This window comes from Salmo salar, chromosome ssa18 (genome assembly GCF_905237065.1).
Source record: "Salmo salar chromosome ssa18, Ssal_v3.1, whole genome shotgun sequence".
Classification (NCBI taxonomy): Eukaryota; Metazoa; Chordata; class Actinopteri; order Salmoniformes; family Salmonidae; genus Salmo; species Salmo salar.
In genome coordinates this window covers 21,581,991-21,654,079 of record NC_059459.1, presented here as the reverse complement: position 1 = coordinate 21,654,079, position 72,089 = coordinate 21,581,991, and the positions used below count along the sequence as shown (strand labels likewise).

Genomic DNA, 72,089 nt, shown 5'->3' with positions numbered 1-72,089 from the left:
ATATGGTAGCGTTTACTTTTTTACAGTATAGTACAACTAATTTTATGGTATAGTAATGTGTGTCATTACACAGTACTTGCTTTGATACCGTATTTACACTTAACAAAATATAAACACAACATGCAACAATTTCAAAGATATTACAATTCATATGAGTTACAATTCATATAAGGAAATCAGTAAATTTAAATAAATACATTAGGCCCCAATCTATGGATTAAACATGACTGGGAATACAGATATGCATCTGTTAGTCACAGGTACATAAAAAAGTAGTGACTTGGATCAGAAAAACTGTCCGTTTCTGGTGTGACCACAATTTGCCTCATGCAGCGCGACACATCTCCTTCACATAGAGTTAATCAGGCTATTGATTTTAGCCTGGGGAATGTTGTCCCACTCCTCTTCAATGGCTGTGCAAAGTTGCTGGATATTGGCGGGAACTGGAACAAGCTGATCCAGAATTTTACTTGCAAACCGAGCTGCCTGTAAATTACTGTCAGATTCATGGTAACCCCTTTACAGTGCACACAAACACAGCCACACAAACACACACACACACACACAATCTCACTGACCTGTGTGCTTGTTAAACATTGCCAGTGTGTATTGGCACTTGAGGAGGGAGTTAACAGAAGGTCAACATAACTGTCAGGTCCTTCTCCAGGTGACAGACATTCTCTAACACTTTAGCACAATGACCAGCTGCTGTTCTGGGTTCTGTGTGTGTGTGTGTGTGTGTGTGTGTGTGTGTGTGTGTGTGTGTGTGTGTGTGTGTGTGTGTGTGTGTGTGTGTGTGTGTGTGTGTGTGTGTGTGTGTGTGTGCGTGTGCGTGCATCACCCCTCATGTTCAAAGAGGAGGAATATTTGTCTAAGCGTCTCAGACAGCTGCCGTTTGTGGGGTGTGTTGAAAAGTCATTGCTAGGATCATATGTTTAGTCATGGCTTCTCGTGTTTCCAATTGCGGTTCAGGACGGTGGTCACATAGGAAGGAACACTGTGTAACAGAGGCGTATAATGTTTGGATGGGATAAGGTAGGAGGTGTACAGGCTATGGTAGTGGCAGTTGAATTTCATAACATCTGCTCATGTCCCTGTGTATGAATATCCTCATCCTGGTTTGACTGGGTGAGGTTGAATACAGAGATGAAGAGATAGGAAGTATTGGTCTAGTTCTGCTTCAGGTATTGTTCAAACTTAGCCCTCATATTTGTCAACAGACCTTCCCATTATTAGTTGTCCCGAGACAAATAGTTGGGTAGGCTATTTACTAATTATAAAACACACACAGACAAACAACAGAGCAAGCTCTTATCAAATAAACCACTTTTTATTTTGGGGGGTTATTTTAGGGGGCAGGCTAGCAGGATCTAATAGCTTTGTGTAGATTATGTGGACAGACAGAGAAGCCCTGAAGGACCATGGGTAATTACCTTCTAAAACTTTTCCATTGATTAAAGGAGCTATTTCTCAACAGACCCCAAGACTAATGAGGCTTGTAGTGCCTGGGAACCCACTGCTGCTGACCACACTGTTAGTATAAGTGATGAATCATTGTGGTGACCTGGACCATACTGTAGCCTACACAGGCATGCGAATGGCTGGGCTTGGCTGGCCCACTATCAGGATGAGTTTAAATGTGTCAAGGGTTTGTTATCAATAGGCTGGCACAGGGCATAATCCTCTCTCACTCTTTTAATGCAGTCCACAACTACCTACTTTTCTCTGTTCTAGCTGTTCTCATCCTAACGATTCCAGCAATACAAATCCATACTTTTCTGAGAAAACATCCTGCTTGACTCCTGAACTGGGAAACAGTTCAGCAAATTCCCTCTGTATACTTTGTTGTCCCAGTGGTATTGCTCAAAGAGATAGCCAAACCTAGCCTAGTTCAAAATAGGGGAGAATGAAGCTAAAATAGGAGAGAAGCCAAACTAGTGAGGGAGGTGCCTCTCAAGTGTCAAGTTAGAATTTTTATTAGTTGTATGTATGGGATAAACACGGTGTACACTGTCCAATGAAATGCTTACTTGCGTGTTCCTTCTGGACAATGCAACAACCATAAGAAATAATAAAAGATAAGTATACGAACATAAAGGAAATGTCTCAGTAGAATACAATAAACATTTTAGCATAAGCATAAAACAGGAAGGCACATTTTATAGACCAATATTTACACATGTTTTGGGGAAGGGGGGATTGGAGGACAAGTGTTTCAACTGTGCAGTGTTTAGCAATCATAATAATAGTCTGGAAGCAGCAATTATGTGTGTGTGTGTGTGTGTGTGTGTGTGTGTGTGTGTGTGTGTGTGTGTGTGTGTGTGTGTGTGCGTGCGTGCGTGCGTGCGTGCGTGCGTGCGTGCGTGTGTGCGTGCGTCCTAAGTTGCAGAGAATCAGAACAGAACAGGTGATCAGTCCAGTTCAAGTGTTTGGCAGTCTGATTGCTTCACATGCAATACTGCTGAAGGAATGATTGTTTGTATTATATCATCATCACTGTGCTGTAAAGCATAAATCATTAGCGATAAATCCCAACACTCCGTGTTTAATCATGTTTTATTATCGTCTGGAACTGATCCTAGAGCAGATTTGCATATAACAGTGTTAAAAACAGCCTGTTCTTGTTTTGACAACTGACTGTTGAAAACACTTAAAGGCAGTCTCTTCTAAAGGACTCTGTTTGGAAAACTAAATGGCAAAATGTAGTATGTATATCCAAAAAACAACTGAGTGTTTTCGAGACATGAAAATGCTGCATAGTTAGTGTTCGACAGAGTGTAAACAGTTTGCCTTGCTGATGAACTCTTTACAAAATCAAAATAGTCAATGGGGACTAGACAGGACTAGTTCAGGACTGCAATGTACCACTAGAGGATTTTGAAATAGTGATGTCTGTGTTCGCTGAACTCACTCAAACTCTGTGCTCTGGTTAAGTGGAGTCCGAGCGAGTGACAGAGACACAGAGAGTCAGATTTATACACAAAGGGAGGTAGAGAGAGAGATGAAGGAAGGGAAAGAGAGATAGAAAGAGGCCAGTTGAGAATGGTGTGATAGTTGCTCTCTGACCCCAGTCCGGGGGCATGAGGCTAGATGCTTCCTGTGGGGACGCTGATTGCAGTATGAAGACAGACAGTGGGCTGGTGTGTGTGTGTGTGCGCGCGCCTGCCTGCCTGCCTGCCTGCCTGCCAGCCTGCTCCTTAAAAAGACAGATTGAGACTTCTTGGAGGGAAGGAGCGGGTTGAGTTTTTTTTTCCTGTGTTATATAGCAAGACATCACACACAATATAAACATGTCGCCTTCCCCACACGCAACCACATAAATACATATATACCCCCCCTACACACACACTCCCATGCTCTGTTACACAGTTCTTTGTCCCCCTGGTCTTGCTGGGCCGAGGCGAGTCGACTCCCACAGATAAGTACTGACGTCCTGTAGCCTTGTGCCAGTCTTTCAGTCATAGAGTCCCAGCTTACTGGGGCAATTATCCTTCACACACGCAAGGATGGAAGAGGGGGAAGGGGTCATTTGAGAAAACAAATAACAGGAGCAAAATACAGTAGTGTAAAGTTAGAGTGACTCTGGTTCATATCATGCTGTATTTAGACCTTTTGTTCATGTTATGTTTGTGTTATTGAAGGAACTTGGTTGTCTCAACGTACTTGTAGCGTTGAAGCACATTGTCATCTCAAGCTGATGTGTTAAGTAGAGTCTCGGTCTCCATACACACAGCTTGACCTTCTTCATGAGGTCAACTGTTCCCAATATGGAGTTGTTGATTCAGAGCCTTTTGAAAAGCTTACTCCATAACCTTGTACGTGCTGTCTGTCTGCCTCCGTTGTTGTGTGCTGCCTTGGCCTCTGCCCGGCCACTGTAATCAGAACGAGTCAATAAAAAACGTTCCGTCCTCCAGTTTTCTGTCATCAGCTGTCTATTATGAGAAGGCTTTTGTCTGCCGGGATCTGCAGACGGTTACGAAAGCCCATTGGCTGCGGTGAATAAACCTACTATACCTTGAAGACTATTCACAGCAGAACTTGATTCTGAGACCACATTTCAAGGAATTGGTTATTGTTGCGTGCCGAAGCCAGAGCACACAAATACAGACTCACACATGCTTTTATATTATTCGGTTCAGACGACACCCACACACACATCCTGTTACTCCAGGCTGTGCAGTCAACCGATGGGATCCACATGTTGTGTTCAGTCTTGCTGTGTCGGCTGTTGCCACAGGCAAGAAATTCTCTCCCAGGGATTCTTGAGTCCTGTGGTGAGTCAGCTAAAACATGTCAGAGACTGCGTTTACACAGGCAGCCCTTTTCTGATTATTTTCCCACTAATTGGTATTTTGACCAATCAGATGATCTCTTTTGCCAATAATTGGATAAAAGATCAGAATTGGGCTGCCTGTATAATCACAGCTAAGGAAGACTGTGCTTTGCTCTCTGACCTGCAGAGGCAGTCTAGTAGATTCGCTAATAACAATGACAATCCCTCTTAGCAGCACCATGTACTTGACTATTTGTACAGTAAATGTTATTTTGTTCATGCCATCAGGGATACTGGGGTTTTCCATTAGAATTGACTGTTTTGATGCGTCTCTGTTCTTTGGTTATATGTCGGGCCCTGATAAACTCTGGTCAGGTCATGCCATCAGGAAAAATGCAGGCCTCTAGTTCTACAATACTGCTGACTTGCATGCTGTCCTTTCAGAGACCTCCCTGTGCACATGTTACAATCTTAGAAATAAAAGGTGCTATCTAAAATCCAAAATGGTTCATCGGCTCTTATTCCCCATAGGAGAACCCTTTGAAGAACCCCTTTGGGTTCCAGGAAGAACCCTTTTGAGTTACAGGTAGAACCCTTTCCACAGAGGGTGCTACATGGAAGACAGAAGGGTTCTCCTATGGGGAAAACCGCAGAACCCTTTTGGACCCCTTTTTTCTCATAGTGTATAACTCATCTTAACTCACCCTCTGACCCTGTGTAGCCCTGCTCTTTATTTGTATGTATTATGGATACCCATTAGCTGTTGCCTAGCTACTCTTCCTGGGGTCCAGCAAAATGAAGGCAGTTATACCATTTTTAAAACATTACAATACACTCACAACAGAGTTCATATAATAAGTGTGTGCCCTCAGGGGAACCCCTGAAGACATTGGCTGAGTGGTCCTGGGGAAACACAGACCCCCCACCTCCCAAGACCACAACAGGATCCACATTCTTTCCTTTGTTGCCAATCCCTCATAAGTGCCTGGGCACTAGAAAATAACCTAAGTGGAGTATTGTGTCGCAAAACAGACCTTTGTTCAGGCCACAACACAATGTGCAGATAAAATAAACAACCCGTTGTGTGTGGTGATGGGATGCAGGGGAGAACCCTCAAGCGTGCGTGCGTGCTGTCATCAAGTGTGAAGGAGGGAGTAAATTACATTGTGGCATATGTAGTTTATAACACAGTTTAAGGGAGGAAAGTTTTAAGCTTCAGACAACACAGCTAATCCACAGCAGGAACTTGCGTATATGGACATAGAACCGTGACCACACCAATCTGCTAACATGCATCCAATCTTCATTAGCCAAAAGCCCGCCTCACTCACCTGAATACCCTTGCTTAATCAACCACCCTCTTAAATGGCATCCGTATATGGGCATTGTCCCCGTATTGGAATGTGGCCTTAGAGGAGGAACTCCATATATGGGCACAGACGTTTATGCAATTAGCAATGCCAGCTAACAATTTTTTGTTAGTCTAGCCAGCTATCTAAACCTATAGTAATCATGGGTGTATACTGACCGGGCATGTGTAGCACATGGGGATGTGTGAAACTTACTCCTCAGCCTGAAGTGTCCACACTCACGCCTGTGAATAGCGTGGCGCTGACTAGTGAGACGCTTCAGGAGGGCGGTCACGTGTGCTAGCAAGGCAGAGGTCCTGAGTTTGCACCAGGTATGGGCCAAATTGGGAGGAAGTGGTACTCACTAAGCAAGCATCATGATGTCCTTTACCTCCAGACTTTCTCACTCAGATATCATTTTAACATGGCAGAAGTCATTACAAAATGTGTAGAATTGCAGGCATGTTGCTGTAAAACTGCAAAAACAAAAATATCTCCGCCCCATGTTAAAATGTGTAGAATTGCAGGAAATTAACTTCATTTTTTTAATTCACTCCACTGTCAAGAGTGGGGCCACTAAAATGTTTTGCTGTGAGATTTTGCCCTCCAGGAAATGTTTTGAAAGTTAAAGCTCATTTACTTAATTTCTATACAATAAAAAATGTTCAAATGTTCAAATTCCGGACCTCACTAAAACTCTAACCCTGCACATAGTATCTGCAGGCAGTTTATCCACGCAGTGACTCAATCTGACCACAGTTAACTCGGACTTGGACCAGTGACGACTTGTCAGAAAGTATCTCTTTCCTGCATAATTCAACATGCTAGCTACAACAGCAAATGTTAGATAACTATTACATAGGTAGGTTTCTTATTGTACAACACATTATGTAGCTTTAAATCAGGGATGGGAAACTTTGATGGGAGTGGGGGCCACAAAAAAACAGAACTCATCATGAGGGGCTGCAGTGGCTCTGCGTACCCACATCCATATCCCTAACTTTGACCTTCCCACCAGCACCTCCACTCATACTACACCACCATCAGGATACACCTCAGCAGCCTCCAATTCATGCAGAACACGCTCCTACCCAGGGGCATCCGTAAGAGTCAACCACCTTCCAGTGCACTCATCCAGCTCTCCATCACCTTCAATATCCTCTCCATCAGTATCACCGGTCTCAGGACGGGCCTCTTCTCTTCCCACACCAACTGAACCCTGGAAACCATCCTCACATTCACCTTCTTCAGGTTTCTTCGCTGGACCACTTCCGTTAACTGTGCTCTTCAGTGAGGTCTCACAGACATAGACCTCCCCATGACCAGATACTGTTTCCAATCACATCTGAAGGCCTCTCCGTCTGGGTAGGAGCAGCCACGCAACACACAAGGGCCTTCCCAAGGCATATTCAGCATCCCTCGTCTCCTCAACCACCTTGAGTCCCTGTCTTCCTACATTCAATATAGCGCCTTTTACTCTTCCCCTCAAACTTTATCCATAACAGACAAACGCCACCCCGTCACCAGACACTGGTTCCAGTCACACCTGAAGACCCTTATCTCCCACGCCTGTTTCCCTGCACACCTCGACTCCCACTCCTTCCGGATCAGAGCTGCCACCTCGGCAGCACATAACAGCCTCCCCGCCATCTCAAGCAGCAGGCTCAGCACAACCACAGTTCATGACTGGGGGCTGACCCTGCCAGAAGGCCAGCTACCAACCCTGATCCACAACTGACCCTCATACCAAACCCTACCAACTACTAGCCCGTTCCGACATGTTCGTCAGATGGCGAGAAGCCGAACACGTGTACTGCCAGCTAAGTTACTCTGCTATTTCCACAATATGGACAGTTAGTTAGAAACAACAGATTTCTGAACTACGTGATCTTCTGTAGACTGTCTAAACCCCAACACGTCTATGTATGCTGTAGCCCATCCCAGTGTCCCAGTAACAGAGAACCTGACAGGATTCAACAATGTAAGGTGTGGTATATTTACTTTACAACGATGGGTTGGGATCACAGGAGAAGTTTACCCCCGAGCCATGATCTTCACATAAAACAACGCTGTACAAACAATGTGTCTGTCACCAAGGCATGTAGATCTGGTGGTGGGTCATGTACAATGTACAGTGCTTTCAGAATGTATTCACACCCCTTGACTTTTTCCACATTTTGTTAGAAATTGGGATTAAAATGGATTTAATTGTCATTTTTTTCTTCAACGATCTACACAAAATACTCTGTCAAAGTGGAAGAAAAAAACATTTTTTTAAAAAAGATTCATGAAAAATAAAACACTAATATACACTACATGATGAAGAGTATGTGGACACCTGCTTGTCGAACATCTCATTCCAAAATCATGGGCATTAATATAGAGTTGGTCCCCCCTTTACTGCTATAACAGCCTCCACTCTTCTGGGAAGGCTTTCCACTAGATGTTGGAACATTGCAGAGGGGACTTTCTTCCATTCAGCCACAAGAGCATTAGTGAGGTAAGGCACTCATGTTGGGCGATTAAGCCTGGCTCACAGTCAGCGTTCCAATTCATCCCAAAGGTGTTCGATGGGGTTGAGGTCAGGGCTCCATGCAGGCCAGTCAAGTTCTTCCACACCGATCTCGACAAACCATTTCTGTATGGACCTCGCTTTGAGAAAGGGGGCATTGTCATGCTGAAACAGGAAAGGGTCTTCCCCAAACTGTTGCCACAAAGTTGGAAGCACAGAATCGTGTAGAACGTCATTGTATGTTATAGCGTTAAGATTTCCCTTCACTGGAACTTTTGGCAGCAATTACTGTTGTGAACCTTTTGGGTGTAAGTCTCTAAGAGCATGGCACACCTGGATTGTGCAATATTTGCCCATTATTTTTTAAACTCTTCAAGCTCTGTCAAGTTGGTTGTTGATCATTGCAAGATTTTCAAGTCATACTCATACTATAACTAGGCCACTCAGGAACATTTAATGTCATACACAGGCACAGACTTGACACAGGCACAGACACACGCATACAAACACACACATGATAACATATGCACTATACACACACGTACACATGGATTTTGTGTTGTAGATATGTGGTGGTAGAGTAGTGGCCTGAGGGCACACACTTAATGTGTTGTGAAATCTGTTGTGTCATTTATTTTTATATTGTATATAACTGCCTTAAATTTTGGCAGCAGCTAATGGGGATCCATAATAAATACATACACAAATGTCATCTTGGTAAGCAACTCCAGTGTAGATTTGGCCTTGTGTTTTAGGTAATTGTCCTGCTGAAAGGTCTCCCAGTGTCTGTTGGAAAGCAGACTGAACTAGGTGTTCTGATAGGATTTGCCTGTGCTTAGTTCTGTTCCATTTATTTTTACCACCCAAAAAACCATAGTCCTAGCCGATGACGAGCATGTCTATAACATTATGCATCCACCACCATGCAGTAATGTGTTGTGTTGGATTTGCCCCAAAAACAATTATTTGTATTCAGGACAAAAAGTATTACTTTTGCAGTATTGCTTTTATTACTTTATTGCCGTAATATTGCAGTATTACTTTATTGCCGTGTTGCTAACAGGAATGTTTTGGAATATTTTATTCTGTACAGACCGCCTTCTTTTCACTTGGTCATTTAGGTTAGTATTGTGGAGTAACTCAGTTTTTTCCTATCACAGCCATCAAACTCTAACTGTTTTAAAGTCAACATTGGCCTCTCAGGAAACTGAGTTAGGAAGGACGCCTGTATCTTTGCAGTGAATGGGTGTATTGATAGATACATCATCCAAAGCATAATTAATAAGTTCACCATTCTCAAAGGCATATTCAGTGTCTGCTTTTTAGAATGTTTACCCATCTACCAATAGGTGCCCTTCTTGGCAAGGCATTTTGAAACTTCACTGGTCTGTGTGGTGAAATCTGTGCTTGAAATTCACTACTTGACTGAGAGACCTTACGTATAATTGTATGTGGGGTACAAAAATCATGTTAACCAGACTATGTCCATGCAACTTAGTATTTGACTTAAGCACATTTGTACTACTGGATGTATTTAGGCTTGCCATAACAAAGAGGTTTAATGCTTATTGACTGAAAACATTTCAGCTTAAAATTTGTTTAAAAAATTTAACAAAACAAAAAATCCACTTTTTGTGTGTATTGTAGATCAGTGGCACAAAATCTTAATTTAATCAATTTCAAATTCAGGCTGTAACACAACAAAATGTGGAAGAAGTCAAGGGGTGTGAGTATTTTCAAAAGTTCTGTATGTCTAAAGGTTATTGTTTCTGTGTTCCTCTTTGTCTTGTGTGTTGTGTTCTTTTGTGTTTATGCGACAGTGTTTGGTTAGCGACAGCAGCCGTGGTTGGGTGAAGAAAAAAGCGGAATTACTATCTTACTGGAAAGTTTTATTTTTGTCCAAAAAAGTGTTTAAAAAAATGACATCTAAATGCTTCTAAAAGATGACATCCAACATTTCCCTTTTTTTAAAATTGTATGGGGGAATCCTGTAGCACGAAAATCCCAAGAGGATTTGGAGGGAAGCAGAAAAGCAAGTATTGGTTAATTAGTGGTCCTTAGTGACTGTCATAACTCTGTTGTGATGTAAGGCCCGGAGACTTAGTGGCATAGGCAGGAAATGTCTGGTGAAGGACCATGTTCACAACTTCCATAGTAGGGGTGTCACTCACACTGCTCTCAATGTGACCCCCTACTCTCACTCCAGGCTGTACAGTTGTGTAACAGACCCTTCCACACTCACACTCACACTCTCGCACGGACGCACACACACCGCTGACGCCCACATACAAGACATACTGGTTGGAGTGCTGAGAGCAGGAGTACTGTTCAGTAGATCATGCCAGGGACCTGTCACTATACTTGGGAAGATTTTTTGCTCCAACCCCTCTTTTTCTGTCTTTTGGTCTACTCCTAAATGATTAACAAGAATTTTTCACAGAACAGCTCCCTTTAACTCTGTTACACCATGGATAGTATGGACAGCCTTACGTCCCCACACAACAACCGCTGTTTATTGAAAGACAGAGGCAGAAGTGGACACAGACACTGGTCCGCTGAAACTTTACACCAGACTTGTTAAATATGTGTCTGAGGGTAAAGGTTTTCCCTCCCTCCCACCCACCCTCTCTAACAACCAACCCCCTAGTAATGGTTTCTCTCTCCCCCTCTCTCTCTTTCCCTCTCTAGCAATTCAATTCAATTTAAGCACTTTATTGGCATGTGAAACATATGTTAAGATTGTCAAAGCAAGTGAAGTAGATAATAAACAAAAAAATGACAGTGCACATTACACTCCCAGAACTTCCAAAATAATAAAATACATTTCAAATGTCATGTTATGTCTACAGTGAGGGAAAAAAGGATTTGATCCCCTGCTGATTTTGTACGTTTGCCCACTGGCAAAGAAATGATCAGTCTATCATTTTAATGGTAGGTTTATTTGAACAGTGAGAGACAGAATAACAACAAAAAAATCCAGAAAAACACATGTCAAAAATGTTATAAATTGATTTGCATTTTAATGAGGGAAATAAGTATTTGACCCCTCTGCAAAACATGACTTAGTACTTGGTGGCAAAACCCTTGTTGGCAATCAGAGGTCAGACGTTTCTTGTAGTTGGCCACCAGGTTTGCACACATCTCAGGAGGGATTTTGTCCCACTCCTCTTTGCAGATCTTCTCCAAGTCATTAAGGTTTCGAGGCTGCCGTTTGGCAACTCGAACCTTCAGCTCCCTCCACAGATTTTCTATGGGATTAAGGTCTGGAGACTGGCTAGGCCACTCCAGGACCTTAATGTGCTTCTTCTTGAGCCACTCCTTTGTTGCCTTGGCCGTGTGTTTTGGGTCATTGTCATGCTGGAATACCCATCCACAACCCATGTTCAATGCCCTGGCTGAGGGGAGGAGGTTCTCACCCAAGATTTGATGGTACATGGCCCCGTCCATCGTCCCTTTGATGCGGTGAAGTTGTCCTGTCCCCTTAGCAAAAACACCCCCAAAGCATAATGTTTCCACCTCCATGTTTGACGGTGGAGATGGTGTTCTTGGGGTCATAGGCAGCATTCCTCCTCCAAACACAGCGAGTTGAGTTGATGCCAAAGAGCTCCATTTTGGTCTCATCTGACCACAACACTTTCACCAGTTGTCCTCTGAATCATTCAGATGTTCATTGGCAAACTTCAGATGGGCATGTATATGTGCTTTCTTGAGCAGGGGGACCTTGCGGGCACTGCAGGATTTCAGTCCTTCACGGCGTAGTGTGTTACCAATTGTTTTCTTGGTGACTATGGTCCCAGCTGCCTTGAAATCATTGACAAGATCCTCCCGTGTAGTTCTGGGCTGATTCCTCACCGTTCTCATGATCATTGCAACTCCACGAGGTGAGATCTTGCATGGAGCCCCAGGCCGAGGGAGATTGACAGTTCTTTTGTGTTTCTTCCATTTGCGAATAATCGCACCAACTGTTGTCACCTTCTTACCAAGCTGCTTGGCGATGGTCTTGTAGCCCATTCCAGCCTTGTGTAGGTCTATAATCTTGTCCCTGACATCCTTGGAGAGCTCTTTGGTCTTGGCCATTGTGGAGAGTTTGGAATCTGATTGATTGCTTCTGTGGACAGGTGTCTTTTATACAGGTAACAAACTGAGATTAGGAGCACTCCCTTTAAGAGTGTGCTCCTAATCACAGCTCGTTACCTGTAAAAAAAGACACCTGGGAGCCAGAAATCTTTCTGATTGAGAGGGGGTCAAATACTTATTTCCCTCATTAAAATGCAAAATCAATATATAACATTTTTGACATGCTCTTTTCTGGATTTTTTTGTTGTTATTCTGTCTCTCACTGTTCAAATAAACCTACCATTAAAAGTATAGACTGATCATTTCTTTGTCAGTGGGCAAACGTACAAAATCAGCAGGGGATCAAATACTTTCCCCCCCCCCACTGTATACAGTGTTGTAACGATGTGCAAATAGTTAAAGTACAAAAGGGAAAATAAGTAAACATAAATATGGATTGTATTTACAATGGTGTTTGTTCTTCACTGGTTTCCCTTTTCTTGTGGCAACAGGTCACACATCTTGCTGATGTGATGGCACACTGTGGTATTTCACCCAGTAGATATGGGAGTTTATCAAAATTTGGTTTGTTTCAAATTCTTTGTGGATCTGTGTAATCTGAGGGAAATATGCCTCTCTAATATGGTCATACATTGGGCAGGAGGTTAGAAAGTGCAGCTCAGTTTCCACCTCATTTTGTGGGCAGTGTGTGCATAGCCTGTCTTCTCTTGAGAGCCAGGTCTGGCTACGACGGCCTTCCTCAATAGCAAGGCTATGCTCACTGAGTCTGTACATAGTCAAAGATTTCCTTAAGTTTAGGTCAGTCACAGTGGTCATGTATTCTGCCACTGTGCACTCTCTGTTTAGGGACAAATAGCATTCTACTTTGCTCTGTTTCTTTGTAAATTCTTTCCAATGTGTCAAGTAATTATCTTTTTGTTTTCTCATGATTTGGTTGGGTCTAATTGTGTTGCTGTCCTGGGGCTGTCACGGTTGTTATAAGGAGCGGACCAAGATGCAGCGTTTTCAAAGTTCCACATATTTATTAAAAAGTGAAACTGAATGCCATACATAAATAAACTTCAATTACAAAAGCAACAACCTGTGACGCAGAGAGGACAACACACTACTCAAAAGACAATAACCCACAAACAACAACGAGAAAAACCCCTACTTAAATATGATCTCTAATCAGAGGCAATGAGGATCAGCTGCCTCCAATTAGAGATCAACCACAAACAATCCCAACACAGAAATAGACAAACTAGAACTTAAACATAGAAATAGAAAACATAGAACAACCCAAAACACCCCCTGTCACACCCTGCCCTACTCTACTGTGGAAAATGACATCTTACTAGGGTCAAGATGTGACAGGGGCTATGTGGGGTCTGTTTGTGTTTGTGAACAGAGCCCCAGGACCAGCTTGCTTAGGGGACTCTTCAGGTTCATCTCTCTGTCAGTGATGGCTTTGTTATGGAAGGTTTGGGAATCGCTTCCTTTTAGGTGGTTGTAGAATTGAACAGCTTTCTTCTGGATTTTGATAATTAGCAGGTATCAGCCTAATTCTGCTCTGCATCCATTATTTGGTGTTTTACGTTGTACACGGAGGATATTTTTGCAGAAGTCTCAATTTGGTGTTTGTCCCATTTTGTGAATTCTTGGTTTGTGAGCAGACCCCAGACCTCACAACCATAAAGGCCAATGGGTTCTATAACTGATTCAAGTACTTTTAGCCAAATCCTAATTGGTATGTCTAATTTTTGATGGCATAGAAGGCCCTTCTTGCCTTGTCTCTCAGCTCGTGCACAGCTTTGTGGACGTTACGTGTGGTGCTGATGTTTAGGCCGAGGTATGTACAGTTTTTTGTGTGCTCTAGGGCAGTGGTTCCCAAACTTTTTATAGTCCCGTACCCCTTCAAACATTCAACCTCCAGCTGCGTACCCCCTCTAGCACCAGGGTCAGTGGACTCTCAAATGTTGTTTTTTGCCATCATTGTAAGCCTGCCACACACACACACTATATGATACATTTATTAAACATAAGAATTAATGTGTTTTTGTCACAACCCGGCTCGTGGAAAGTGACAAAGAGCTCTTATAGGACCAGGGCACAAATAATAATAATCAATAATTTAGCTCTTTATTTCGCCATCTTACATATAAAACCTTATTTGTTCATCGAAAATTGTGAATAACTCACCACAGGTTAATGAGAAGGGTGTGCTTGAAAGGATGCACATAACTCTGAAATGTTGGGTTGTAGTGGAGAGAGTCTCAGTCTTAAATCATTTTCCACACACAGTCTGTGCCTGTGTTTAGTTTTCATGCTAGTGAGGGCTGAGAATCCACTCTCACACAGGTACGTGGTTGCAAAGGGCATCAGTGTCTTAACAGCGCGATTTGCCAAGGCAGGATACTCTGAGCGCAGCCCAATCCAGAAATCTGGCAGTGGCTTCTGAATAAATTCAATTTCACAGAACCGCTTGTTGCAATTTCAATGAGGCTCTCTTGTTCAGATATCGGTAAAGTGGACTAGAGGCAGGGCATGAAAGGGACAACAAATCCAGTTGTTTGTGTCATCCGTTTCAGGAAAGTACCTGCGTAATTGCGCACCCAACTCACTCAGGTGCTTTGCTATATCACATTTGACATTGTCTGTAAGCTTGAGTTCATTTGCACACCAAAAGATCATACAATGATGGAAAGACCTGTGTGTTGTCCTTGTTAATGCAGACAGAGAAGAGCTCCAACTTCTTAATCATGGCCTCAATTTTGTTCTACACATTGAATATAGTTGCGGAGAGTCCCTGTAATCCTAGATTCAGATCATTCAGGCGAGAAAAAACATCACCCAGATAGGCCAGTCGTGTGAGAAACTCATCATCATGCAAGCGGGCAGACAAGTGAAAATTATAGTCAGTAAAAAAAACGGGTCAATACCTTGCCCCTTGATAACCAGCACACTTCTGTATGTTGTAAAAGCTTTACATGGTCGATGCCCATATCTTTGCATAATACAGAAAATACACAAGAGTTCTGGGGCCTTGCATTAACAAAGTTAACCATTTCACTGTAGTGTCCAAAACGTCTTTCAAGCTGTCATGCATTCCCTTGACAGCAAGAGCCTCTCGGTGGATGCTGCAGTGTACCCAAGAGGCATCGGGAGCAACTGCTTTCACGCGTGTTATCACTCCACTATGTCTCCCCATCATGGCTTATGCGCCATCCGTACAGATACCAGCACATCTTGACCAGCAAAGTCCATTTGATGTCACAAAGCTGTCCAGTACTTTAAAAATATCCTCTCCTGTTGTTCTGGTTTCCAGTGGTTTGCAGAAGAGGATGTCTTCCTTAATTGACCCCTCATCAACGTAACAGACATATACCAGGAGCTGTGCCAGGCCCACTACGTCTGTTGACTCATCCAGCTGTAACGCATAGAATTCACTGACTTGTATGCAAATCAGTAATTGTTTCAAAACATCTCCTGCCATGTCACTGACGCGTCGTGAAACAGTGTTGTTTGATGAAGGCATTGTCTGTATAGTTTTTTGGGCCTTTTCCCCCAGCATTGTGTTTGCGCAGAGTGAAGGTTGTATTGTCTGCGCAGAGTGAAGGTTGCATTGAGCTGTGAGATAGTACTTTTGCACAAATAACACACTGTGGCTGAGGAAAGGCACAACTCCCAATATAAGTGAACCCCAAATCAATGTAGTTCTCATCAAATTTGCGTCTCTTCAATGGTCCAACCTCCCTTTCTGTTGTTCGGTATTTTCCCGGGTAAGAGGGCAGTAGGTCTTCAGCAGCATCAGATTCACAACTGTCAGTGTCCATGCTATCTGGGCTAACAACAAATGTAGAATTATTGATGCTAGCTTCTTAGGGATGGGGGCAGTATTCGGAAGTTTGGATGAATGAGGTGCCCAAAGTAAACTGCCTGTTACTCAGGCCCAGAAGCTAGGATATGCATATAATTTGTAGTATTGGATAGGAAACACTCTACAGTTTCCAAAACTGTTACAATAATGTCTGTGAGTATAACAGAACTTATATAGCAGGTGAAAACCTCGAGGAGATTCCATTCAGAATTTCTTTTTTGGAGGTGACACCATTTAAAATGCCTGTCTATGGGGAAATCAATGGAAATCCTCCCAGATTTCAGTTCCTATGGCTTCCAGTAGATGTCAACAGTCTTTAGAAAGAGTTTCAGACTTGTTTTTGGAGCTAGAATTTGTAGTTTTTCTAAGTGGCTCCCATTTTGGCTGTAGTGTTTGTAGCGCGTTCCGTTGAGGGCGCACACTTTGCTATTTATCTCCTGTAATGAACATACTATTCTCCGTCTTAAATTTGTATCATTTATTTACATATTAGGGTACCTGACGATTGATTAGAAACGTTGTTTGACTTGTTTGGACGGAGTTTATTGGTAACGTTTGGGATTCATTTTGTATGCATTTTGAACGAGGGAAACCGGTGGATTATTGAATGAAGCGTGCCAACTAAACTGACTTTTTTGGGATATAAAGAAGGACTTTATCGAACAAAATGACCATTTGTGATGTACCTGGCACCCTTTGGATTGCAAACAGAGGAAGCTCTTCAACGGTAAGTGATTTATTTTATCACTATTTCTGACTTTCGTGACGACTCTGCTTGGTTGGAAAATGTTTGTGGCGCGCTCCGGTGAGGGCGCGCACTTGGTTATTTATCTCCGGTAATGAACATACTATTCTCTGTCTTAAATTTGATCATTTATTTACATATTAGGGTACCTGAGGATTGATTAGAAATGTTGTTTGACTTGTTTGGATGAAGTTTATTGGTAACGTTTGGGATTCATTTTGTATGCATTTTGAACGAGGGGAAACCAGTGGATTATTGAATGAAGCGCGCCAACTAAACTGACTTTTTTGGGATATAAAGAAGGACTTTATCGAACAAAATTACCATTTGTGATGTAGCTGGGACCCTTTGGATTGCAAACAGAGGAAGATCTTCTAAGGTAAGTGATTTATTTTATCGCTATTTCTGACTTTCGTGATGCCTCTGCTTGGTTGGAAAATGTTTTTAATGTTTTGTACGTGGGGCGCTGTCCTCAGATAATCGCATGGTATGCTTCCGCCGCAAAGCCTTCTTGAAATCTGACAAAGCGTCTGGATTAACAAGAAGATAAGCTTTTAACCAATGTTTAACACTTGTATTTTCATGAACGTTTAATATTACGAATTTTGTATTTTTGAATTTTGCGCTCTGCAATTTCACCGGATGTTGTTGAGGCTGGGCGCTAGCGGTACGCCTTTCCCAAAGAGGCTAGCATTGGATGTGCTTGTGGAAGCAGAACAACTTGTGTCATCGACAGGTGCAAGTATAGTACTGCTGGTAGTCGTAGTACTACCAGTAGAGCTGGTACAGTATGTGTCTCTATGGACGCGGGCCTTACTTTTTTAACCATTTATCAATTTTCGAGCAAATGGAATGAGCAGCAGCTACGTTTGGCTACATATTGACTGTTATTATAATTCCTGCAAGAGCATAACGGTTAATGTGATTGGATGTTCATTATTTGACTAGGCTACCTGTATTTGACATTGTGTTGTTATTTCACTGAAAACTAGATGGTTTCATTTTATTTTTGGCAGTGAAACGAGGCTACTCAGGTGAGAAAAAAAACCTCACCCAAGTGAATAGCCCTGTTGGAAAATATAAATGGACTGTTTGAAAATGTGAATCACATTTGTATTTGCCGTACCCCCGACGGCATTGAGCGTACCCCCGTTTGGGAATACCTGCTCCAGGACAACGGTGTCTAGATGGAATTTGTATTTGTACTGGACCTTTTTTGGAACACCATTATTTTTGTCTTACTGAGATGTACCTTTCCCTTTCTCTATCCCCTTCTCTGTCTGCCAGTCACACGTTCTACCTTACAGGCCTGTAGCGCAGACGGCGTTCAGGTAATTCCAAACAAAATACACAGCGGACATGGGAGCCACCAAGGAAATATAGTGTCCCACTGCTGACAGATGAAACAAATAACCCATGTCGCAAGCATAGAGATCCCTCAGTCCCGGACAGAGACAGAGAGGGGGGAGAACCATTAGAGCAACTTCCCTTGAAAATCAGATTATTTATCAAAGCACAGCTAGTACTGTACATCGACACCATAACGCATGAAATAGTGAGTGCTTTCTGAACCAGACCATATGTCAAATCTCAAGTACGTGAGCTGTACTGGATTTAGTGTACAATTGAACCAACTCCAAGATACAGTACATCAGGGGCATTGGAAATATTTTACCCAGGTTTATTCTGAATGTAACTTTTACCACAGAGTTTCTAAACCCAGAGGCGTAACATCACAAGACTTCCCAGAACGCTTGCGAAACAGACCAAACCGACCAGTCTGGGGTTTGAGAAGTCAATGAGAGAAGTTATTTTTTCTTCCCTTAGTCGTTAATTTTCCCTAAATCTAAAAGGCACAACCTAGATTCAATTCAATGTCTTAAATAGTTGAACATGTTATTACTCCATCTTTGTGAAAGTGAAAAACGGACACATTTTCCTTTTTATCAAAAACAACTTCATATCGAAAGAGTGCCTTTTATTTGATGGCGTGAACATGCGCAGTTCGGCGCGAGACAACCGGTAGACCAAATTACGTGTTTCTGTGCATGAGCTTAGCTAGCCAACATCGCCATTACATCGCCGATCATTGCAATCGGGGATTTCTATTGGAGAAGCATGTTTAGCCCGTCTTCATGCTGAACTGCCTTTGCTTTTTCCGCCTCAAGAACGATCTCAGTGATTGGCTACACTCCAGTACGTATGAGAGATTTCTGCCTCACTTCCTGAACATGACATCCTTTGTTGTCTGAATGGAAAGAAGCTGGGGAAAATATTTAACAACACCATGTGAATTAAAGAATGTAGATCAGACGTTTAGTCATGGTTACCTCCAAACTAAGGAATGTTGCAGTAGTACATGTGTTCTGCCTTTATTGATGTCTGGGAGCAGTTCAAGTGGCTTCGGGTGACGGGAGTGAAGACAAGCCCATGTGACATGCATTTGAAAGTGTTTTGTGGCCGGGTTTTGCAGCTGGTTATACCACTATAGGCCCCATGGTATGCACAGAAGAAGAACAAAAATTGCTTCAAGGGAAGCGTCCCCTTTGAGGGAGACTGGCCCCCCATGTGTCTTCTACCCAAGAGCCTCTGCCTGTTCTATAGACTTTTGCTACCACAAGTGTATGGCGGAACCGTATCTTTGCCATAGCACAGCAGGACAGGATATTGCAGAACAAGGGAGATACATCTAAGATCTCGTTAAAATTTGAGTCCTCGTGCATGCGGAAAACCCCGATTACGCCACTCTTAACTTGAGTTATTTCAGTTATTTCAGAAATAAACAGAGGTGTCTTTGAGATGAAAGAGATTTTGTTCATCGAGGTAGGCCTGCTGTATGAGCACGTAGTTTTACACATCAGGTTTTACTCAAACTTCTCAAAATAATGAGAACTTCCTTGTTTTTATTAACAGTTAGCGAGAGAGAGAGAGAGAGAGAGAGAGGAGCGAGACCATCCCGTAGAGCACTAGAAAGATGCAGAGAGAGGGGGGGTTGTGTGAGTGCATAATGTTGAAAACAGAAACCACAGCTTTAACTCATAGAGCTCTTTCCCCCTCATTTCCTGACACCAAATCAATCACCTCAGAGGTCTCATTCGTACAGAGGTCTGTTTGAGGCACGGCCCTGTTCAGATGTTACCGCTCTGTGGCATGTGTTATATAAGTTGTCATAAGTGTCAGATTGGATGTCATAAAGACTCACAAGCTGTCAAACTCATTTGTTTACTGTGTAATTTCCGTATGTCAGTTCCAATGAATGTCCATTAAATGTCAAAACCCTCATAAACCCTCAAACTGACATGAACTGGCATTTCCCTGCGTCCTGTAACAGTGCAGTTTGTTTTTGTCTTTGTGTTTGGCAGTGTTACCCATAACAGAGTGGGTAACTTCTGTCTCACGCCTCGTGCCAAGATATGCTGCTGACCGATCTTTGCCTCTTTTTTAATCTTCTGTTTTGCTCTCTGAAGACTATTTGTTTCCATTCACACTGGAAAATACATAGGGAGATGCAGCTAGCCACTAACCCTGTACTCTCTCCACTAACCCTGCACTCTCTCCACTAACCCTGTACTCTCTCCACTAACCCTGCACTCTCTCCACTAACCCTGCACTCTCTCCACTAACCCTGCACTCTCTCCTCTAACCCTGCACTCTCTCCTCTAACCCTGCACTCTCTCCTCTAACCCTGCACTCTCTCCACTAACCCTGCACTCTCTCCACTAACTCTGCACTCTCTCCACTAACCCTGCACTCTCTCCACTAACCCTGCACTCTCTCCTCTAACCCTGCACTCTCTCCACTAACCCTGTACTCTCTCCTCTAACCCTGCACTCTCTCCACTAACCCTGCACTCTCTCCACTAACCCTGCACTCTCTCCACTAACCCTGCACTCTCTCCACTAACCCTGCACTCTCTCCACTAACCCTGTACTCTCTCCACTAACCCTGCACTCTCTCCTCTAACCCTGCACTCTCTCCTCTAACCCTGCACTCTCTCCACTAACCCTGCACTCTCTCCTCTAACCCTGCACTCTCTCCACTAACCCTGTACTCTCTCCTCTAACCCTGCACTCTCTCCACTAACCCTGCACTCTCTCCTCTAACCCCGCACTCTCTCCACTAACCCCGCACTCTCTCCACTAACCCCGCACTCTCTCCACTAACCCTGCACTCTCTCCTCTAACCCCGCACTCTCTCCACTAACCCTGCACTCTCTCCTCTAACCCTGTACTCTCTCCACTAACCCTGTACTCTCTCCACTAACCCCGTACTCTCTCCACTAACCCTGTACTCTCTCCTCTAACCCTGTACTCTCTCCTCTAACCCTGTACTCTCTCCACTAACCCTGTACTCTCTCCTCTAACCCTGTACTCTCTCTTCTAACCCTGTACTCTCTCCACTAACCCTGTACTCTCTCCACTAACCCTGTACTCTCTCCTCTAACCCTGTACTCTCTCCTCTAACCCTGTACTCTCTCCACTAACCCTGTACTCTCTCCACTAACCCTGCACTCTCTCCTCTAACCCTGCACTCTCTCCTCTAACCCTGTACTCTCTCCACTAACCCTGTACTCTCTCCTCTAACCCTGTACTCTCTCCACTAACCCTGTACTCTCTCCTCTAACCCTGTACTCTCTCCTCTAACCCTGTACTCTCTCCTCTAACCCTGTACTCTCTCCACTAACCCTGCACTCTCTCCACTAACCCTGCACTCTCTCCACTAAACCTGTACTCTCTCCACTAACCCTGTACTCTCTCCTTTAGCCCTCTATTCTTTCCTTGTCTTTCTTTTATGAAAGCCAGGCAGGCTGGTCCAAAGCAGCGCCTGGATCTGGAGGTCCCGGGGGTAGAGTGGTGAACAGAGACAGGGGAATGGGTAGCATGGGACGGGGGCTTTCCAAACCTCCACACAGGGAGGGCCTTTAACTGAGCTCTATTGTGCTTTGATAACCCATATTCCCTAGCTGAAAAACCACAAGCCCCTCAGCATGAGGAAATATATCTACTTTAAAGTGGCCTTTTTCACTTCAATGGCATCTTTTGATTGCCGTAATTAGAATCCCAACACTGTTGTTATGGTAGGATAAGAGCCATCTGTGTCTTTGATGTTTTTCTTGTTGCCATGTTGTGTTATTTAGCTTTAGTAGTCTCATTCAACCAGTTTCTACATTCCTTTTACAGTTTTCCAAGAAACAAATGAGTGTGTGTATGAGTGGGTCTCTGTATTACCCTGTGGATTCCAGGAAGTAGAGACAGACAAGTACATCTAGAAAGGAAGCTGATAAATCGGAGCAGGGTGACAGTTGGACTTCCTTCCCTCAGAGTGGATTCCCCTCCCTAACCTTGGGAAAGAGATGCCACGTGCTCCACAGTTAGAGGTTCCACATCTCGCTGACAAAGACCCTCATGCCATGTTACCTTCACCCCCCTCGCCACCCTCCCACTGTGCCAGACTGCTGACTAGGTGAGTATATCAAACGGCGGGTGGAGGGGTAAAGAGACAGAGAGGAAGGAATGTTCAAATCTCGGGCAAGTGTGAAGTTTGTTCGCTTGCTCACTCGCCCATGTGTAGCGAGCATAAACAAACATTGACTCTCATGCACAGGCCAGACTGTTTCATCAAAGAAATATACAGTCATCTACATACTGTACAAGAAGTGTTCAGTACTGTAAGCTACACAATTGGAATGCAGTTAACATTGGCATGTACAGACTCTTTCTCTCTCTGTCTCTCTCTCTCTGTCACTGACACATAAAGCACACCGACATTAGCACTGTCCCAGTTTGTCCTGGTTTGACCCGTTATCCATCCATCATCCTTCACGTCATGTGCAGGAATAAAGGTATTTCACACACTTGCATATCTCTGTGATGCCATGGGACCATGTCAGACATTCCCAAACACATTACAAGGCTGACACACACACTATTTATACCAAAGTATGTGGACACCCTTTCAAAATTAGTGGATTCGGCTATTTCAGCCACACCCGTTGCTGACAGGTGTATGCAATCGAGCACACCGCCATGCAATCTCCATAGACAAACATTGGCAGTAGAATGGCCTTTCTGAAGAGCTCAGGGACTTTAATGTGGCATCGTCATAGGATGCCACCTTCCCAACAAGTCAGTTCGTCAAATTTCTGCATTGCTAGAGCTGCCCCGGTCAACTTTAAGTGCTGTTATTGTGAAGTGGAAATGTCTAGCAGCAACAAGAGCTCAGCCACGTAGTGGTAGGCCATATAAGCTCACAGAACGGGACCATTGAGTGCTGTAAAACGTGTCTGTCCTTGGTTGCAACACTCACTAAACACTCCAAACTGCCTCTGGAAGTAACGTCAGCACAAGAACTGTTCGTCAGGACCTTCATGAAATGGGTTTCCATGGCCGAGCAGCCGCACACACGCCTAAGATCACCAGGCGCAATGCCGGGTGTCGGCTGGAGTGGTGTAAAGCTCTGGACTCTGGAGCAGTGGAAAAGCATTCTCTGAAGTAATGAATCACTTCACCATCTGGCAGTCCGACAGACAAATCTGGGTTTGGCGAATGTCTGGAGATCGCTACCTGCCCAAATGCATAGTGCCAACTGTAAAGTTTGGTGGAGGAGGAATAATGGTCTGGGACTGTTTTTCATGGTTCGGTCTAGGCCCCTTAGCTCCAGTGAAAGGAAATACAATGACGTTCTATATGATTCTGTGCTTCAACTTTGTGACAACAGCTTTGAGAAGGCCCTTTCCTGTTTCAACATGACAATGCCCCCATGCACAAAGCGAAATCCATACAGAAATGGTTTGTCGAGATCGGTGTGGAAGAACGTGACTGGCCTGCACAGAGCCCTGACCTCAACCCCATCGAGCACCTTTGGGATGAATTGGAATGTCGATTGCGAGCCAGGCCTAATCGCCCAACATCAGTGCCTAACCTCACTAATGCTCTTGTGGCTGAATGGAAGCAAGTCCCCAAAGCAATGTTTCAACATCTAGTGGAAAGCCTTCCCAGAAAAGTGGCAAAGGAGGGGACCAACTCCATATTAATGCCCGTGATTTTGGAATGAGATGTTCAACGAGCAGGTGTCCACAATCTTTTGATCATGTAGTGTATGTGATGTTTTGCATGTGCGTGTGTGAGAGAGAGATAGAAGGTCAAGAACATCTGAAGAAGTTAATTTGACCTAAAACCATAACATGGAATATCTCGTGTCACATTATTACACTTCCCCAACGATGTAGCACAGAAAGGTTGGATGGAGACATGGATGGGAGGTTGGGGTTGGAGGCTTACTTATTTTTTATTATTTTCCTTTATGTACTCAGTGTATTATTACTTCTTAACTCTGTCATATGATCAAAATAGTCAATGCTTTGTACTGTACTTTTATTTTTTTGAGTGGCAAAACAAAAGTAAAAATACTGAATAAAAAGGCGGATCACCAGTAGTTTGGAGGAGTTTTCCAAACATTGTTGTCCTTCTGTAAGGGCTGTCGTGTGAGAGAGAGTAGACCAAGTTGCAGCGGAGTTAGTGTTCATCATTGAATATGTAATAAAGAAAGAACACTATACAAACAAAACAAGAAAACCGACAGCCAACCAGTCCTGTCAGGTGCAAAACACTAACAGAAACAATTACCCACAAAACCCAAAGGAAAAACATGCTCCTTATGTGTGACTCCCAATCAGCAACAACGAGCTTCAGCTGTGCCTGATTGGGAGCCACACACGGCCCAAAACAAAGAACTACAAAAACATAGAGAAAGGAATATAGAACGCCCACCCAATGTAACATCCTGGCCTAACCAAAATAAAGAACAAAAACCCCTCTCTATGGCCAGGGCGTTACACCTTCTTGCTAGATCAAACCCCCCTATGGCTATCATCGACAGACACTTATGCCAAATACCATTATAACTGACAGAGACCTATGCTAAAAGAACAGCAACTGATAAGAAGCATATAAACAGTTGTGGGAACCTGAACAACTACAGGCACAATCCCTTCAGTCCCTTCACATTCCAGTCTCATGCCAGATTGGATAGTATTCCAAGGTCCTGGTTACTTTTCCTCCTTTTATTACATATTTAGGATAAAACGATAACAGATTTTTACCAGATCCCTTTGAAATTAGATTCCAATTATGCTATTCATTCAGCAGAAGGAGGCACCATTCTGACCTGATGTCCTTCATTGCAATACAACACAGAACATGTAAGAGAGTTCATGATTACACTCAAATAAACTTCAACAATGCATAATTACAATGAATTTGTACCCAAACAACATCTGCTGTCTCCCTATTGGTCAGCCAGTAACCCATTACAATCAGCCCCTTCCTCTTGTCCTGGCTAATGTTCTCGTGATAACATCGGCGACAGCAGCCCATTCGTCTGCAAATGTTTACAGATGTGTAGCTGGGTGTGTGGCAGGCGCTCACCCCTTCCTGTTAGTACCCACAGGGCCGCCGTGAAGGGTGGTGTGCCAGGTAGTACGGTCGACTGAGCAATTCAGCACACCATGGCTGAAATTCTGAAACGCACTTACGGATCATGTATTCTGAAACCTCTCTACTTCTGGTACACACAGGTCAATCCAACCAGGAGAGTCACTGGGAGAGAATATCACTGCCCCAGCCAATGCCAGACAAACAGACAGATCAAGATGACCTGGGAAATCCATTTGGGCATGGGCTTACATCACTCTCTCCACACGGGATCCAGTGAGGGGCCACGGGGATGTGGAACAATTGTTGCAGATCATGGAATTCCCATCGGTTGGAGCTTCCCGCCTGTTTCGTGGCGGAGCTAAAAGTAGCATCTGCCATCGTTCAGTCAGAGCATCAAACTCTCCGATCAGTTTCCTTTTCCTGGCCCATAAAGTTAGGAGAGCTGTGAATGTTTTCTTCTCTCTGTACGCTCACTGAGATGTTTCACATTGTGTATAAACCCCCATGACAAATGGTAAGATGGCGCTTGTCTGTTCTCTTTGAAGAGACTGTGTTGAGATGGATTGCACAGGCTCTGCTATCTGACAGCTAGCTGGGCCTCTAAGTTCACAGTGTTACAGAAAAGCTGGAACAAGCGTGTGGACACAGAGACAGAGAGAGGAGAAAACACACACACACACACACACACACACACACACACACACTGAAAGACAATCCCACAGAACACTAGAAAGGTGTAGAATGTACTGGATGAAGTTTACTCGTCTTTACAACTGACATGGAGTCATTCCAAGACACTCACCTTGAACTCTAATTGGTACACTTCTCTGTTGTTCCTCTCATTACCAGTACTGCCAAGTCCTGTGTTGATACTGGGATTAGTACATAGTTCTCACACCCACAGGCGGATGTCATGAGCAAGACATAGGTCAAAGGTTGAATGCTGTCTGTGTTTTAGGGGTACGGTCTTTAAAGATGATTTCTGTCAGATGTCTGTCTACCTGCTGAAATCCAAGTTCTGAAGACTTTGCTCTGCTCAGAATGTAGCAGTTGGGGCAACACTCCCAAAGCAGTACAAATGTAACATTTGTTGTGGAGAAAAAAAATCTGAGCTGTCCGATATTTATGCATATTGTTGTTCAAATTTCAGTGATGCATTTCTGTAGACGATGAATGAGCAAAAAGCAGCCCTCAAAATCTTACAGAGTGCACTTTTCAACATACCAAAGGTAATGTCCATGCCTAACACACCAATAACGACCCCAGGTGGCTAAACACACTAACCAGTCCTTCATTAACCAGTCACTAAGGTTGCTGAGGCGGCAAGTCGCTAAGGTCTGAACTCCGGATCAAAGGTCATGCCACATGACAGCTGCATTTCCTACATGTTTTCACAGGTCCTCTGTGTTTTCACTGGCTCTCTAATCACTGTAGATTGACAACAGCACATACAGTCCCATTCAACCTCCCTGCCTGCCTGCCTCTCCCTCAGATGCCTAGATTAAACAAACACCCGTGGCCCTAACTCCCAGGACAGGCAGAGTCCTCATAGTCCTGGGTTGTAGCAGCTCCCTCTCATATAGTACAGTACAGAATAGGGTTCAGCTCAACTCCACACGTCCCTCTGTCGCTGAGATACAGATCTGTTTCCGTTACTTGATGTAAGCCGGGGATTTAGCTATGTGTATACTGCAGATAGGGGGTCATATGGATAGTATTTACTTGGACTGACAAATACAATAAACACACAATGTAGTCAATGTACACACAAAACGGTTGTATAAGTAACTGTGCATTCATCTTGATGGTGAAATCTGAATAAAGGTTGAGCATAATGCTAAAGAACCTTGACTGGCCACCCCTCATAGCCTGGTTCCTCTTTAGGTTTCTTCCTAGGTTTTTGGCCTTTCTAGGGAGTTTTTCCTAGGGAGTTTTTCCTAGCCACCGTGCTTCTTTCACATGCTTTGCTTGCTGTTTGGGGTTTTAGGCTGGGTTTCTGTACAGCACTTTGAGATATCAGCTGATGTACGAAGGGCTATATAAAAATACATTTGATTGATTGATTTGATTGACTCCTACACACAAGTCCATCCTTCATATGTACAGAAAGACATAAAGGGGTCTACATTCAAAGGTGACAGTTGTGGATCCAGGACAGTTGGAACAATCAAAGGCCCACAAGCCGGCCAGACGTGACAAACATGACGGATCGTGAATATGGAAGAGAGTTGCCACGTCTCGACTATTTCAGTCCTCCATTGTTCAGCATTCAGTCATCACTAGCAGCCAGTCAACAGTCAGCCCAGTCCCCTTCGCCTCACAAAGGATAGGAGAGTTTATGGGAAAAACACAGAGCATGTGTTTCCTTTCTCTCAGCACGTGTCCTTCCACAGAGTCACAGTGCTGTGTTTCCCTCTTATACACTCTCACTAACACACTCGGTGACAAAATTGATAGAACGGAGTAGTTATTTACATTTTTGTCATTTAGGCAGACGTTGTTATCCGGAGCGACTTACAGATAGTGCATTAATCTTAAGATAGCTAGGTGGGACAACCACATATCACAGTCATAGTACATTTTCCTCAATAAAATAGTTATCACCAAAGTCAGAGCTAGAAAGGGGGGGATAAAATACCAGAGGTGGCTGAATAGAGTGTTTGGGTTGGGGTATAGGGTTTGAGCATAGCCTGAATGTAGGGAGGGGCAGTTCCTCTTGCCACTCCGTAGGCAAGCACCATGGTCTTGCAATAGATGCGAGCTTCGACTGGAAGCCAGTGGAGTGTGCAGAGAAACAAGGTGACATGGGAGAACTTGGAAAGGATGAAAACCAGGCAGGCTGCAGCGTTCTCAATACTTTGCAGGGGTTTGATGGCACAAGCGGCGAGCCCAGTCAACAGCGAGTTGCAGTAGTCCAGACAGGCAATGACAAGTGCCTGGATTTGGACCTGTACCGCTTCCTGTGTGAGGTAGGGTCGTACTCTACGGATGTTGTAGAGCATGAACCTACAGGAGTGAGTCACTGCTTCGATGTTTGCAGAGAACGACAGGGTGTTGTCCAAGGTTCTTTGCACTCTGGGAGGGCGACACTGTGGCGTTGTCAACCATGATGGAGAGTTCTTTGAGCGGGCAGGCCTTCCCTGGGAGGAAGAGCAGCTCCATCTTGTTGAGCTTGAGGTGGTGGACCGACATCCAAGCTAAGATATCTGTCAGGCATAGCAATTATAGGAGAGACCATGTGATGATATGACAGAGACAAGTGACTTGGTGTATAGAGAGAAGAGGGCCAAGAACTGAGCCCTGGGGGACAACAGTAGTGAGAGTATGTGGTGCAGAAACATATCCTCTCCACGTCACCTAGTAGGAGCAGCCTGCCAGGTAGGATGCAATCCAAGATTTTGCAGAGCCTGAGACGCCCAGCCCTGAGAGGGTGGAGAGGATCTGATAGAGCCTGAGACGCCCAGCCCTGAGAGGGTGGAGAGGATCTGATAGAGCCTGAGACGCCCAGCCCTGAGAGGGTGGAGAGGAGGATCTGATAGAGCCTGAGATGCCCAGCCCTGAGAGGGTGGAGAGGAGGATCTGATAGAGCCTGAGACGCCCAGCCCTGAGAGGGTGGGAGAGGATCTGATAGAGCCTGAGACGCCCAGCCCTGAGAGGGTGGAGAGGATCTGATAGAGCCTGAGACGCCCAGCCCTGAGAGGGTGGGAGAGGATCTGATAGAGCCTGAGACACCCAGCCCTAAGAGGGTGGAGAGGAGGATCTGATGGTTCATGGTGTCAAAGGCAGTGGATAGATCTAGAAGGATGAGAACAGAGGAGAGAGAGAGAGTCAGCTTTGACAGTGCGGAGAACCTCCGTGACAGAGAGAAGAGGGGATGCAGTCAGTGATGAGTTGAGGAAAGTGAAGAATGGGAGAATGTCTCCAGAGATGGTCTGGAGAAGGGAGCAGGGGATGGGGTCGAGCTGTCAGGTTCTCGGCGGCCAGATCTCACTAGTCGCAGGATTTCATCTGGAGAGAGTGGAGAAAGAGGTCAAGGCGTAGGGTAGTTCTGTGTGAGTGGGACCAGTGGACTCAATAGGTTGAGTGAATGAGTAGTGGATGTCGTCAACCTTTTTTTCAAAGTGGTTGACTAAGTCGTCCGCAGAGAGGGAGAAGGGAGGGGCTGGAGAATAAGGTGGAAAATAGTTTCCTAGAGTTAGAGGCTGAAGCTTGAAATTTAGAGTGATAGAAAGTGGCTTTAGCAGCAGATACAGAGGAAGAGAAGGTAGAGAGGAGGGAGTGAAAGGATTATAGATCCTCTGGAAGTTAGTTTCGCCATTTTCGCTCAGCTGCCCGCAACCCTGTTCTGCAAGCTCACAATGAGTACGCAGCAGCAGAAGGGGAGGGCACAACCGGCCGGAAGGAAAGAGGACAGTGCGAGTCATAGGATGCGGAAAGGGAGGAGAGTAGACCACTGAACAATTAATAAAATCGCCACTTGACAATTTACATTGACCCCTCCCCTTTGTACACTACCACTACTCGCTGTTTATTATCTATGCATAGTCACTTCACCCCCACCTACATGTACAAATTACCTCAACTAACCTGTACCCCTGCATATAACCTCATTCTTATTGTGTTACTTTTTATTTTAGTCTACTTGGTAAATATTTTTTGAACTGCACTGTTGGTTAAGGGCTTGAAAGTAAGCATTTCACAGTAAGGTCTACACTTGTATTCGGCACTGTAACGGCCGTCGTCAAAGGTAGTGGACCAAGGCGCAGCGGGTCTCGTGAACATCTTAAACTTTATTCAAGAGAACACAAGAAAAAAATAAAAATAATTAATAAAAATAAATAATATAAAAAATAAAAAAATCACACACAGCTAAACAGTCTTGCAGGCTAACCATAGCAGTGCAAAAACAACTTCCCACAAAAGACAGGTGAAAAAAGGGCTACCTAAGTATGGCTCCCAATCAGCGACAACGAAGTACAGCTGTCCCTGATTGAGAGCCATACCAGGCCAAAACAAAGAAAAACATATAAAGAACAATACCCAAAAACCCCGACAACACAAAACAAACACACCCCTGCCACGCCCTGACCAAACTACAATAACAAATAACCCCTTATACTGGTCAGGACGTGACAAATAAAGTTTGATTTTAGTAGGGGCAAAGAGGTAGAATCAGGAGGCAGAAGGATTTAGCAGAATGGAGAGATGATAGAAGATGAGAGAGAGTGAAGATTGCGATGGCACATGACCATCTGAGTAGTGGCTGAGTGGCTAAGGTTGGAGGAAAGGGAGACAGAAAAGGAAACAAAGTGGTAATCAGAGACCTGGAGGAGGGTTGCAGTGAGATTAGTAGGTGAACAGCCTCTAGTAAAGATGAGGTCAAGCATATTGCCTGCCTTGTGAGTTGGAGTGGATTGGGAAAGGATGAGGTCAAAAGAGGCAAGGAGGAGAACAGGAGAGTTGGAAAGGAATTAATATAAGGCAGACGTCGGGAGGGTGAAGTCAGAAAGTACAAAGAGCAGTGAGCAATCGTCAGATAAGTAGCTTATCAAGGTGTCAAGTAAGCTCATTGAGGAATTATCCAAGGGCACCTGGTGGGCGATAGATGACAATGTTAAGCTTGAGTGGACAAGTGACAGCATGGAATTCAAATGAGGAGATGGACAGGTGAGTGAGGGAGAAGAGGAAATCTCCAGTTAGGAGAAATTAGTAGACCTGTACCATCACCACAATGCTCTTGGACTACGAGAGAAAACGTAGTCAGATGAAGAGAGCAGCTGGAGAAGCAGTGTTCTCTGGGGTGATCCATGTCTCTGTCAGGGCCAAAAAGTCAAGGGACTGAAGGGCAGCACAGGCGTTCTTGACCGCAGATCAGCAGTTCCAAACGCTGCCAGATACCCAGAATTCCACATGGGTTGTGCACACAGGGTACACTAAATTAGAAGGGTTGCAGGCAAGAGGTGGGGAGAGTCTGTAAAGCCTACAGGGAGAGAAGCAAGCAGGTATAGAAGACACACATAGTTGCCAAAGCTACAAAAGAGCAAATGAGATCATCAGAAAATAACTAGGTAAGATACTGAAGTGAGAGAGTGGTGTGGAGTCTTCCTCGAAGAACTCGGCAGAACCGTCTTGTTTCGGCAACGGTCTTAGTTTTGCCGACGAGATCGCCACTGACACAACCGACACTTACAGCTGCTGTTGAGAAACCAGGGAAGACTGAAGTACTAACACTAATTGCTATTTGTCTAGCAGAGGTGAAGAGCACACCAGACTGTACAAATTGCTGATTGCCTAGGAGAGGTGAAGAGCACACCAGACTGTACTAATTGCTGATTGCCTAGCCGAGGTGAAGAGCACACCAGACTGTACTAATTGCTGATTGCCTAGCAGAGGTGAATAGCACACCAGACTGTACTAATTGCTGATTGCCTAGGAGAGGTGAAGAGCACACCAGACTGTACTAATTGCTGATTGCCTAGGAGAGGTGAAGAGCACACCAGACTGTACTAATTGCTGATTGCCTAGGAGAGGTGAAGAGCACACCAGACTGTACTAATTGCTGATTGCCTAGGAGAGGTGAAGAGCACACCAGACTGTACTAATTGCTGATTGCCTAAGAGAGGTGAAGAGCACACCAGACTGTACTAATTGCTGATTGCCTAGGAGAGGTGAAGAGCACACCAGACTGTACTAATTGCTGATTGCCTAGGAGAGGTGAAGAGCACACCAGACTGTACTAATTGCTGATTGCCTAGGAGAGGTGAAGAGCACACCAGACTGTACTAATTGCTGATTGCCTAGGAGAGGTGAAGAGCACACCAGACTGTACTAATTGCTGATTGCCTAGGAGAGGTGAAGAGCACACCAGACTGTACTAATTGCTGATTGCCTAGGAGAGGAGAAACCACTCCCCATCCAGTACAGCCACTGATAACCAAAACAAGTCACAAACTGCCCTTCCCTTTAATCCTGGTTGATGTGTTAACAATCATCTGCAAGTTAGGAGCAGTCGGCAGTTCACACACCAAGTAGGCTAATGGGAAGACAGGCAGCACTTGAAGTAGATGGCCCTAGCTAGCAAAAAGACAACAGATGAAGACAAAAATTATACTTATCACTCCTGGAGATCAGGAGTCCTCTAGCTTTAGAGTCGCTCACAGTTGTGTGTTTTTGTAGTTAGGCTATACGCCTAACAATTGATGCTTGGAATGCAGTGAATTCTGGCAGCAGATGGCTATTGAATAGACATAACTAAGGCATTCCTTATTGTTGTTAAAATCTAAAAGCCTTCATTGATGTTGGCTTCCTGCAACAGTTTTCAGCGACACTTTCATTCAATATGTTGTGATCTTGAAAAAAGCAGCAGACATAAATACCTCACCATGGCTCCATGCCCTTCATATAAGCTTACAACCTTTTATAGGTACAGTATTGGTAAAAGCTGTCTGAATGAAATGTTGAAGCTGATTATATTGTTAATAAAAGGCACTGTTTAACCGTCTTTAACCAATCCTTTCTCTCTGTGTTTCTCCGTCTCTCTCTCGTGATAATCAAGGAAGTGAATTTGGCAATGATAAATATAAAACAATGTTGTGTACTAAAGACGCTCCAATTAAGCACATGTGTACAATAATTACAATCTTTACAAAAGGATTACCTGAACCACTAAGAGCTAGATGCCGTGTTTGAATGCCACATTTTATGTCAAGGTTGTTAAGCTAACCTAACGTAGCAGGTGTAAAATAAATGCCTGCGCTGGGTTTCTTTCTGGGGGGGTTCTTTCTGGGGGGGGTTCTCTTCTGCACTGTTCAACCAATTCAGTAAATATGGAGCAGTTAAGATGGAGTGTCGCCTTGTTAACGTGCAAAAGCGGAAGTCGCGTCACAGGCTCTCTTTCCGTTTCCCCTAAACAGCCGGATGCAGTCGGTTGTTAGCGACCCCTCTGATGGTGCGGTTAAGCAAAGACAATCACAGGCTTAGAATATGCATGCGGTGTGGATACTACAACTGCAATTACAAACACCTTGAAGTGAAATTTAAATGGTCTGTGTAACTTTACTGTACAAAAATAAAACATTGGCCTTATGAGGAAGGAAACAGGATGTATAGATAGAGAGAAAGGCTTAGCAGAAACCATGGTGACAGACTGTAGGGCATTGGTGCCAGATCCCATTGACCTTTGAGTAGAGAGGTAGTCAATCAGTGACATGTGACACTGGCCACATGTCAACCACAGATACTGTCTCTGCTCACCCAGCACAAAGTGGAGACTAATATGACCTAATGAGCGAGACAAATACAGAACATTCAGTGAACTAAAAGCTCTGGTCGTGACGCAGTATGAGGTAGTTATAAGGTAGGTCGGCCTTTTGGAACAAGGCCATATAGCTAGACCCTTTTGAACATGGAAGACCAGATGTATTTTCCTTAACGTTCTTATTGCAGTGGTCTTTGAATCCGTCTGGAAGTGAACCTTTACAAGACTAATAAATGCACCATGCTCTACTCCTCAGTAGTTCTGAGAACGAAAGCCTATTCTGCTGACAGTTCTTTTCTGCTAACAAACTAAAATCTCTGCTTTCCCCTAAAACATCTGTGTTTCCACGTGTAATTGAGGCTATACAGCCCTGGTTTTGTGACTTTAAGTAACATGGCCTTTTCCCTCTACTACATAGTGCCTCCTATTTATAGTCCTGGGCCAGTGGTGTGAGTGGGTGTTTGCGTTACCTCAGACTCTAAATCTCTATTCCTCTCAGCCTGCTACTTCCTGTCTGACAGGAAGTGTGCATATGTGTGTGGAAGGAGGTCAGTGACCTTTAGGTCTGAGTGAGCGACTGATGTGTTGTCCGTGGCAACGCGATTCTGTGTTTCCAGGCGTATTGTTTCAGAGAGAGAAGTGGCCTGTGAACAGGAGGTTTGTTGATTTCAACAGCCTCGCCTCCTTTTCCTTCATTTCATCTTTCTTCCCCACCTCAAACCACCCTGATTCCATCCACATTTCGATCGACCCGGTACTCCCACTCTGGCACTGTGTGGGCAGCTGTAACAACAGATCTGAGGAGAGGGAGTCATTGGGAGTACTCTACATCCTATCCCTTCACGCAAGAGAGAAAGGCAATCCAAATATTTTCAGACCAGTTTAGAACTTCTCCCTGAGCGCACAGTCAGCATTCATTCTAAGGCCTTTGGCTGTGTGTGTGGTAAGGTAACACCCCACCGTTGGGGTTAGAGTTTGTTTTACTTCAAGGCCACGGTCAAAGGAAAGGCCATGGAAAGAGCATTCAGCTGGTTGCAACATCCTGTTGTGCTGGAAAACTACACTCCACTAATACTTTATTTGAATAATGCACCCTGAGGACAGAAGAAAATACAGTGAAGATGTGTAACTCTATAAACTAGTTTTATATCTTATTTTCTTCAATATGGCAGCAGGTGCATTTAGCCCCCTCAGACTTGGACAGACAGAGAAATATATGACAGGATATCTCCAGGCAAAACAGCACCGCCTTGATGACGTGTCTGTCTGCCTTCCTACTGAACTGAGGAGAGAAGAAGCATTCCTGTGGCTGTGACATCACTTCCTCTTGCCTCAGTTCAAGGTATGTGGCGTTGCCAGGGTATTCTAGACTTTCTGCCATTTTGTTTAGTGCCGGTGGGCTGTGTAACGGTATCATATAGCACACGGATGATTATCTAACTGACCCTATCCATCACAGGGTATAAACAGCTTGCGTGGCATGACGTGCCAAAGTCAATGGCAGTTAAATGACTTTATAAACAATTAGAGGACACCAGATCAGAAGCATATCTACTGTATCTAAACACATACTATGTCATGTTTATGACATGAAGGCTGAATGTCAAGCTGTACCATGTACAATGACACCCTTCCCTGTTAATAATGAAACACAACATGACCACGGCAGAGGCAGTTTGTGTTTTTATTTCATGTCTATCCTGTTAAAGAAAAGCCTCTTAATTCAGATCCTTCACAAACAGATCATAAAAAATACATATCGAAAAATATACATTGATATTAGAACTGAAAACTTAAAATTCAGTGTTTATTCAAATATACATTTTGCATATTAGAATCTATAAAATGTCATAAAGGTTTGTTTCGAGCAGGGTATTCTGAGGTGTAAAGACAACACATGTATCTGACCAACCAAATTGCCTGTTATTTCCAAACCCATTAAAAGCTTATTTACATTCAGCGATGGCGTGTGAACACTTTCGGAATTCCAAATTACGGAATTCCAAATGGACCCCTATCCCCTAGGCAATCTGAAACCCTTGGATAGGTGTAAGCAATATGGTGAAACCTCCACACCACCTGTTAGAAGGGAAGGTGAAGAAATGACCATAATACTGGTACTGTCTTCCTTTCATATCTACAGGAGTGCCTAGAGTATAGGGGCTAGGGTATAGAGGCTAGGGGCTAACTTGGAATTCAACAGGGAATGTTCTTCCTGCAGGTATAGTTGAAGAAAAGTGTCAAGGTGATGTCTATATGAGAAAAAAATACTGTTTCTCTCCTCTTCTATTTCATCCCTCTCTCCCAGTCCATCATGTCCCCCCAGTCTGGTAGAGAAAAGCAGAAGTTGTAGCATATTCCTGCTGCTAATGCTACAGTACTTACACCTTACGGTTAGTTCAGTCCGGGGATATAGGGAGGTACTCAGGCTAAGAGGAGAGAGGGCTTTTTGGAGGTGTTAAAGACTATCTCTCACTTTCCCACTCCTGAGTTAGGCTGCACGTCGCCAAGCGAAAGCCACTGCCTTTAGATTCAGAAAGTCAATAAGACAGTTCAAAACAACTGTTTGTCCCGCAGGATCTCGAAGTTCAACCAAAGAAGCCATCTGCCAATTCAACATGCAGCACCTTCTATGACACGTCCATGTGCTTTGTCCTTCGTTGACATTACACACAATACAACATCCCCCCCCACTGCATTTACAAACATCCTTATAATGTTCCAAAAACCACTCTGTCTAAAATCGCTAGGTTCCTCTCTCTGAGGTCATTTCAACCCGCTCAATATCCACCTATCATACGTAAGGCATCCTTCTCGTGGTCATGAAATTCCAAATTCTCCGCAACATTCGGAAACATTTCTCAGCCTTCATAAAAGGTTATGACAATCCTTTATCCAAAGTCTTCAGGTTGCATTCAGTTCCTCTCGATCTGGTCGATGTCCAGCTCACCCCCCAGCTGGTAGATGTCCTTCTCTGTCCCATACTCACCCTTCCAGAGGGTCCGTCCCTGCCCCATTCTCTCCCCCACTCCCCTGCAAGGGGACCCGGGCCTGGAGTCCAGGCTACACGCTGAGTCACTGTCCAGCTCCTTATAAGAAGAGTCATCCTCCTCCTCGTCCACTTCCTGTTGAGTCTCAGCACATAGGTCAGACGCACAGGCGAAGTCAGATTCCGATTGGCTCAAGCTCCTGGCGGAGGGCGGGGGCATGTATGAGTGACAGCTGTCCGGACCAGAGAACCCAGGGCAGCTCAAGCTGTGGAACGTCTGGAGCTTCTGTTTGAGAGAAGAGATGCGAGGGAAAGGGAGATATTGATTAGTATAACTTTATAACAACACAAAAATATTTATAGTATCGTCGTCTCACTGTTCAATCTTGATTCAGGTCACAAAACCTATGCATGTACACTTCAGAAATGTCATGAAGTCATCTGGAACACAGAGTTGTTGAGAGAAACCTGAGAGCTTGACCTTTATGGCCTGTGGGTGTGTGACTCCTACATCACCGGTGGAGCTGAGCTCACCCTCCCACTAGGGAGCTAGTTTTGTTAATGTTCTGGTAAGTCACTCAGTCAGAGGAAACACAGTGGAATGATGACATGGTGCAATCAGTTGCAAACCACAAAGGTATCCTCTTCCTCCCAACCCCATGGGTCTCCCTGTCCTGCTGCACTGAGGGGATGAAGAACTAAAACACACACCAGACAAAAAGGGACCAACTTTCCTGAAGACTTACAATGTTCTACATACGATTCCTCCAATTGTTTGGCTTGACCTAGCTTGGTAAACCTGAACTGCACTGGCCAACTCATACACCCATCATCTAGTTGACCCTTATGAATAATCGTGTGTTGGACAAAGGGGGTTAGGTACGCTTATTGCCATTGCAAGAGAGAGAGAGTGTTTGTGTTCCTGGTAAATGGACGTCACAAGCCCTCAGGAGAGAAAAAACAACTCTGGAGCAGCTCTGTTTACTCAGGGTGTGACCTCTCCTTTCAGAGACCAGACATGTGTGTACGCCAAACACACTGTGCCCAGGCAAGGTATGCAAAGCAGGCTATTTATGTTACAACGACATGTGTGCTCAAGAGCGAGAGACTGTGCGTTTACTAATGAGCGTGAAAGAGAGAGAGAGTTTGACCATGTTTTATGTGAAGAGCTGTGCGTGTGGCTGTGTGCACGTGTTCGGCTGTTAACGCCCGACCTTAACCTTAATTAGCACATCCCATGTGGCCCAACACAGGGCTGACTGAGTTTCACTGCATTGTGTGCCAACTGTCAGCGCAAGATACCGCTATGTCTACGCCACATATGTGGACCTGTATCATCAACAGAACACGTCTATATTCAGACTGGTGTAGGCTACTCTAGGCATTTAAGGACAGTTCATAGCCATCTTTTTCCATCTGTGTCAGTATACGTACTGAAATTGGTATTGATGCATTATTGTGTAATGTTTGCTTCTCTAAAAAAACGTGTCCCCTCGTTAAATGACTTTCGATAGAGCCAGACCAGAGACATTCCAGCCGTGAAAGAGTTAAGCGTCCCTCTCACCCAGTAGCAGATGTTGGAGGTGAATAGATATGTGTTCCTAAAGCCCACGGTTCCTCAAATCCCTCATTCACTTCCTCCCGGTTACAATGAACTGGTAGAGACTTTTACCAAAGTTTTTTCCAAAACGTGCTTGTTATGAGAGAAAGAAAATAGGAGCAAAAGGCATTTCAATGTTTCAATAAATATAAAGTGATACGTTTATATAACTTTAATGTTTACTATCTTTGGACGTCAGCTTTACATTCTGTGGCTAAAACATGAGCAGGGCTAACATTCAGACATACTCTGGTACACCTACAATATATTATAATACTGTATGTCAGGTGAACACTGGAGGCCAATGTTTCGCTCTAGTTACCTCAAAAAGAAAATACAGACAAGCAAAGGTCATGGATGTAAACACCATGTGCTGACTATTTAATGGCATCGTTGGGCATTTTTGTCACACACTTTTTTGTTGTTGAGGGCATCACCCTCTTTCTTCAACCCCTGTAGTAACCCCACCTATAGCCCACTGAGGAGAGAGGGAGAGAGAAGGAGGGGAAGTGGACGGCAGGAGGAGGGTATTCTCTGCAATATGCTTCCTATTAAATCCTCCTGGGCTACGACCAGGATTTGGGGTAAGGAGCTTTAATACTCTGAAGTTTACCCAGCTTTTTGTTCTTCTAGAGCACCTCCCTTCAGTAACCCCCATATACACACACAGTACACACCCAGTCCTGTAAGCCACTCCAGTCCTAGAAGGCTCATAGCATTTTGTTCTAGCTGGATAGTGTGGACAGCTGCTAGTGTGGGAACAAACACACACACACAGGGCTAAGAGGTTAACGAAATATCCCCCTGGATAATGGGGCTGTGAACAAACAGTCAAAACAACACCCTACTAACAAGCTGGCAAAACAGTGCTACTCATACAGATCTTCATCAGAGCGTATTTCCTAGCTCCATATAAAAAGCATGGTACTGGTACAATAAGCTGCCCCCAGAGAGACAGTGTGTTATGGGGTGGAGAGAGAGACCTCCTGGAGCAAACACACAGGAGGAAAAAGAACAAGAAAGGACAGGACAAGGAGGGACAGGACAAGGAGGGGCACGAAGGGAGGGGAGGGACAGTACAGGACAGGGAGAGACAGGACAGGGAGGGACAGGAAAGCACAGGGAGGGACAGGACAGACAGCACATGGAGGGAGAGGACCGGGAGGGACAGGACAGCACAGGGAGGGAGAGGACAGGGAGGGACAGGACAGCACACGGAGGGAGAGGACAGGGAAGGACAGGACAGGGAGGGACAGGACAGCACAGGGAGGGACAGGACAGCACACGGAGGGACAGGACAGCACACGGAGGGAGAGGACAGGGAGGGACAGGACAGGGAGGGACAGGACAGGGAGGGACAGAACAGCACAGTACAGGATAGGGAGGGACATGACAGGGAGGGAGAGGACAGGGAGGGACAGGACAGCACAGGGAGGGACAGGACAGCACAGTACAGGATAGGGAGGGACATGACAGGGAGGGACAGGACAGGGAGGGACAGGACAGCACACGGAGGGAGAGGACAGGGAGGGACAGGAACAGCACACAGAGGGAGGGGACAGGGAGGGGACAGGGAGGGACACGACAGCACACGGAGGGAGAGGACAGGGAGGGACAGGAACAGCACACGGAGGGAGAGGACAGGGAGGGAGAGGACAGGACAGGGAGGGACAGGACAGCACACGGAGGGAGAGGACAGGGATGGACAGGACAGCACATGGAGGGAGAGGACAGGGAGGGACAGGACAGGGAGGGACAGGAAAGGGAGGGACAGGACAGCACAGGGAGGGACAGGACAGCACAGTACAGGATAGGGAGGGACATGACAGGGAGGGAGAGGACAGGGAGGGACAGGAACAGCACACGGAGGGAGAGGACAGGGAGGGACAGGAAAGGAAGGGAGGGAAGTAGAGCTTAACCCATAACTGCCAGACAGACAGACAGACAGACAGACAGACAGACAGACAATGACTAGTTTAGCAGATCTACCTGTGTGTGCATGTGTGTATAGTTTGCTGTCACAGCAGGGCCCCACGCCACACCCCGCCACCACACCCACCCACTTAGGTGTTCCCACAACCCCGCAAGGACTGCAGCTCAGCTATGCTCGCCATGCCTATCATTCCAGAAATGGAGGGGAGGAGAGAAGGGATAGAGGGCGCCCCCCTTCATTTTATGAGCTTGAACTCAGGCCAATGAGGAGATATTAATAGGCCACAAGACTCCTCTGCCAGCACGCTGCCAGCAGGGGAGATTTAGGGAGAAATAAATACACCCCCTCTCTCTACCCTGCAAGTTCTCTCAGACACACACAAATTCCCCATGGTGGCTGGGCCTTAGCCCATTAGCACAACACGCATCCACACAATTCACACCCCATTGCATCAGTATGGCTGAGGGATAGATACACACACATATATATATATATATATATATATATACACACACAAACACAGTACCAGTCAAAAGTTGGGACACACCTACTCATTCAAGGGTTTTTCTTTATTTTTTACTATTTTCTACATTGTAGAATAATATTGAAGACATCAAAACTATGAAATAATACATATGGAATCATGTAGTAACCAAAATAGTGTTAAACAAATCAAAAGATATATATATTTGAGATTCTTCAAAGCAGCCACCCTTTGCCTTAATGGCAGCTTTGCACACTCTTGGCATTCTCTCAACCAGCTTCATGAGGTAGTCACCTGGAATGCATTTCAATTAACAGGCGTGCCTTGTTAACCTGTTAGGGCTAGGGGGCAGCATTGACACGGCTGGATAAAAAACATACCCGATTTAATCTGGTTACCACTCCTATTCAGTAACTAGAATATGCATATACTTATTACATATGGATAGAAAACACCCTAAATTTTCTAAAACTGTTTGAATGGTGTCTGTGAGTATAACAGAACTCAAATGGCAGGTCAAAACCTGAGAGATTCCTTTACAGGAAGTGGCCTGTCTGACCATTTGTTGAACTTCTTTTCCATCTCTATCATTTACTAAGGATCTCTGCTCTAACGTGACACTTCCCACGTCGTCCATAGGCGCTCAGAGCCCGGGAAAAAAACAGAATGTCGTCATTCCAGCCCCAGGCTGAAACACATTATCGCCTTTCTCAAGTGGCCGATCAAGAGACACTAGCTTATGCGCGTGACCCCGACCGCCCCCGCCTTTGGGATTTTTTCCTCTGTTTGCCGAAAAGGAGATTCCCTGTCGGAATATTATCGCTTTTCTCACGAGAAAAATGTCGTAAAAATTGATTTTAAACAGCGGTTGACATGCTTCGAAAGTACGGTAATGGAATACTTAGAATTTTATTGTCACGAATTGCGCCAAGCGCGTGACACTTCTTTACTATTTCGGATAGTGTCTGGAACGCACGAACAAAACGCCGCTATTCGGATATAACGATGGATTATTTTGGACCAAACCAACATTTGTTATTGAAGTAGCTGTCCTGGGTGTGTATTCTGACGAAGACAACAAAAGGTAATGAAATTTTTATAATAGTAAATATGATTATGGTGAGTGCTAAACTTGCCGGGTGTCTAAATAGCGAGCCCGTGATGCCTGGGCTATGTACTTAGAATATTGCAAAATGTGCTTTCACCAAAAAGCTATTTTAAAATCGGACATATCGAGTGCATAGAGGAGGTCTGTATCTATAATTCTTAAAATAATTGTTATGCTTTTTGTGAACGTTTATCGTGAGTAATTTAGTAAAATGTTAGCGAATTCCCCGGAAGTTTGCGGGGGTATGCTAGTTCTGAACGTCACATGCTAATGTAAAAAGCTGGTTTTTGATATAAATATGAACTTGATTGAACAAAACATGCATGTATTGTATAACATAATGTCCTAGGGTTGTCATCTGATGAAGATCATCAAAGGTAAGTGCTGCATTTAGCTGTCTTCTGGGTTTTGGTGACATTATATGCTGGCTTGAAAAATGGGTGTCTGATTATTTCTGGCTTGGTACTCTGCTGACATAATCTAATGTTTTGCTTTCGTTGTAAAGCCTTTTTGAAATCGGACAGTGTGGTTAGATTAACGAGAGTCTTATCTTTAAATGGCTGTAAAATAGTCATATGTTTGAGAAATTGAAGTAATAGGATTTTTAAGGTTTTGAAAATCGCGCCACCAGATAGCAGTGGCTGTTACGTAGGTGGGACGAATTCGTCCCGCCTAGCCTAGAGAGGTTAAAAGTTCATTTGTGGAATTTCTTTCCTTCTTAATGCGTTTGAGCCAATCAGTTGTGTTGTGACAAGATAGGCTGGGCATACAGAAGATAGCCCTATTTGGTAAAATACCAAGTCCATATTATGGCAAGAACAGCTCAAATAACCAAAGAGAAACGACAGTCCATCTTAAGACATGAAGATTGGTCAATCCAGAACATTTCAAGAACTTTGAAAGTTTCTTCAAGTGCAGTCGTAAAAACCATCAAGCGCTATGATGAAACTGGCTCTCATCAAAAGAAATTGTATTTGTCACATACACCTGTTTAGCGGATGTTATTGCGGGTGTAGCTCCAACAGTGCAGTAATATCTAACAATTCACAACAATACACACAACCTAATATCGGGTGCTGTAGGTGTCCTGGAGGGCAGGTAGTTTGCCCCAGTGATACTTTGGGCAGACCGCACCACCCTCTGGAGAGCCCTGCGATTGCGGGCGGTGCAGTTGCCGTACCAGGCAGTGATACAGCCCGACAGGATGCTCTCAATTTTAGGCATCAAGACAAATTTCTCCTATAATTTGTTTTTCAACAGGACAATGACACAACACATCACCAGACTGTGTAAGGGCTATTTGACCAAGAAGGAGAGTGATGGAGTTCTGCATCAGATGGCCTGGCCTCCACAATCACCTGACCTCAACCCAATTGAGATGGTTTGGAATAAATTGGACCTCAGAGTGAAGGAAAAGCAGCCAACAAGTGCTCAGCATATGTGGGAACTCCTTCAAAATGGTTGGAAATGCATTCTAGGTGAAGCTGAATGCAAAGAGTGTGCAAAGCTGTCATCAATGCAAAGGGTGGCTACTTTGAAGAATCTCAAATATAAAATATACTTTGATTTGTTTAACACTTTTTTGGTTACTACATGATTCCATATGTGTTCTTTCATAGTTTTGATGTCTTCAATTTTATTCTACAATTTAGAAAATAGTGAAAATAAAGAAAAACCCTTGAATGAGTAGATGTGTCCAAACTTTCGACTGGAACATATATTATTTTGGTTATTGTTGGACATAAAAGAGACTGTAAAAACACCAGGAAATCAGCTCAAAGTGATTTGAATTTTGGAAATCTGTTCCCAAGCATTCCCACGCATAATATAGAGATACACTATATACAGTTCCTTCGGAAAGTATTCAGACCCCTTGACTTTTCCCACATTTTGTTAGGTTAAAACTTTATTCTAAAATGTATTAAAATGTTTTTTTCACCTCAATCTACACACAATATCACATAATGACAAAGCAAAAAGAGGTTATTAGAAATTTTGGCTAAAAAATAAAACTGAAATATCACATTTACATAAGTATTTAGACACTTTACAAGCTTGGCACACCTGTATTTGGAGAGTTCTCCCATTCTTCTCTGCAGATACTCTCAAGCTCTGTCAGGTTGGATGGGAAGCGTTGCTGCACAGCCCTTTTCAGGTCTCTCCAGAGATGTTTGATCGGGGTCAAGTCCGGGCTCTGACTGGGCCACTCAAGGACATTCAGAGACATGTCCCGAAGCCACTCCTGCGTTATCTTCGCCACAGTCTGAGGTCCTGAGCGTTCTAGAGCAGGTTTTCATCAAGGATCTCTCTATACTTTGCTCCGTTCATCTTTCCCTCGATTCTGACTAGTCTCCCAGTCCCTGATGCTGAAAAACATCCCCACAGCATGATGCTGCCACCACCACGCTTCACCGTAGGGATGGTGCCAGGTTTCCTCCAGACGTGATGCTTGGCATTCAGGCCAAAGAGTTCGATCTTGGTTTCATCAGACCAGCCAATCTTGTTTCTCATGGTCTGAGAGTCTTTAGGTGCCTTTTGGCAAACTCCAAGCGGGCTGTCATGAGCCTTTTACTGAGGAGTGGCTTCAGTCTGGTAGCTCTACCATAAAGGCCTGATTGGTGGAGGGCTGCAGAGATGGTTGTCCTTCTGGAAGGCTCTCCCATCTCCACAGAGGAACTATAGAGCTCTATCAGTGTGACCATCAGGATCTTGGTCACCTCCCTGACCAAGGCCCTTCTCCCCCGATTGCTCAGGTTGGCTGGGCGGCCAGCTCTAGGAAGAGTCTTGGTGGTTCCAAACTTCTTCCATTTAAGAATGATGGAGGCCACTGCGTTCAATGCTGCAGAAATGTTTTGGTACCCTTCCCCAGATCTATGCCTCGACACAATCCTGTCTCAGAGCTCTAGGGACAATTCCTTTGACCTCATGGCTTGGTTTTTGGTCTGACCTGCATTGTCAACTGTGGAACCTTATATAGACAGGTGTGTGCCTTTCCAAGTCATGTCCAATCAATTGAACTTACCACAGGTAGCCTCCAATGAAGTTGTAGAAACATCTCAAGGATGATCAATGGAAACAGGATGCACCTGAGCTCAATTTTGAGTCTCATAGCAAAGGGTCCAAATACTTATGTAAATAAGGTATCTGTTTTTTATTTTTAATACATTTGAAATTAAAAAATATATATAAAACAATTTTTGCTCTGTCATTATGAAGTATTGTGTGTAGATTACTGAGAATTTAAAAAAAGAAAATTAGAATAAGGCTGTAACCTAACAAAATTGGAAAATATAAAAGGTCTGAATACTTTCTGAAGGCACAGTATACAAAAGTGGACACCCCTTCAAATTAGTGGATTCGGCTATTTCAGCCATATCCATTGCTGAAAGGTGTATCAAATCGAGCATACAGCCATGCAATCTCCATAGACAAACATTGGCAGTAGAATGGCCTTACTGAAGAGCTCAGTGACTTATAACGTGGCACCGTCACAGGATCTCACCTTTCTAACAAGTCAGCTCGTCAACTTTCTGTCCTGCTAGAGCTGCCCCGGTCAACTGTAAGTGCTGTTATTGTGAAGTGGAAATGTCTAGGAGCAACAACGGCTCAGCCGCGAAGTGGTAGGCCACAAGCTCAAAGAACGGGACCGCCAAGTGCTGAAGCGCATAAAAAAGGTCTGTTCTTGGTTGCAACACTCACTACCGAGTTCCAAACTACCACTGGAAGCAACATCAGCACAAAAACTGTTAGTCGGGAGCTTCATGAAATGGGTTTCCATGGCCGAGCAGCAGCACACAAGCCTAAGATCACCATACGCAAAGACAAGCATCGGTTGGAGTGGTGTAAAGCTCGCTGCCATTAGAGTCTGGAGCAGTGGAAACACATTACCTACCCCAACAGTTTGGGGAAGGCCCTTTACTGTTTCAGCATGACAATGCCCCCATGCACAAAGCGAGTTACATACAGAAATGGTTTGTCGAAATAGGTGTGGAAGAACTTAACTGGCCTGCACAGAGCTTAACTGGCCTCATCCCCATCAAACACCTTTGGGATGAATTGGAACGCCGACTGCAAGCGAAGCCTAATCGCCCAACATCAGTGCCCAACCTCACGAATGCTCGTGGCTGAATGGAAGTGAATCCCTGCAGCAATGTTCCAACATCTAGTGGAAAGCCTTCCCACAGCAAAGGGGGGACCAACTCCATATTAATGATTTTGGAATGAAATGTTCGACGAGCAGGTATCCACATACTTTTGGTCATGTAGTGTATTTGTGATTGTATACAAATGTAAGCAAGGTTTGAAATTATTATGTTTTAGTCAAATATTATATCTGCTTGGGCTTCTCAAGATCAATTTGCGGTCTACAAACGATTTGTAATTATGTTCTAGCCCCCAGACCATCCACTCAAGAAACAAATAGACCCACGCCTGAATCTAGTTGATGATCTCTGATCTACAACATGCGCTGGACACATAATACAAACACAGATAGAACAATGAGACAGATATTTCACCGGATGTATAAATGTGAAGCATCCGCTTGGCGTTTCCACTCACTACCAAATATGGTATTGAGGGGAAGCCCAGTGGCCGGCAGTGGGAGAAGATGGAATGATATTTGATCTCAATAAAATGTTCTGTTACCAAAACTAAAATATGTTACAGAGTTGACAAAGTTTTGTAGACTTTACTCTTTGCCAAAGTTTAAAAAAAAGGTGTTGTTTAGAAGGAGTGAAAAGGCAAATTTAGTTATTGCACACGCTCACTTCACAGAGAAGGCATTCTCTAACGGAAATATGTGCATGCATGCTAGAACGCGCCAATAGGATCTCGCTAGCTCGTGCTTGGCTCTGCCCACCTCCGTGCTTGGCTCTGCCCACTATGACTCATTTGTTCCCATTTGAAATGACAGGCGGTGGTCTATCTTGGTGTAGTTATACAAAAAAATTATACAAGTCATTTGATCCAAAACACAAGGGGGATGGATGTACAACATGTTCCACCTGCTGAATAACAAACCTTTTATTCTCACTGTAGCCAAACACTGTAGTTCCCTTAGATGTAGTCTTGACAGGTCATAGGAGCGTTGGTAGGTCTACATGATGCAACAGCAACACCTTGATCCATTTAACCAATCCATGGTAGACCTAGTCCTGACACCTCACACCTAGTTTCTCTACACAGAGTGGAGTGCAGTGTGTGTGTGTGTGTTATTCACTGGGTAAGGCCCAACTCTCATACACGAAGAAGCATTCACTTTTAATGTTCACCGTCATGACATATGCATACACACCCATAGTGACTGAAGGTGGATTTGCCCTTTTGAATCACTTTCACATGTAAAAACATCCTCTGAGAGAATTGGGCAATCACATTCTCATGCAATTATGCTCGTTAAAGTCAATCTGAGTTGCTTCCCACACAAACCAAAAGGTCAATAAATATGGACAGATTGACATAACAAATTAGCATCTCAATTAAAAGACAATTCAATGATTCCTCCACCAATCCAACTTGGATTGGAGAGGACAGAATCCCATACAATCGAGTCTATTCCAAACATTCCCTCTTTTCCATTCATTCCCTCTTAATGTCAGGCAGAACACATTTTGTAACCAGCCTAAAATCTCCAGCTTCACACTTCCTTTTTACCAACGAGCAGTTAACACCCCTTCTCTGTCCTCATCCAGAGACCACTACACCTCTCTGGGTCTGGCGTACCCCATCGCCCCTAAACCTGCATTACAAACGTTGTCACTAGTTACAGTATCACAGCCACAAAGTCCAAATTGGCTATATAGTAAAAACGAATTAAAACAAAAATGTGCTTTTCGGGCCTTCATTTAAGGTTAGGCATAAGGTTAGCAGTGTGGTTAAGATTAGGTTTAAAATCAGATTTTAAGAAGCGAGATTGTGGAAATAGGCAGGGTTTAGCCAAAATGATGACTTTGTGGCTGTGGTAACTAATGACAACCCAATAATCAGTACAACAATAACAACCATATTCATAGTTTAATACATACAGTACAGTTCTATGGAGCTACAGTACATCTGCAGTGCTGTATACAGACTGTTTCTGCTTGTGTTTCAGTATAGCAGCCAAGCAGAAAACATCTGAAAGCCTACCTCTTCGAAGAGTACCTTAAATAATCTCCCCCCCCCCCCAAAAAAAAAGCCTTCTGTAATTTACACACACTTGCCTTTTCCCCCCTTACTAGCTCTGACTTTGCTGATGGGTACTTTATTCAGGGGAAATGTACTTACTATGACTGTGATATGTGGTTGTCCCACCTAGCTATCTTAAGATGAATGGACTAACTGTAAGTCGCTCTGGATAAGAGAGTCTGCTAAATGACTAAAATGTAAATGAAATGTAAAATGTAAGTTTATTGTACTGGGTCAGACTCATTACCTTACATAAACCTTACTATACTCACCAGGACTGAGTTTGACTGAGAGTGACTGAGTTTGGGTGTGTGCATCTGTGACAATGTGTTTGTGTATCTATGTGTCAGTGTGCTTTTGTGACCTACAGTGTTCTGTGTTGTGAGAGAGTAAATACCGGTAAGTGGATATCTGGTTTCATGCGTGTGAGGCTTGAAACTACTGATCGAACCCACACCACACGATCTCATCAGTCCTCCTCACACAATGCTAAAGCGCAGTCGAGCAATCCCAACCCAAAACAAAAACAAGGTTATAAAAAAGTAGACTCCATTCGGGTAGTCTCGATGCCAAAAGAAAAGCCTGTGAGCCATTGGAGAGGCATACTGGGGAATTCCAGAGAGAGGAGGTAACTGGTGTGGATAATGAAAATGCTCTTGGTTTTCCTCTCTTAGCGGCTGGCATGGACATAGGAAACATGCTAGGCTCCATTACTGAACACTTGTTGATTCAACCTTGGCTATACCCTTAGCGTGGCTAGGAACAGTTTCTTCGAGAGGGGGAAGAGAACAGGAAGGGGGGGGGGTTGAGGTTGGATGCTTTCTAGGACAGATTTAGAGATCTCTAGAGAGGACAGGGGACCTCTGAGCAGGGTTGAGAGGGGCGGAGAGGCACACAGTAATATCAGCTAGCTTCATCAGTGTTTACACTGTGCTAGTCCTGGAGGAGCCCTATATGCGCTGGATTTAATTCCAAACTGTGCTATCTCAGCTCATTCTCAAGGGAGACGCATTGGTCAGAGGGATACAGCCAAGTGAGCCAGGCAAGTCTTGGGTCATTGAAGACTGCATATAGTGCTGTCTCAACATTAATTGGCTGCGTTCAACGTCTGATCAATGTGCAAAATTAGACCGTTTCCAGTAGGCTATCCATCCATTCTATATGGAGCCATCAAGTAGTAATCACAGAGCAGTTCCACGACTTCCTCTGACATTACACAAGCACAAACAAACCTCCCCCAGGCCAGGCAGAATGCGATCCAGCTATAAATGTAGGCAGGGAAGTGGACTGTGTGGGTTCAACCTTTGCATCGTGTGTTTACCCAACAGAGTCAATGAAATGATAACCGGAGCCGAGTGTGGTAGAGCATGGCAGTGTGAAGCATGACGGAACACAAGAAATGCTCCTTAGTTAATGCCACTTCCCAAAGGGGAGGCTTGAAAACACTTACCCTCTGCGCTACAAACCACTGACCCAGAAAACGTAATGCAGCCTGTTTTAATCCCCCACCAGATCAGACACAGAGAAAGAAGCCTTGAACGTTCCCCATCTCTGAACAGAAGTATTCCTTTGTTAGTCATTTTGTTTGGCCTGATCTAACCTGATGTACTCAGGTTATTAAAGGTATTAAAGCTGTGTAAAGACTTGGATGAAACTTGATCTATTCTTAATCGAGATGAGTAAATAAGGATAAAGCTCTGTGAAATGTCTGAGTCATCATAACATAATCAAAATCCACTAATATGTTTTGATCTACAGTTGCCTTTCAGTCATTTGGTATGGGCAGACACACTTGACAGACCATTGGGGTGTGTGTGTGTGTCTCAGTGGCTACTAACCTGGGTCATCTTGGCCAGGTCCAGGGAGGGCCGTGGTTCCTGTGCATCCTCTGGTCTCCTGCGCTTCATGCCGATCTTTTTATCGTTCAGGACGCAGGGCTGGGACTTGCTCCGGGACAGGCCCCCAGTCCCCCCTGCTCTCTGTCCAGCACGTCTCCCCATCTCTTGGGTGAAGTCCGGGGAGCTGGCCCCCTCCCTGTGGTGCTCTGGCAGGCTGATCTGCTCATGGGACAAGGAGAGGGACCTGAGGGAGTGGTGGTAGTGGTGGTGGGAGGGGGAGGTAGGGGAGGCAGTGAACAGGGGGTGAAGGGGCAGGCGCTGGGTGAAGCAGGGCAACTCCAGAGCGCCGTCTGTGGGGTTGTTGGAGCGGGAGGGCAGGCTGAAACTGGAGCTCCGCTGCATGGCAGGAAAATGACCCCCTGAAAAACCTCCACTACCTCCTATACCACCTCCTCCAGAGCAGCGATGCACACTCCCCCCACTGTGGCACCTCCTCTTCTCCACCGCCGTCCACACTCGGGACACCTGAGGTCTCCATGAAGACCGGCAGCCACCAAATTCTTCAGAGAAGGAGAGCGAGCGGCACTGGCGCTTGCTAGGGGGTGCCGTAGAGGCTGAAGTGGAGTTGGCGAGGGCCAGGGACTGGGTGGCTGCCAGCTTGGCATCGCCCAGGTTAAGGTCTCGAATGAGGCTGGTGATGGCGGAGGCAGGGCCAACCTCGTGGCCCCAGACCAGGCTCCTCCGCTGGCACTCCTCAGGCAGAACGTCCCACAGGCTCTCCAGACTGGCGCCGGACTCGCAGGGCGTCCCTCGCTGGATGGCACAGCCTCGGCCAAGGTCCAGCCACCTGTCTGCCTCTGGAACACATGGACACACTTATAAACATACAAACACACACATATGAACGAACACTTAGACATATCATTTAATTTGACAAAATGTAATCAAAAAGTGGGCATATAAATCAGGACAGAACAGATGGAACGTTATTGTATCAGGGGCCTAAGCTGAAATCCTTACTACCATAACACCTTATAATGCTCCTCCTTATTGCCTGTCCCCTCTAACAACATAAGGCCCCTTATGCCATCTAACAGAGTTGTGAAAAATCCCACTTCATCTCCTCTAGAGGCTAGCTTCATGTGAAACAATAATGAAATGGACAGCAGGGCTAAACTTCCAGGGTGAGGTGCCGTGTGCAGCTTCTTCACGTATGCGCGTTAGGATGATCAACCCAGTAAATAACCACACGTACAACAAAACGCACACGCACACCACACTTCAGAAAACAATAGACAGTAAGCAGCCTGAGGCCAGAGGGAGAATAGGCCAGCAGTAGCAGCTCTTGGTTAGAGACAATACCGTGTGAAGCGAGTATGGTCACATCGGTAGGAGTTTTAATAGATAGAGATGAAGCGCATCACTCAAGGTCTAGATGCTCGGTTAAGGTGGTTCGAGACAGGATAGTATAAGAATGGCTAGCTACAGACAGGGGATTGGATCGACCCAGGCTGCACTGCTTGATAGAACACTACCTGCTGGAACAGAGCTGCTAGCTCCTGAGTTGGGTAGACCTTTCAGTTGCATAGTGGCTGGCAGGGCAATAGCCTGAGCTTTTTGGTAGTACAGGATTATAAAAGCAACCTGGCAGTGTGTCATTAATCAAATCAGATGTTGTATTATATAGCATTGCAGTTGTCACAGAACACTTCAGTTGTCACAGAACGCTTAGCTAACAAAACTTGACACGAGCAGGCCTAGGGTAACAGTGGCACAGTGGTGTTTGCCCAACACCCCTACCAGTCACAAAACAAACAATGACATTCAGGTCAATGAACCGGCCAATGCTATACCACTTGATTGACTGTTGATGGGTTTTTCTCAGACTGAAAAGTAAAGTGAAGACTGAACGAAAACTTCAAAAAGTCCTATGAATGTTGGCAGAGAGCCATCTAGGTGTCTGGGTATTCCCTTCATTGCTTCTCAACATCTCTTTGCTAAGCACAGCTTATTGCTACCTAACATAATGGTAGCAGCCATCCCAGGGGAAATTTGGCTTAGTCTGACAGCTGTTTTGGTTAGCAGGATAGGCTAGGCTTATTATTCTGTGAAGGTGGATGGCTTCCTACACCAATGATTGGTTTAAATTCAGACAGAATTTGACAAATGACTACGCCAACATTACTCGTCACAGGCAAAACACCTACCACACTGGTTCTAGCTAACTTAGCCACTACTGAGCTCAAAGCTAACACAGAACTCTATTGATACCCAATTGGCAGCAAGTGGCCCACCCCTGTCCAAACCCATCCCTTCAAATGCTTCTCTCCATTTTTGGTGGGCAGAAGTCTTTGTTTCAGTCGCAAAAAACAACAAACGGGGCCGACGACATGACCTGACAAGAATGTCTAGAATACAAAATAACAACAGGAGAAAACATCTAAAAGGTTCACCTAGCCCAGTGAAAAATATGTTGAAAAAGGACTGAAATCCCACCTGAAGCCATATAATAGTATATATAACACGTCTTGTGATGTCAGCTGTAACAGTAGATACAGCAGTTGTAGGACGTGCATCCCTTTGTGTTAACCCCTCGCGGGTACATTGAACAGACGACAGGGCGGGCCCAATGGGACTCTTATTTACAGTAGCTTGTCTTTTAACACGGGCGGGGTAAGGAGCGTGACATTCACCGAGCCAAAGGGGAACCATTGACAAAGGCAAAACAACCCGCAGTTACAGTTAAGTCCCATGAGTGCAGTACACAGCTCTGTGTGACGGCAGGTGCACACCAGACATGAGGGCAAGATGAGACACAGAAGGAGAAAGAGAGAAGTGAGACAGAAGGGGGATCAGCAGAAACAGTTATAGGAGAGCTTGTAACGAGACATCAAGCTGGTGAACAAGACAAAGGAAATGAACGCGAGTGAATGGGAACAAATAATGAGACAGTTTTTATGAAAAGCACGGAGGACATGAAAAGCAGATGTTCAATTCAACCAGTTTCCACAACAGCCCGTGTCAATAAAGCCTAAGAGGAGACAATAAGAAACGTTATGGTGAGGACAACGGAGTCTGAGTGAAGGGGAGAGGGATGCACTCACCCACAGTGCCACAGGAGAAGAGGGTAGTCCCTCTGCTCATGGTGTGGCGCTGACGCTGTTGACAGACAGATGGAGGGATAGACAGGGAAAAACAGACAAAGAGGACATGGCTTAGACTAGGCTCATTTACTCAGACTCCAAACATGTCGGTACATAACTTTTCAGGCATCGAACACGAAGGAGTGCGCGCTCGCTCACACACACACACACACACACACACACACACACACACACACACACACACACACACACACACACACACACACACACACACACACACACACACACACACACACACACACCCTGTTCATCCTGGAACATATAGAACAACTCAGAGAAAATAACAAGCAGGGTGGTGCAGGCTGGCTCATAGAGAAATAGGGCAAAGCAGCAGAGTCATTAACGTTACTGGGAGTCACAGCAATACAGTGTAATGTCAGCATTCAGAACTGCTAGACACCTTACAGTACACAATGAGGGTTATAATGAGGTAAAACTACTCAAATTGGCACCATTTCAGTTGAAGCCTTTTTACCCAAATTGCTTGATTTGAACGCTGAGGTAGAATAATATACTATTTATTTAGAAGGACCAACGTAGAGGCCATATGAAGTTAAGACCTTGATAGCGAGCACCCTGCCAAAAACTACAATAGACTATATTGTAGAGAAGCCAATAGAAAGCCCAAGTCTCATGTTTCCAAGGCCGGTGGAGAGAGAGGCACCTGTAAGGTACTTGTTACACTACTTTAGTTATAGGTCTAGCTAGCAGAGTTTTACTTACCAGCAGCAAATATTCAGTGTCCTTAGCCCTTACATGATCGCCACCTTTCTTCTTTTCCAGTGTTTTTGAGAAGATGATCACCATGGTAGGGTGCAGCTCTGCTCCAGTCCGTTCCAGTGCAGGAGAAGGCCGTGGGAAGCCATCTTAGGTGAGGACGGATGGGGAGAAGGTATTTTGGGCAGTTTGGACTGGCAGACGACCACCTCTCATCTGCAGAGTGTCCTCGGTGGCAGGGGAGCGTCTCTCGCTATTCAGCCAATCCCTGTGCAACAACAGACAGAAAGAGAGAGATTTGGTGAGCACACATACAAATATTACAATCCATAAAAATGTGTGCATGCCATTATGGCGCCCGGCATGCGTGAGTGCATATTTGCAAATGGGCACAAATGTGTGTGAGCACGCCATGATTGCAGTACGTGTCATAATGATCTTTACCATCACACCACCACAGTGTGTCCCCAGGCGCAGGGCGAGGAGGAAAGGAGGATTGGTCCTCATGGGTGTGTCTGTATAGCAGGCAGCAGGGCCCTTAGAGAGACGGGTCTAAACACATACAGTCCACTGGGCTGGGACACCACAAACACAGTACAGCACAGGCTTACTCTTTACTGAGTCCTCCTCTTCGAATCTTTCACTCACAACACCAGGGAGCTAATCCAAAACATGCAGTTGAATCCCCCCCCCCTGACAGACAGAGCTAGGCTATATCAGGAATAGCATGCAAAACAGCTGATTAGAAAGGTACAGGCCTTATTCTCCAATCAACAGCCTACTAATGACAGCTTGCAGTTTCTACTGTGGGCCAACGGACACAGCTACCACAGTCTCCACATTTCCCCTCCTCATGTCCTCTGCTCTCCTCTCTGGGCTCATGACAGCATGGAGCCAGCCAAACCCTCCCCTAACCCAGACGATGCTGGGCCAATTGTGAACCGCCCTATGGGACTCCCGATCACGGCCGGTTGTGACACAGCCTGGGATTGAACCCAGGTCTGTAGTGACGCCTCAAGCACTGCGATGAAGTGCCTTAGACCGCTGCACCACTCGGGAGGCCAATGTCTCAAGTTGAGGGAGCGTGCAATTGGCATGTTGACTGCAGGAATAACATAACATAAGCCGCCTCCAACACATTTTCGAGAATTTGGCAGTATGTTCAACGAGACTCAGAAGAGCAGGCCATGTGTAACCAAGCCAGCCCAGGACCTCCACATCCAGATTCTTCACCTGCGGGATCGTCTGAGACCAGCCACCCGGACAGCTGGTGAAACAAACTGTGGGTTTGTACTACCGAAGAATTTCTGCACGAACTGTGCTCGTCATCCTCACCAGGGTCTTGACCTGACTGCAGTTCGGCATCGTAACTGACTTCAGTGGGCAAATGCTCACCTTCGATGGCCACTGGCACGCTGGAGAAGTGTGCTCTTCCCGGTTTTAACTGTACCGGGCAGATGGCAGACAGCGTGTATGGCGTTGGGGGCGAGCGGTTTGCTGATGGCGGTGGGGTTATGGTACGGACAGGCATAAGCTACGGACAAACACAATTGCATTTAATGCACAGAGATACCGTGACGAGATCCTGAGGCCCATTGTCGTGCCATTCATTTTACCGCATATTTCAGCATGATAATGCACGGCCCAAGGATATGTACACAATTCCTGGAAGCTGAAAAAGTCCTAGTTCTTCCATGGCCTTCATACTCACCAGACGTGTACAACAGAGTGTTGCAGTTCCCGCCAATATCCAGCAACTTCACACAGCCATTGAAGAGGAGTGGAACAACAGGCCACAATCAACAGCCTGATCAACTCTATACAAAGGAGATGTGTTGCACTGCATGAGGCAAATTGTGGTTACACCAGATACTGACTGGTTTTCTGATCCACGCCCCTATCTTTTTTAAAGGTATCTATCACTAACAGATACATATCTGTATTCCCAGTCATGTGAAATCCATAGATATGGGCATAATGAATTTCCTTATATGAATTGTAACTCAGTAAAATCTTTGAAATTGTTGCATGTTGCGTTTATATTTTTGTTCAGTGTATTTTAAAAAGATGAGATGTTGAGGATGATTATAAATACAACTATGATGTCATACAGATAAGCCAATCACCTGTGAGTCCAAATATGCACTTAACATTTCCAAATCATATATCGTCACTGTTCATGATCACTATGTTTGGTGTACAGTTACAAGACGACATGATGTTATACCCTGGGTCACTCTAAGATCGTATTTTATAACTTAGTTAGGCCTCTTGGCATAGGAATAGGAACCCAGATTGCGATTTATATTGGACCATTTTTGGATTGCCTAAACAACTGTAATGGTGTTATGGCGGGGACGCAAGGTTGTGTTCCGAACTAAACAACTACAAGTGTGCTTGCCCTGGTTCCTCAACGGTACAGTACCTTAAAGTTGAAGTCTCTTCTTTGAGTCATAAAAGTGCATTGAAATTGCTTAGGAACTCTGGCTACATGGAGATACCAGTTAGTCCTTTCATTTAAACCTACCCCACATTTTCCAGGAATAGTCTTATCATGTTATCCAGAATATTTTCAAATTTTGTTATCAAAAAATGTGGCGAAAAGTACAGTAGATGTTTGGATTTAGTCTTGTGTCAGGTGAACTGTAGTGTACTCACCTTTGGTTTAACAATGTTCCCATGATCTCCAAACTGTTCCCTTTCAATTGCTACCATATAAACTATCCATATATGCCAATTCCCACAAGTGTAAAGGGTTATTTTATGTTTCATATCTGGGTAAATTCTACTGCACTTGTTGGCTCCAATTCAGGTTAAGGTCCAAAAAGGATCATACTAAATGGCAATAGCAATTGCATTTATAAATCCCTAAAGGGAAAAAAGTGAATTATGATCCAATTCCATAGGAGAAGTACTGTACCTAACAGTAATTCTAAACAGATTTTTCTTCATTATAGAAGTTGGTTCTGCGTACAGGCCCCCTGGTTCTCAAAGGTCAATTACTGAGGAGAGGCAGAAAGGACAGCACTAGTAACAGCACCATGCCAAGGGACTAGGGTTCCTGGTTTCTACTGCTCCTACAGTTTTGCTTCGGTACTGCAGTTTAACAGATCCCCGTCCCAGAAATACAATTTCAATAGACGGCCACATAGAGAAGTCAGATTAGAAAATTCCTAATAAAACACTTTGGTCATCACCTTTGTGCAAAAAACATCCATTGAATTATAGAAATTATTGTTGCTGAGGCCGATTATTGTTCCATCACTTTTTCCAAGATATTAAAATGTTAGCAACCAGAAATGCTCCTCCATTTCCTGGTTGCTAAACTTCTAATAATTTGCCTAATTTAAGTTTATGTGGTAAAACAAGAGTCCATTGTGTAGAGAATCATTGTACCATCTAAACCACTGTGAAATCTCTTTCACATAAACAAAAATTTTGGATTTTCAGCCGTTTGAAGCTTGTGTACAAAACCGAAAGTACAAGACATAAAAACAAAACTTAAGAACTGAAAGCATAGAAATAGCACCCATAGAAGAGATCTACCATTTTAGACTTGCTTTCAATGAAAATGACAGATCTATAACTCACATTTCTATGTGAATTTGGTCGGGTCACCCAAAAAGTTACATATGCAGCTTTAACATTTTATATTCATCCAATGTCTGCCATGTTTTCGGATGATGTGATGACGTTATCGCTACTTGCCCTGCTTCCTGTGTGCACGTGAATTGTGAATGGGTACCTGGGGGGACAATACGGGGCCCTGTAAGGTTTTGTGGCACAGTGTTTGGTGTCCATCACAGATTGGATGTGGTTACTGCACAGGAAAGCTATCACTCTCTAGTTAACGCTGGGTCAGCCCTTTCTCATGTTGAGGTCGTAAAGCAAGGCTGGAGAGGTCACGGCATACCAAGCTGCCCTCCGGCCATCACCCCAGCACCCGTTGGCTGGACACTTTGTCCAAAAACGACACCCCATCATGCAACAGGAGCTTGGTGAGAACACAAACAAAGCAGCTCCCATTCATTAAACTTTTTACTTGACATCGTCTGACTTGATGTGCGGTAACGGCGGTTGATTTTGGCCTTCAAGTCGATTCTACACAAATAAAGGCTTTATCTCTATGAGCACTTTGAAAGGCAATTCACTTCTTTATCTCTGAAAGAAGAGCAGTGACCATGACAACCCGGCCCTGTAACAAAGGGGGGGAAACAACAGAGAGAAGAAACACCTTTCTTGAGAGAGGTTTCAGGGGACTGACATGTAACCAACCACACACACACACACACACACACACACACACACACACACACACACACACACACACACACACACACACACACACACACACACACACACACACACGGGAGTGCAAAATGTGTTGCCATTTTAAAATTACCGACACATACACAAATAACACTTCCCCTGTGCTCACAAGTCAGCACTCTATTTCAGGGTGTTGGTGAGCAGCAGCGACGACCTCATTAGCTAACATGTGATAAGAAAAACCGCCAAAGGAAATCCACAAAGCCTTGTCAAAGCTATAATCAGTCCCTCACACACAGATACTGTAGCTGGTGCCACACACACACACTGACCCTCAATCAGAAAAGGAGGAACACAGTCAACTTGTGCAATATCCCATCTTGCTTTCACATCCACTTTTATTGTCCACACAGTAAACATCAAGATGTCGTCAACACATCCATCCAGATGTGCCAATGTTTTTGTTCAAACTACTGCAACATCTCTCTGTGTTTCCTCACTACAGGACATTGCTGCTGATTGATCTGTCCAATTCCTAGTCTACAAGGGCAAGCGTGCTACAGTATGGATGTGTAACATATGCTGCATTACGTGGACATGTGCTCATGTGGAAAAAGGCCAACCTCTGACCTGGATGTTAGAAACTAAGACAAAGTCATATCTAGACAGTACATCACTTCCTTATCAGTGGAGTACATTAGTTCAAGCTTGAGAGATGGAGTTCAGACACCGCAATCACTGTTCCTGTCCAGTGATGCTATGCTTGTCAAAGCTGATTTAGGATCACTTCTTCTGAAATTATCCCTAATCTATAGAACAAGACTGAACAGGGTGGGTCCAAGTGTGAGATAATAAAGGAGGTACAGGCCAGAGGCCCCCTTCTGGAAAAGCCTTTGCATTCCAGGGCTCTCCACACATCAGGTACCCTACTAATTACCTCTGCTCTCATCCCCTCACCCCTCGCTCCCTCAGCATGTGGTTTCTCCCATTAACCCTGACAGGCTGCTCTATGCACATTAACCAGGCCCTAATCCACCAGGGATATGTTACATGAGAGCCTCCAGACCAGACCATTATGGTTAATCCCACTCTCAGGGCTCCGTCACGGCTAAGGAAGGGGGCCACTCCTACGATGTTTAAATAGGTGACGTTATAAAGAAAGTCACTTCCAACCCCATAATCGCATGTCCCGGGTACCACTCCTCTCCAAGACAGTTACATAACACTGCAGGTCTCATTTTGGGGGAGCTAGGGGATGAATGGTGTGGGTGTGTTTTGGGGGAGCTAGGGGATGAATGGTGTGGGTGTGTTTTGGGGGAGCTAGGGGATGAATGGTGTGGGTGTGTTTTGGGGGAGCTAGGGGATGAATGGTGTGGGTGTGTTTTGGGGGAGCTAGGGGATGAATGGTGTGGGTGTGTTTTGGGGGAGCTAGGGGATGAATGGTGTGGGTGTGTTTTGGCGTGGAGGGTGACGTTATGACTAAAATATCATATTAATTTGACGGTATGGCGGTATTTTATGTTTCTGAATAATAATAGTTCTAAATATGTTTTATGAGTAGTGCATTACTCTAGACTGGCAACAATTCATTCTAAGGGATAGTTTTATACTCAACCAAATTAGGGCAAAACTGACAGTGAAGTAGTCCAATGTCATACTGGTATACTGCTGTTTCACAATATATTTCCCAGCCCTAGGATGATGGGAAATTATGGGAATTCCATTGAGTCATGACATGCTCACCTTTCTCATGAATGAGTGTATGACTTATTCAACCAAACATCCATCTGTTACTTGCTTGGCAACGGTCTCGATGACTTTGTGTGCGTTCGTGTGTATGCTTGGCACGAGGGTAAGTGGGTTACGGGCCTTGCACAAGGGCACAGACAGACTTTTTACTTAGTCGGCTCAGGGATTCAAATCAGCAACCTCTCAGTCACTGGCTCAATGCTCTTAACCGCTAGGCTACCTGCTGTGCATCATCACAGCAAAATCTCTGTGGAACTGGTGGAACATAATAGATGGATTAGGCTGCATGTTATTCTTTCCATACAATACTTTCATACTAATACAATGGCAGATGATCACCTTCAGCTTTTTTTTATCATCTTAATGTAAATGTGTGAGAATTGGATTTTCAGCAGCTGAGAATGCGTTGATCTTTCTGTACTCTGTCTTACCTCCGCCACGCTGGCTGTCATGCGTGCGTTTGTGTTACTAACGACCTGTAGGTGTCTACTACACAAATCTACAGGTGTGTCTCCTCATAACGCACGGTCATCACAGTCACATATTGATCCTGCAAAATGATATATGATTGCTAAGTACTGCATAGTAGTGTAAACACTGTAATAATAAAGTGCTACGTTCACATAATATAAAAGATGAAGGTGTAGTGAAAAGGGATTGCCAAAACACACCAACACTAATTTAGCTACCATTATGACCAGATGGAAGAAACCTGATCTCGCTCAGCTCATTAAACCTCTCAATTGTGAGAGGCGAAACATCTTGGCAGAGAAACTGTGCAAATACTGTGAAGTGCAGGCCACTGCTTCAGAACCAGCATGGAAAACAGGTTCTGCTTGCTAATACTTTTATTTAGACTGTCTGCGCCATAAAACAATGGAAACATACTTTAGCTTTTTTTAGGGGTGGATAATTGAGGGATTACGCTCTAGACAGAATCAACAGAAAGTCGAACCGAACCTTGAGTGATTCAGACAGGAGATATGCAGTGTCGTTCAGAAAAGCAGGGAGAAAGGAGAAGGTGGAGGATAAACAGAAGAATGACTCCTTTGTCATTCATAACAGACGTCTTATGATAGTGAATGACAAAAAAAACATGAGGTCACTTCAGTTGTCAAAAGGGAATTCAGGGTGAATGTCCATTAGAGGTGGTTGTCCATCTCATCATAAGGCTTCTTATCAGGCCTCTCACCAATCAGTAGTAATGAAGAAAATGAAAGGAAGCCATTTCAGACTAGTGGTGGGACACACTGATGTGGCAATGGGTCACAGGGCTTTAAAAATGGCTTCCCTTCCCAGAACGCTTTTAATCTGAAACCAGATCTAGTCACTGGCAGGGGGTTGGGGAAGGTTGCTCTGCTGTACGCCAGAATGCCTCCTTTCTTCTCAGCAGTCCATCTTAGACTCTGTGGGCGTTCGAGACGTACCATTTACAAACACATCATGTAAATGAGATATACAGACAGAAACGTGGGGGAGACCGTGGAACATGACTTTTTGTCTTGAACTCAGCTCACAGCTTTTGACGCTGTGGGCGAAGCAGAGCAGTTATGACTGAAGGTCACACAGAAAGAGAGAAAGGGCTGTCGTTAAAATCAAATGTGTGCAACACAGAGGCACAGACTGGCATGGCTAACAATCCTTCTTTCTGGAGGCTTTGCATAACGCCTCGGGCCAGGAAACCACAGAAAGAAAGAGAGGGGAGAGAGCAAAGGAGAGAGATAAAGTGAGAGGGCTACAGATAGAGAGAGAGAGCGGGAGAGTATGGTCCAGTGCCTCGCAGACAGGCACGCAGCTGCCCACTCAGAGAATGAAGCCTTAATAGGGACTCGCACACAAAAGCCTTGCAAATGTGTGCGTCTTAAGCACACACAGGAGCACAGAGTGATCCCCTTTAAAAACCAACTCTGCTTAATTACCTCCATAAATTACTGCAGCTATCCCATATCCAAAACAAGTCCCTCTTGTCTGCCTACCGCCTGCCTAGCTATCTGAGACAACCCTGTTCGACTTGACTGTCTTTCACATGTAGATTCCAGCATTTCAGATTTTACTGTGCTAAAAAGAAGAAACTGAAGCAAGTAAAACCATTTTTTAACACTGCATTGGATAGTTTGGGAGATCGTGATAGTCATGCAAACATAGAGATTCCTTGAATGAGGCCTATACTCTGTAAGATTGTAAACAAACAAAGTTGTACTTTACCATGCAAGTGCATACAAAATTAGACATAGCACAGTTATTTGATATCAACACATTGTCTGGAAAGGTTTGAGGAAGATATGATCGTCAATCTTTGTGACACTAAACAATGCTGTGTATAACAAGCAAGACGAAGCTTAGGCCATGTCTAGACTTGAGAGTTCATGCAGCTTTTGTATTCTGATAACGGAGTTCCGATCATGGAATTCCGAACACGCCGTGCGTCTACATTTACAGTTGAAGTCGGAAGTTTACATACACTTAGGTTGGTGTCATTAAAACTCATTTTTCAACCACTACACAAATTTCTTGTTAACAAACTATAGTTTTGGCAAGTCGGTTAGGACATCTACTTTGTGCATGACACAAGTAATTTTTCCAACAATTGTTTACAGACAGATTATTTAATTTATAATTCACTGTATCGCAATTCCAATGGGTCAGAAGTTTACGTACACTAAGTTGAGTGTGCCTTTAAACGGCTTGGAAAATTCCAGAAAATTATGTCATGGCTTTAGAAGCTTCTGATAGGCTAATTGACATCATTTGAGTCAATTGGAGGTGTACCTGTAGATGTATTTCAAGGTCTACCTTAAACTCAGTGCCTCTTTGCTTGACATCACGGGAAAATTAAAATAAATCAACCAAGACCTCAGAAAAAACATTGTAGACCTCCACAAGTCTGGTTCATCCTTGGGAGAAATTTCTAAACGCCTGAAGGTACCACGTTCATCTGTACAAACAATAGTACGCAAGTATAAACACCATGGGACCACGCAGCCATCATACCACTCAGGAAGGAGACGCGTTCTGTCTCCTAGAGATGAACGTACTTTGGTGCGAAAAGTGCAAATCAATCCCAGAACAACAGCAAAGGACCTTGTGAAAATGCTGGAGGAAACAGGTACAGAAGTATCAATATCCACAGTAAAACGAGTCCTTTATCGACATAACCTGAAAGGCCGCTCAACAAGGAAGAAGACACTGCTCCAAAACCGCCATAAAAAAGCCAGACTATGGTTTGCATCTGCACATGGAGACAAAGATCATACTTTTTGGAGAAATGTTCTCTGGTCTGATGAAACAAAAATGAACTGTTTGGCCATAATGACCATCTTTATGTTTGAAGGAAAAAGGGGGAGGCTTGCAAGCCGAAGAACACCATCCCAACCGTGAAGCACGGGGGTGGCAGCATCATGTTGTGGGGGTGCTTTGCTACAGGAGGGACTGGTGCACTTCACAAAATAGATGGCATCATGAGGAAAGAAAATTATGTGGATATATTGAAGCAACCTCTCAATACGTCAGTCAGGAAGTTAAAGCTTGGTCGCAAATGGGTCTTCCAAATGGACAATAACCCCAAGCATACTTCCAAAGTTCTGGCAAAATGGCTTAAGGACAACAAAGTCAAGGTATTGGAGTGGCCATCACAAAGCCCTGACCTCAATCCTATAGAAAATTTGTGGGCAGAACTGAAAAAGCGTGTGCGAGCATGGAGGCCTATAAACCTGACTCAGTTACACCAGCTCTGTCAGGAGGAATGGGCCAAAATTCACCCAACTTATTGTGGGAAGCTTATGGAAGGCTACCCGAAACGTTTGACCCAAGTTAAACAATTTAAAGGCAATGCTATCAAATACTAATTGAGTGTATGTAAACTTCTGACCCACTGGGAATGTGATGAAAGAAATAAAAGCTGAAATAAATCATTATCTCTACTATTATTCTGACATTTCACATTCTTAAAATAAAGTGGTGATCCTAATTGACCTAAGACAGGGCATTTTTACCAGGATTAAATGTCAGGAATTGTGGAAAACTGAGTTTAAATGTATTTGGCTAAGGTGTATGTAAACTTCCAACTTCAACTGTACATGTGTCCACCCTATCCACACTGTGTCTGTTCCCGCGCTATATTCAAATACCAGTACGCATTCTACAAGTGGAGGAATAGGCTAAATATGATAATAACACAACAACAGCTGATGGAAGTAGCTAACTACTGCAGTGAAGTAGCCAGCTAACCTCTGTAGCTAGCCAGCAAGCTAGCGAGCAATGCTAAAGGGATTGCAAACTAGTTAGCATAACTCTAGACGAACAAAAAAGGTTTTTCTAAATATTAGCTAGCCGGCTAGCATTTATGAGGCCAGCGAACATGTTCTCCACATGCTAGGAATGTGTTTCCTCCAATGTTATAATGAAAAGATGCCTCTCGGTCCCAAAACACAAGTATTCTGGAGACCTGTGAGAGGAGTGCTGAGTGCTTTCGGTAGCCTGATTGTGTCCAGACTGAGGAGAAATCGGCACACAATGCATCCCTGACCACATCCTAAAGTGATTAGCCGGATCTGAACACAAACTACAAAGCGGCTTTTGTGTGTCTAGACCCGTCTTTTCAATGCAAGCTTCATATTCTGATAGCATAAGTCACATGTAAGTGTCAAGTGTAGACACAGCCTTAGTCATCATAACTGTATTTACCACCATAGCTGAGAAGTATGAACCAACACACAATAAACTGGTCTTTCCTCAACAAACAGCCCTTAGACTGTCTCAGACACACACAGGCCTGGTGGTCTACCCCTATCAACATCCCCTTTGCAATTAGATACTAGAGCTGATCCAATCTCAGCCTGACTATCCACCTAGTTTGCCAGTGGAACTGAGATTTGTTTTCAAGTGAATTCACATGCAAGCAAGAAACGGAAAGGTCAACTATTGTATATACATTCACTAAAACTACACTTTAGTTTATTTGCCAATAACCACCTCAGTAAAGAGAGAACAGAGGTGTATATACCCACATAGGGATACCTCCTTTCAGGCTGTCGCAGTGCGGTGAGAACAGACACAGACAAGTACACTGTAAGCATTCCATGGAATTTCAGGCCATCCTGGTACAAAACCAGTCCTGTCTGGTATTTAGTTCATGAAGTAAAGATCAACCATCTCTCCCACAACATAACAAGAGGGCAAAAAACACATACTCTAACAATAACTTCCCTAGTCCCAAATGAAACGACCCTGGCAAACCCGTAGTCAAAGTGTTCCATTGTCAGTGGTACTTTAATCAGCGTAGGCCTACCCAAACATTCTGTAGTCACGCAATTACATTACACACTCCAACGATGGTCCAAAACATGACTCCAAAAACAATGCAATCTAACAGTACAGCATTTCCCTGCCAGCTCCTCAATCTCAACACTTTGTTTTGTTAAGAGAGCGTAGGGGCGGTTTGTTTGTCTGAGCTCCTTGAAACTGAATCATAGCATTCAGAACACCTTCAAAGTTGCAGTTAAAGTGTTTTCTCACAAGTCTAGGTGTTTCATTCCACTCAGCAACACAAAGTGACTCATATCAAGACATCCCAGCTGCGAACCCTCCTCTGCAAAACCACAAATGAGAAGGATGATGTTAGTTACAGAACTCAATTGCAATAAAAGGCTGAAATATGTTGTTGAGTGTAGAAGTCGACCGATTATTCGGAATGGCCGATTAATTAGGGCCGATTTCAAGTTTTCATAACAATCGGAAATCGGTATTTTTGGACGCCGATTTGGCCGATTGTTTTTTTTTACAGCTTTATTTAACTAGGCAAGTCAGTTAAGAACACATTCTTATTTTCAATGACGGCCTAGGAACGGTGGGTTAACTGCCTTGTTCAGGGGTAGAACGACAGATTTTTACCTTGTCAGCTCGGGGATTCAATCTTGCAACCTTACTGTTAACTAGGCCAGTGCTCTAACCACCTGCTTTACATTGCACTCCACGAGGAGCCTGCCTGTTACGCGAATGCAGTAAGAAGCCAAGGTAAGTTGCTAGCTAGCATTAAACTTGTCTTATAAAAAGCAATCAATCATAATCACTAGTTAACTACACATGGTTGATGATATTACTAGTTTATCTAGCCTGTCCTGCGTTGCATATAACCTAACCATAAACATCAATGCCTTTCTTAAAATCAATACACAAGTATATATTTTTAAACCTGCATATTTAGTTAATATTGCCTGCAAACATGAATTTCTTTTAACTAGGGAAAATGTGTCACTTCTCTTGCAACAGAGTCAGTGTATATGCAGCAGTTTGGGCCGCCTGGCTCGTTGCGAACTGTGAAGACTATTTCTTCCTAACAAAGACAGCCGACTTCGCCAAACGGGGGATGATTTAACAAAAGCGCATTTGCTTACCTAACCAGAAACATCAATGCCTTTCTTAAAATCAATACACAGAAGTATATATTTTTAAACCTGCATATTTAGCTAAAAGAAATCCAGGTTAGCAGGCAATATTATCCAGGTGAAATTGTGTCACTTCTCTTGCGTTCATTGCACGCAGAGTCAGGGTATATGCAACAGTTTGGGCCGCCTGGCTCGTTGCAAACTAATTTGCCAGAATTTTACGTAATTATGACATAACATTGAAGGTTGTGCAATGTAACAGGAATATTTAGACTTAGGGATGCCACCCGTTAGATGAAATACGGAACGGTTCCGTATTTCACTGAAAGGAAAAACGTTTTGTTTTCGAGATGATAGTTTCCGGATTCGACCATATTAATGACCTAAGGCTCGTATTTCTGTGTGTTTATTATATTATAATTAAGTCTATGATTTGATAGAGCAGTCTGACTGAGCGGTGGTAGGCAGCAGCAGGCTCGTAAGCATTCATTCAAACAGCACTTTTGTGCGTTTTGCCAGCAGCCCTTCGCTGTGCTTCAAGCATTGCGCTGTTTATGACTTCAAGCCTATCAACTCCCAAGATTAGGCTGGTGTAACCGATGTGAAATGGCTAGCTAGTTAGTGGGGTGCGTGCTAATAGCGTTTCAAACGTCACCTGCTCTGAGACTTGGAGTAGTTGTTCCCCTTGCTCTGCATGGGTAACGCTGCTTCAAGGGTGGCTGTTGTCGATGTGTTCCTGGTTCGAGCCCAGGTAGGAGCAAGGAGGGGGACGGAAGCAATACTGTTAAACTGGCAATACTAAAGTGCCTATAAGAACATCCAATAGTCAAAGGTATATGAAATACAAATCGTATAGAGCAAAATAGTCCTATAATTCCTATAATAACTACAACCTAAAACTTCTTACCTGGGAATATTGAAGACTCATGTTAAAAGAAACCACCAGCTTTCATATGTTCCCATGTTCTGAGCAAGGCACTTAAACATTAGCGTTCTTACATGGCACATATTGCACTTTTACTTTCTTCTCCAACACTTTGTTTTGCATTATTTATTTTGAGGCTAAATTGATTTTATTGACGTATTATATTAAGTTAAAATAAGTGTCCGTTCAGTATTGTTGTAAATGGCATTATTACAAATAAAAAATACTTAAAAAAAAAAAATCAGCCGATTAATCGGTATCGGCTTTTTTTGGTCCTCCAATAATCGGTATCGGCGTTGAAAAATCATAATCGGTCGACCTCTAGTTGAGTGTGAAGTCTTGTGAAAAGCATGAGCTGGCGTACATTCAAAAAAGTTAGTAGAGGTGCTGACTACCGGCGAGTAAACTGTAGGCTATAAAAAAAAACGAGAATTGGACACTCTATATACAAGCTCCCAGTAATTTATTAGATAAACCATGAACATTTCGGCATCACAGTGCCTTCTCATGTGCCATCACACGAGGGGCTCCCGAGTGGTGCAGCAGTCTAAGGCAGCGCTTGAGGCATCACTACAGACACCCTGGTTCAAATTCAGGCTGTATTCCAACCAGCCGTGATTGGGAGTCCCATAGGCTGGCGCACAATTTGGCCAGGGTAAGCTGTCATTGTAAATAAAAATGTGTTCTTAACTGACTTGTTTAAAAATCACAGTGATGCTGAAACATTGGTTTACCCAATAAATTACCGACAGCTTATATATAGTGTGAAACTCTATTATTAATTTTAGAGTCTAGAGTCTGAAGTCTTGCCCAGTGTGTTTGCGTGTGTCCTTACGGAAAACCCACATGAATTTCACATGTGAAGTGTTCCAAAAACACGTGATCACATTCCACTGGGCACCAACGTCTATTCCACATTGGTTCAACGTCATTTCATTGAAATTACATGAAAACAACATTGATTCAACCAGTGTGTTTCCAGTGGCATGTGATCTTATGTGAAGTTAATGTGATCACAGGTTTTCACGTGTAGTTTCATGTTAAGTGTTCCAAAAACACTTGTTTTCATATGAAATTTCACTTGAAATCATGTGGTTTTTCTGTAAGGTTGTGTGTGTGTGACTCATGAAACACCTCAAATGACTATCAATCTTTTCTCAGGTTGCGGTGCTGGGGGTGTCAATAAAATGAGATAAGAAAGCCACACTTCCCTCCAACTGGCAGTTCTTGAAACAGACCAGTGTTACAGGCACAGAACATGACATAAAAGTGGGACAACTTACAAACCCCAAAGTGCCCACAACCATAATAATAACATATCTAGCTCTACAATTCCCGATCTGGATATTTGAGGGTATGCAGGTGTAAAGGATGCCACACTGCTTGCTAAGAGAGTACCTCCTGATTCGGCTCACACCAGGCTTGAACCCAGGCCTTGCCACCCTTGTAAAGCATCTTACCAGTCGGCACCACACCAAAAGCTAGCAATTCAGCAGCGCAAGTGGAGACATTTCAGGTAGCAGTCAGCTGCAAGTAGCAACACTTAAGGCTGAGAAGTAGGTTTCACACATCCCCATTTGCTTCATTCACCCCTCAAATGTACTCAAAAGCTGCCCCAGCATTGAGCTGAGCACAACTGTAGATCTGGGTCACGGCACCATTGTAAAGATCATCATGGCTTGATTAGCAAGTATCACTTGCTCCTGATTTGGCTCACACCAAGGCTCGAACCCAGGACTGCTGCCTTGCTTGCACATGTGATTACCCTCCTGAAAATGTCTTAACAGTTAGCACCACAAGAATAGGTAGCAGTCAGCTGCAAGTGGCAACACTTAAGGCTGAGAAGTAAGTTTCACACATCCCCATGTGCTACACAGGCATGGTGAGAGCAGCGGAGGGGGGAAAAAGTAGTACTACACAAGGGTGGAGGGGGGTTAAGTTGAACCGGGTTACAGAGCTGGAACATTGAATACAGGAAGGCTTTTGTCCCAGTAGCCCAAGCACTGCGCACAACACAAATGATCTCTCAATCAACTCCTCTCTATTCTCTTATTTGACTATGCGCTGCTCTACTACAGTGGAAACATGCGCAACCGGCAGCTAGAAAGCAAACAAGTTTACGCAGCATCGCAACACGGTATTTAACTTGTTCCTCAATTACATTGTGCAGTAGCCTATTTTAAGATACATAAAACACCATAATAATTTGTGTTGTGGTTACAGCCTTTCAATGTCATCCCTGAAAACATAATTTCCCAAGCACTTTGTTCCCAGCTATTATGATAGCATGGATCACAAGCAAGCAACACTTCCCAGTTTATATTGTTGACAATATTTAACTTTCTCTAGACATAAGAAACAAGATTATATGCTTATTTCTACTTCTTGCAATGGGAAAAAGCTCAAGCAAACTTCAGCAATCAACAAACTACTTTGGGCAACAAAGACACCCCAAAAAAGGATTAGCATACATTCTCAAAGAGTGGCCTACCAATTCAAAGAAAATATGATGTCGGGATGGATGGCTTACTACCTGGCCAGCTGAGAGTCTGTCGAAGTTAAGTCATCTTCGATTTCCGCAACAAAGGACCAGAAAAGTGTGTGGGTCCTCATGCGCACTACCGCCTCCACAGTGGCGATGGCAGTGTGGGACTGAGCAACTGCATGAAACTCCGTGCTCGCTGGAACGTTGAAACAAAATCCGCGTTCAGCGAAACCATTTCTCACGCAGAGGGAGGAAGCAACTATTGATTCCACAGTGGTGTAGCCAATATGAACAATTAAGCTTAACCGTACTTATACAGATACTATTTATATATTCAACATGTTTCTTGCCATTCATTACACATGTATTTTATTTCTAATTCAATAGAAACTACATAATTTACCCCCCCATATTGGTATCGTCTACTTGTGTTTTCCTTTTCTTTTCCCACAAGCTATTCTGAATGTACAACTCTGTAGTAACATTGTTACAGTTACTAGTTCACTTGTAAATGTGTCCACTATCACAATGTGACTGTGGTTGACTGACCCTCTTAAGCCTGTGACATGAATTAAAACGAATTGTTTCCAGGCCTTAACCATCTGTAACGTATGACACTAGCCTAAATAAGTAGATCCTATTAAATGCTCTCATTCACATTGGCATTTGTTAGGCATGTCTAAAAGTGTTCCTTCTTTGTCACAGTAATGTCTATATACACACTACATAAAATCCTTTTCTCTGGGTGTGCGCCAGCTCATGTTGTTTTATTTGGCTTTGAGAATGACGCCCATATATCCCATATTGCGTATATGCCTATATTGTGTATGTCTTCTGTGACTCATGAAACACAGCTCATGTGTCTAGGACAACAACCTCTCAATGTGAGCAAGACAAAGGAGCTGATCGTGGACTATTGGAAAAGGAGGGCTGAACAGGCCCCCATTAACATCGATGGGACTGAAGTGGAGCAGGTTGAGAGGTTCAAGTTCCTTGGTGTCCACATCACCAACAAACTATCATGGTCCAAACACACCAAGACAGTTGTGAAGAGGGCACGACAACACCTTTTCCCCCTCAGGAGACTGGAAAGATTTGGCAAGGGTCCCCAGATCCTCAAAAGGTTCTACAGCTGCACCATCGAGAGCATCCTGACCAGTTGCATCACCGCCTGGTATGTCAACTGCTCGGCATCTGACCGCAGGTAGTGCGTATGTCCAAATACATCACTGGGGCCAAGCTTCACTGGGGCCAAGCTCCCCTCCCCCCCTTTGTTTTTACACTGCTACTACTCGCTCTTTATTATCTATGCATAGTCACTTTACAAATTGCCTCGACTAACCTGTACCCTGCACATTGACTCGGTACATATTGTTATGTAAATGTATCGTGTTACTTTTTGATTCATTTTTATTTATTTTTTACTTTAGTTTATTTAGTAAATATTTTTTTAACTCTATTTCTTGAACTGCATTGTAAGTAAACATTTCACGGTAAGTTCTGTTGTATTCGGTGCATGTGACAAATAAAATTGGATTTGATATTACAAATGGGCATCCTAAAACAGCACAATGTGCAAAAAAGCCTGCCACACCAGTCCTTTTCAGATAGTTTTATTTAACTAGGCAAGTCAGTTAAGAACAAATTCTTATTTACAATTACGACCTACCGGGGAACAGTGGGTTAACTGCCTCGTTCAGGGATTCAATCCAGCAACCTTTCGGTTACTGGCCCAACACTCTAACCACTAGGCTACCTGCCACCCCAAAAGATAGGATTGCTCAACTAGCTTGGCATGCTAGGCATCTGTTGAAAGTGGATAGCATGATCCAAGCAGATGAGTGAAACAAAATGTATCATTTACTAGGCCTCAAATTCCTGGAGCCAGTTTAATGACTGCTGCCTTAAAACACGCGGTACAGTGGGCATGCTTTATTTCCATGAACAGCAGCAGAGCTCCAGGGGTATGTTCCTGTTCACAGCCTCGTAAACTAACAAATTAACCACTATCAAACCCTCAGGGTGACAGCATCACAATCACATCTGTCGTTCTGCCCCTGAACAAGGTAGTTAACCCACTGTTCCTAGGCCGTCATTGAAAATAAGAATTTGTTCTTAACTGACTTGCCTAGTTAAATGAAGGTAAAATAAATAAATAATTAACATAGCAGATGCATAAAACTTTTCATGGTAATGATACATCTATCAATCACTTCTATTCATCCATAAGGAACTAAGGTGCTATCCACAGATGCGAATTGAGGTTTATTTGAATGGTGTTTGGCAACTGCATTAGCAGGATACCCTGACGATAAGGCATGCTGTATCGAAAAGTTGACTGGATTACTTTCATTACATGACTTTGATTAACAGGATTTCAGTGCCTCCCAAAGCCTCCATATTTGTTTCTACGTCTCTTAGCAACAGCACCTGTGCGAGGGAGTGGGCTTTACGCAAGGAGCAGCGAGCTTCAGTCTGTAATTCAATCTAATCTGTGGTGCAGAAAAAAGGCATTGTTTCTGTGCCAGGCAAACAAAGAGCCATTTGAAGACTTCCTTAGATGCTGTCTCGTCTCAGACAGTGTACATTTCAATGAGACAATATTGGTCACCGAGTGAAGACAGTCAAGAAGCATCTTGTTTCATGGGAAAAAGTTGTGTAATGGTATAATGTGTCAATGCGCATCCAGGCAGGATTTTCAGTGCCTTGTAAATTTCCAGGCAGTAGTTTTCGTAACACGTTGCATGTGTTTACTCAATAGCATGCCTCG

The 72,089-nt window shown here is 44.1% G+C and overlaps 1 protein-coding gene across 3 annotated transcripts; it reads right to left on the bottom strand.

The window, feature by feature from the left end:
* Window positions 1–35,177: 35,177 nt before the first annotated feature.
* Window positions 35,178–69,553, bottom strand: LOC106577041 (protein FAM53B). 3 transcript variants are annotated; one of them, XM_014154721.2, is made up of 5 exons: window positions 69,368–69,553; window positions 53,515–53,776; window positions 52,732–52,786; window positions 49,628–50,484; window positions 35,178–36,782 (listed from the first exon to the last, which is right to left on the bottom strand). In XM_014154721.2, the coding sequence occupies exons 2-5, from the start codon at window positions 53,596–53,598 to the stop codon at window positions 36,423–36,425; spliced, it is 1,356 nt and encodes a 451-aa protein (XP_014010196.1). In that variant the 5' UTR covers window positions 53,599–53,776; window positions 69,368–69,553; the 3' UTR covers window positions 35,178–36,422. The 3 variants fall into 3 exon arrangements, with proteins under 3 accessions (XP_014010196.1, XP_045556821.1, XP_014010197.1); XM_045700865.1 differs by having other exon boundaries at window positions 69,326–69,518; XM_014154722.2 differs by lacking the exon at window positions 69,368–69,553 and adding an exon at window positions 53,953–54,095.
* Window positions 69,554–72,089: the final 2,536 nt, after the last annotated feature.

Excerpts from the sequence above, each read along its gene's own strand:
- LOC106577041 (XM_014154721.2), bottom strand. The coding sequence starts at position 53,598 with ATGGTGATCATCTTCTCAAAAACACTGGAAAAGAAGAAAGGTGGCGAT. Across the intron at positions 50,485-52,731 it reads CTTCTCCTGTGGCACTGTGG|AGGCAGACAGGTGGCTGGAC; the intron begins GTGAGTGCATCC and ends CATGTGTTCCAG. Across the intron at positions 36,783-49,627 it reads ACCTGGCCAAGATGACCCAG|AAGCTCCAGACGTTCCACAG; the intron begins GTTAGTAGCCAC and ends TCTCTCAAACAG.